The sequence below is a fragment of the Agelaius tricolor genome, unplaced genomic scaffold (assembly GCF_023055355.1).
Source record: "Agelaius tricolor isolate 1412-34295 unplaced genomic scaffold, bAgeTri1.0.p SCAF_10, whole genome shotgun sequence".
Taxonomy (NCBI): domain Eukaryota; kingdom Metazoa; phylum Chordata; class Aves; order Passeriformes; family Icteridae; genus Agelaius; species Agelaius tricolor.
Genome location: NW_027269270.1, coordinates 10,511,344 through 10,564,380, shown reverse-complemented (window position 1 = coordinate 10,564,380; position 53,037 = coordinate 10,511,344). Strand labels below are relative to the sequence as shown.

Here is a 53,037-nt window from a genome sequence, read left to right as displayed (position 1 = left end):
AATCAGGAATGCAAAACTCAAGATGATGGACAAAGCAGGTCTAGTCCCACTCTGTGGCAAACTGCAGCATCTTTGCCCCGCCCATGGCCATCCACCTGGGTTCTCATTATTTGCTTCTTCCAGGGCCCAGCATCATGTGCAGCACTACCCACACACTTACTGGGACCACGCTTCTGAGGCCCCTTCAAACAGCCCTGTCAGGCTGGCACAGGACTGGTCTGGAGGACACAGCTCCATTTGGGTATAGTTCAGGGCATGGAAGGACTAAGCAGGAGAGCCCCTGCCAGCAAGGCTCATTCAGCCTGAATCTCAAACAAGAGTATCCTACAGTCCTTCCTCAGCTGTAGCGAGTCTGTGCTGACAGCACTCTGCACTCTTCCACCACTGCACCTTCTCTGTGGGCACAAGCAGGCTGCTCCCACCTGGAGAGAACTCAGCAGCAGGCACTGATCCCCAGGCCCTGCCCCACAGCTGGGGGCATCTCTGCAGAGAACACTGCTAACATCAGATGACATCCTTTGGGACACCAGGGCCCTGCTCCACCACACCCTGCTGGGGTGACTGCAGAGGAGAGCGCCACTGCCTTCATTCTGCACTCCACCCTGAAGAACAGCATTTCTCTCCTGCACAGATCGGGACAGAGGATTATTAGAGGGATGCTATGTACTCAGATAGGCCATTATCAAGGAACATCCCTAGGTAAATAATTAGCAAATTACCTGTTTGAAAACAAATGGAGAAAACTTAATTCTTGATTGTTAACAGTCTGGCATCTTTCACATTAAAATTACAGCCAATAAGCAATTTCACACTGTGGGCCTTGCACAGTAATATTTTCCTTTGCCAAGCCATTTTCCCAGAGTAAACAAAAACCTTTGAGAATGCTTATCTTAGTATAAAACCTTGCAAGAAAAATAAACAGAATTATGTCCAAAATTAAAAATAAAATGGCCTGTGTTGGTTTTACAGCATTGGGAAAGCCATAAAACTTAATACTCCAAGAGGCTGAAGCTGTTTGCTGTCATTTGTGTATCCCTTCTATTGAACACCATCTTCCACTGCAAATCAAGTCCCAAACAGCTGATGGAAAAACAAGAGGCAGAAGGAAAACAAGGCTGAATTGTGAAATATATGGATGATTTTTCTTAGGCATTAGAGATGACCAAATTAAAAAGAGGAGTTTCTTTTATAGTTCTGATGTATTTTAAGAATTTTGCACCACAGGCTACATTTCAATTACAGGACCAGAGTGTAACAGATGGGACATGATACTTAAAACCCACCAGTTTTCCAGACAGGAGGTCTCACAAGAGGATGGCCACCCATATAGGACAGGGTAAGTGATGTGGGCTGGGGGCCTAATAAGGCAGCAAGAGAATTAAAAGTCTGTCACAGCTGCATGAACTGCAAACAGGAGCTTTGGACAAGAGAGATCTGCAAGCAAGGGCTGGATCCACTGGGATAAGTTGGGATCTAAGGCAGCAAAATCTGCAGTGTGTCCACCAGAGACAGACACTGAGCAGCACAAAGACAGAACAAAGACAAGGAGGCACATATGGAGCAGAGAGTACACAAGGTGATGGTGAAGCCAGTTGTGCTGCCAGGTGTCACAGGGATGCTGAGGTGCATGGGACAACAGGCAGCCTCTGAGATGGACTTCCAAAGTGCATGCAGACACCAGAATGGAAAGATAGCTGAAAGAGAGGCTTTTTGTGTCACTCACTGATTCTGAACAGATTGAGTTACATTGAGTCACTGGCTCTTTTCTGGTTAAATCTTCCATCATTTTCTGTACAGCTTAGATTATATTTAGAGTCATGAGAACATCTATGCATTGTTTGTCTCATTCATACTCAGCTTAGACCAGCCTGAAGGGAATTTTGGCATTGGTTAAGAGAATAAAATCCAGCAAGAAGCAGGAAGAGACAGATAGAAAGCTTGTGGATAAATATCCTGTGTTACTGGGGTGAAAGAAAGGAAAAGAGTGCCTGCAAGTATTCAATTAATTGAGATTTAAGATGCCACCCAGCAGCCCTGTTCTCTGTCACCTGGCAAAGGCAGATGGCATCAGTGCTGCCTGTGGGCAAAGTGTGCCCAAAGCCAGGGACATACTCAAAGATACACAGCACGACCTCGGTGAAACACTTTGCTCCCCATAGCACAGGGCTGTGTGAAAGCAGCCAACATCACAGCAGACATCACAGGACGAGCAGGACTGGTAGTCTTTAAAGCATTTCTAATGGGAAATGGTGTCTGATAAAGACATCATCTTTTTGGCATGGCATCACAGAAAATTTGCTACAGGCAGCCAGCTTACCAGGACAAGCAAAATACCACAGAAGCTTTACTGAATTTTTCTGAGATTGTTTGTCAACATCCTCATCCCTATCACCTATGAAAGGGCCAGCTGAGACCTTGCCTGATTCTAATTTCATAATTAGGGATATTAGGAATAGCTCTGCCAAGTAAGGTCTCATACCTGGGCAGAGCTGGTAGAGATAAAAGAGACGAGTGATGAGGATAAGGTTTGACAGGGAACAATTCTGAGTTCTAGAAATCTAATTTTGCTTACCAGAATCTCTTCAGCAACAATTTTAGTTGCAGTCTGAGGGGAAAGGAGATGGAGAGGACAAGACAGAAACATTGTATAGAATGAGCAAAACACTGGGAGAAAAAAGGAGGAAAAAAAAACAATCTAAAAGCTATATTAAACAGTAGGACGCAAGGGAGAACAGAAAAAAAAATGAGATTATTAATGGAGGAAACTGGCTGGCTCCACTGAGAAAACATTGGTAAACAGAAAAATTAAATTCTGCAGGATTAAACAAGGCATTAAACCAGTTGGGAAAAAAAAAAAAAAACCAAACCAAAAAACCAAAAAAAAAACCAACAAAAAACCACCAACCAAACCCAACAAAAACCCAATAATCACATGCTCTCAGAAATAAGTCAAGTGGTTTTACTGACTTAAACACTCAACTGGACTAAAAAAGCTCTTTTACTAAAGCAACCATAGCAAATGTATGCCTATTGCTGAGAGCACACATTATAGAAAAATGCACATTTAAGGAGGTATCCTCTGCTGATGCTAATACTTGTCTCTTGATTCAGGCAGCAAGTTTAAATGTCTGCAGCCACAGGCAATAGGAACATGCAGAGAAGAACCCCACGTGTCTTGGATTTCACCCATCCCTATCTTCTGGGCACATAAAGAATCACCCCTTAAACTTCTCTAGCCATCCAGCTGGGTTCTTCCTAATGAGGTGATGGAAAAGAACATTTTCCCCTAGCAAATGGAAAATAAAATCCAACAAAGGTTATCTTTAAACCTATCCAAAACTGGTTGGAAGAACTTTTAATGCCCTTGGAACTCAGGCAGCTCTCCTAACTCTGAAAGGGATTGGAACCACCATGGAGAGACAGAGGGAAGCTGTAACCATGTACCACATGTCCCATGTGGAAATGGCAACAACAGTCACTTTGGGAAATTCTGTGAACAATTCCAGGGTCTGGTTCTGCACAAATTCCACTGGCACAAATGTGGGCCAGCTCTGCCAAAGTGGCAGTATTATAACTGAGACTCACAGCTTGAAATCAAACCTTGGCAGAGTACTGGCCCAGATCTGACATAAATCAGCCTCTCTGTTCTTGCTGCTCCTTTGGCACAAGGTGGCTGAGGAAGAGTTGTTGCTACCCCTTCAGCTGGAGTTTGGACCCAATGCATTCCTTCCTGAGTGCTGCCACTCTCAGCACATGCAAAGTCTTGGTGCAAGAAAGCTTCAGCTTGAGAAGAAAGGTTTAACACACTTAAAACCCTAGAAAAAAACAGGATTTTTTTCATCAGTGAAGTTCTTTTTAGCATGAGCTCTACACTGTTATGTTGTAGATGCTCTGACACAGGACTAGACAGACAGGAGGGTGCCCTATCAGATGCCAGCTCCTGACACAAGCCTTTGCCCTCCCTGGGTCACAGCACAGGCTCATGGCATTGGTCTGCAACTGGGAAGACCCTCCCCTTCGCTGTCACCAGAGCACTTTCTCTTCTGCTGCAAAGGGCCATCACCACATCCAGCACAGCTGCAATGGGGAAGCTGGAAGTGTTTGAAGTCCATGCCACCCTCCCAGGAAACATGGGCTGGCTGAACACACGGGAGCTGTGAGAGGCACCGCTGAATGGGGCAGCATTTAGGGCTGCACCAGCTGCCCAGCCAGCGTCAGCTGCCTGGCAGGCACCACAGTAGGGCCCCACAAATCAGATTTGCAGTAGTGCCCTGGGGCTGGCTGATTACAAGGGGGTTGTTCCACCACAGTTGCACAGTATGAAAGTAAACACTTTGAACAGGCAGGAACCTGAAACTCGTGCACAAGCTGAGCAGAAACAGAGCCAGACTGAGTTTACATTGCAGGACTCTCCTCTACACCGTGGAGGAGATGTTTGCCATCACAAATGAGATGTGGGCAGTGAACAAGGCCTGAGTCTCTTGGTCCTAACAACATCTGTCAAGGGAGGTATTGGATGTAGATACAGAACTTCTGTGCCACTGTTCCCCCACAGAAATACAAGAATTCACCTGAATATCAAAGATACTTTGCCTTCAGGGACATTTCTAGCACAATACTTCAATTTTTTCCCTAGGTTCAGTGGTACCAAGACTCTTCACTGGCACCTTCCACAATTTATAAATTAGCAATAACAATAAAACAAGGCAGCCATTCCTTGGCCAAACCTCATGCCAGCAAATATGATACTGATCTCTTAGCCCCTTAAAGCAAGCATCCTGTATCTCTAGTTCAGACCTGAAAGCTGCAGAGTACCAACCCTGTGCTTGAGGTGTAGGGTCCAGGGGATACTGTGGAAGATGGCCACCATTCTTTCCTGCAGATGGGACAATTGCCTGTAACTATGGTGGGAGACAGGTTGTCTTCACCTCTGCAGGAAGCCAGCTCCCAAATTTATTAAAGGTTTCTCCTTCCAATTGCTTCACCGAATACCAGAGCAACACTTGCTCTTGTAACAAAATGTCACTTGCTTTTCAAGTACAAGCTAAATGAGCTTTCCTGAGAAAATAATTGCCAGCTATTAAAAAGCTACTGTTGGAGCTTGAGAGGACTATTAAAATACAAAGAGAAATGTACCACATTCTTCCTGAATTGATACTTCAAACAAAACCTATTTTTGTTTTGAAATGTGGCACTAGAACAATGACCAGTTGCTTTTGTATTTCAGACTGAGAGTCATGCAATCATTTTCTAAGAGCAGCATTTCTGTGTTGCTCATGAAAATAGCGGGGTAAAAAGTCACAGGTCAGTCAGTCTCTGCCTTAGTCAGCAGAGGAGTCTCAATCCATCTCTCATCAAGTCTCTCATCACACTGGGGAATGTCCTGCTCAGGACCAGAGTGGACACATTTGCTTCTGCCAGGGAGTCATCCCCAGGGAAGAGCCCCCATTTTCCTTACTTCCACCTTCTTAGTCCCCATTACAGCCTCAAATCTTACACCAAACAGCAACTTACTGTTGCTGTTTTCTTAAAACCAGATTTTAAACAAGTATTTTCTCCGTAAGAGTCAATTCTTCCTCTTGCCCTCTTGAGTGCTACTTGAGATGGAGCACTTTGAAGGATCAGCTTTGTAATATCCACATGCACAGCCAGAATTGCATCAGTAACAGACCAGAACTGCCTCATCTCTCTTACTCCTAGAGTGTCCAATTGCGTCAGGCCCATAACCTTGAGAATTCCCAAGAAAGGACAAGGGGTAGATTTTGGGGTAATTTTCTCAAGCCATACTGCACTGAACTTACACTGCTGTACTCTCCTTTAGTTGGCTTTAAGCATCTGTTCTTTTCTGTCATGACTCTGTCTTGACAAAGGTCTGGATGCGACACTTCCAGTGCACTCCCATCTCCCAGGAACACGAGGTATTAGAGCAGTTTCATCTTTGCCACGAAACCTTTGCAGCACATGTTGGCATGAAAGACTACACCATTCACTGACACTACTTACCCCTCAGCCTGAATTACAACCAGGTACTGTGAAATGCTGCCCTAATTAGACTGTTTGGAATAGCTGGGCCACTGTTCATTAAAAGAGAAGTCAAATTACTGAATCTCTCTCTCATCAATCTCTGTTGGTTGTTATTCCAATGACCAGGTCAGCATTGAAACTGCTAATGAAAAACAGAACCTGGGAGATGACCTCACCAAGGACACAGCTGCTCCCCCACAAGTCACAACCTCAAACACGCTGGAGATGGAGACAGACAAGCAAAGCAAACACCACTGGAAGCACAAACCCTCATGTCAGGAAGCAGAGAAGAAAGACTTCACAAAACAAATGATGACAGGGAGATGCAGCAGCCATCTACTTACTGTGAAGTGTCCAAGGGGTAGTTCTGCCTAAAGAGAGGACATCCTTCAAGCTACTGTGGAAAAGCCACTCTGGGAGCTCAACCTTGGCACTGGAAGGGCAGTGCCAGCCAAGGCAGCCCTGCTGGCACGAGGGTGGCACAAACAGCAGCTGTGTCCGAACAATGTGGTGGCAATTCCCAGTGTCTGACCATTGTAGGTCATAGCCATGCCTTGGCCTGGTAAGCCTGCCTGAGAGCTGAGCAGAGCCCCACAGCAACATCGTTTCTCATCCACATGCTAATCACCAAATAACGCCAAACTCCAACTTAACTGGTTTTGTTGATGAAGCAAGTATATATTTTTTAAATCTCAAAAAACATAACAACATACATGAGAAAATTCTATTCTATACCCCTTAAATTATACTTCCTCAAACTGGAAAACAGGATGAAGAGGATCTGGTTGCCAGACCAGTGATCCAGAGCTAGAAAGCAGTATAATTAGAACCAGGACTGAGACTGAAGACCCCAGGTTGTTAGCAAAACTAATTAGCTAATGTCATTAGAAAGCAACAGAGAATAAGCAAGAGCCGACTCAGACTCTACAGCAATCTAAGCAAAGGACAGTTTAATAACTGTACTTACGATATGTTTTAAAAGGAAAAAAAATCACTTAATGGAGTAGATTTCATCCTGGGCAATATCCATACATCTTGGACTTGGCAAAATGGCTTGGAGAAGAGGGTTTCATCATAGTAAACACAGCTACTTCACAGCAAGATTTATTAATACATCCAAAAGAAAGAAAGAAAATCATTTTGTCACACTATATACAGATAATACATACAGTGTTTTATACACATATTACATCAGTTTTTACACAAGAAAAATATACATAAAAATGTAAACTTTTGTATACAAAAACCCTTAAACAAATTAAACAAGGACCAGATAACAAAAGGAGACCAATCTATTATCATTTAATTGATTTTTTTTTTTTAAATGGTAATACAGTACATTCATTGAGAAGTATGAGGAACATGTGAGCCAACCTTTCCTATTTAAAGGGAAAGTACAAACACAAGCTTTCCTCCCCGCCCCTGGAATGCTGTCCGTGAGCCTCCAGCACTAGAGGTGGTGTGAGTTGCCATTGCTGCCAGGGCCCCTGAAGGAAGGAGCCCTTGTTCACCACACTGTCCCCAAGGGACACATGCACAGAAGCGAGCTGGGCTGGGCTGTTTGTGCGTATTAGCCAGGCTTCCAGCTAATACCATGAGACGGGACGTGGCAGTGCCCGTTTGTATGTTCCCTTTAAGCAGTCATTCAGTGGATTAGCCTTGCTGGAGGAAGTTGCTTATTTTTCCCAATGTATGGTATGCTGAACACATGTGTCAGATATGAGAGGGAAGAAGGAAGGGGTGTAAGAGACTGCTAATCCTTGCTACCATGCAGTTACTTCAAAATCAGGTACATTTGCAAGCTACAATTCACTGGTTCAAAATACACTGCCTCACCTTTGCTTTCCCACTGCAACTTGTTTACATTTTAAACTCTAGTGACCGAACAACTGTATGAGGCTCTTTGTTACAAGGCTGTTTCTGATATCAAAGCATGATCAAGCTACCTTTAAAATGACACCAAACACAAACTTCTCGGAGACAGCCTTAAAAAGAGAGAGCATTCCCTCTAAGCACTTCAGATTGTCCATTTGCCACCTTATTTTCTTAAGTCTAGGATAAATATATTTACCCTGAACTGCAAAAAGGATATTGGTCGAGCTTCTGACATCTGTTTTGCTCCATTTGCAGATAAATATTTTTGGGAATTGGAGGGAAAAAATCCCAAAAAACAAACCCAAATTTTAAAACCTCAGGCATAAAAGTAAGAAGGGAATTATTTAACATGTTGGTGAAAAAACAGTTGCAGAAACTTGAACTTGTTGGAAACAAACAGACGATAGATTCCAATGAAGGCTTCTCACATTAAATAAGTTAGACGGGTTACAGACATCTTCAATAAAAACATCCATCCTCCACAAAGTATGTTAAAATGAAACACAATAGTGATGCACTGGTATTTCTCCTAAAAAGGACAGAAGGACACGAAATCTCCTTAGTGATATCAGTACTATTGAATGTAGGAGGTGAACAATGATTTACAAAAGTAATGAGGGGAAAAGAAAATCATGAATCATTTATTATAATTGGACAAAAGGGGGATGGGGCAGAATGTAATTACTGTATGCCTCAGAAACATCTGAAGGAAATAAATACTTAGAAACTTGTGTTTCCATTTCTTTTACCTAAACGAGGGTGGGAATAAGGGCTTGTCTGCTTGCTTTTGTTTTTTTTGTTTCCTTTTTTTTCTTTTCCTTTTTAAAATAACAACCCTTCTAGTAAAAATTCAAAAGACAATTACAAATGGCTTTAGATAATTAAAAGTCTCCTTTTTAAAATAAAACTTTGATAACACATTTCTCCATTTCTTCTATATAATGCAGCTTCAGTGAGAATAAGTAATAAGGGACAGCAATTTGCAAAAAAAAAAACCAAACTGAAAAAAAAATGCCAACCAAGTTTTCGTAACATATACACATGTATATGCAGGACATCTACACTCTATATACATATTTAATATAGGTATGCATGAGTATATATCAGGAGATAACCAACAGGTACATTCTCCACATACACAAACTGAAATAGCATAACAGGCGTGTGCGTATCAATCCACACTGTCCACACGCAGTACACAGACATCCCATACACACGCCCCAACATATGTATCATAGAAGCCATGTGTGACTGCATGAAAGCTCAGATGGAACAGTACACCAGTTACCTTTTTCTAACAGAAATGCAAGGAAGACAAAATTCCATGGCTGAATTGTGGCCAAGAAAAATTGTGTCATAGCCATATTGAAAACATGGAATCCAGTATGGCTCGATGACAGAACTGGAGCAGCATTCTCCTCTGAAACTGAAGCCTAAGATACACAGCACTTCAATGTGACTGAGCAGGTTGCTGACAGCTGCTTTCTGCTAAAAGGATATAGAAGCTCCATTTAGCCAGAAAACAGAAAATAAAACACTTAAGCCCATAATTTACTTGCATAAGCAATATTACCCAATACACAACTAGATGCAAAGTGCTAGCATGTTAATGGTCAACTCTGCACTCCATTTTAAATCTGTTTTATGGTAAAGTGTAACAAACTGTGTTTCTTTTGATATGTTTGATGACAACCCCATTGCTCAGAGCAGAGCACAGGGCTGCCTTCTGCTTACTTCCTGTGTTATGGGAGATACAAATCAAACTTCTTTTTTCTCCCTAGGGTTGAAAATTGGAAGGTAGTATTTGGTGGGTGCAGTTTTCTCATTTTGACCATTTAAATATAATGCTGGGTTAACCTTTTAATATGCTAGGAAGCTCTGCATCAGGTTCCATGAAAAGTTCGTATTCATCTGCAAATCAATCACAGTCCTACTGAATCACAATTGAAGCTGGGGAAGTTGCATAAGTTCAAGAAGATGCTCAGGGCCCAATTCAGCTACCACTCCAGTCACCAAGAGAATTTCCCTCATGCATAAGCAGAGCTGGATTGGGCCATTAAAGCTGACTGCTGCTAGCAAGAGAAACTGCAGAGATGCAGGGACAAGGAGGAGCTGGAATGGAGGCAATGGAGCAGAGAAGCAGAAGAAGTTGGCATTTTGCAAGAGGCCTCAACGAGACTAAATATAAAACAAAAGCAGAGACACAGAAAGGAAACTCCACTGTGAGGGCTGAGGTAACACAAGCCAATGGTGGCCAAGCTCAGATCAGTCTCTGAGTCATCCAGACCCTTCAGAAGAATTTAAAGCAACTTGTCTGGCACAAGTGCTTACCTGTTACACATATGTTATGTGGATGTGGATAGTCCCTCTCTTTAGCTCACACACTCACTGGTGTTACAGCTAATGTACAGGTGTGTGATACAAGGTATATTCCACCTATCAATCTGTATGCATGTATATATAGATTTAGATTGATTGCATTCATACATATTTATTGTACATTACGAGGCCAAGTCCACATTCAGCAAAATGCTTCTGTTATCTCACATACAGATATACCTCTCTGTACACAAAAATGGGTCTATTCTCCTCCATAAAGGCATAAAGATTTATGCTCCTAATTCCCATTACCACCAAATAAGCAGAAGAAAAGGCCTCTGACAACTTCCACCTCCCTACCCTTTTGCCTCTATGCATATGTGCTAGAAACAAATTGTGGAGAGAAGGAAAGGGAGAGAGATGCCTGGGGGAGCATCAACATCGTGATATGGAAGGGAATAAAAGAAAAATTGCAAAAAATTTCAAATTTCCATTCAATACTAGAAGCTCTGTTTTTCTAAAAAGGTTTTTAAAGTCACTGGGATCATCATAAAAGTGATACTGTATGAATAAATACCAATTAGGCTTTCTCCAGCCTAAATAGAAAAATATGAAGAGTAAGCCAATCTGAAGAACGTTTCTGACTTCTCACAATTTCAAGTGAGAGCTCCCATAAAGAAATCTTTCTTCTCCAATTATGAAAAAAAGGTAAGTGGTCAAAATCAAATTCAGAATTTTACAGCCTAAATGAAACTCCCTTGACCGAATGCATATTTTCTTCTGCAATCCCACAACAGAAACTTTGGGGCAAAATTGATACACACAAATATCCTCAGAAGAGAAAAAAATTCTGCTTTGGAGACAAGATCCTTTTATGGAAAGGAGTCCACTGCACAAACAGCACCCCTTACAATCTAATTGGAAAACACGAGAACGCTGGTTGACAACATTTTCCAAGTCAGACTGTAGGAGATTCAGGTATTAATTTGCAAAGATACAACAATTCTCATGCCTCTCCATCCCACTGAATGCAAACCTTCCCATTCAGTTTGTCCTGGAAAACTCCTTTCTTCCATCACTCCTCCTCCCCCATTTGTTTTATTTAAAGGCTGTCTTTGGGAGCTTGGTATTTTCATGGCATTTTAAACAGGGCTCAAAGCAACTCATTTGAAAAAAACAGTAAAATTGACATGATATCAGAGTTAGCCTTATAACAGAAGATTATATAGTAGAGAGTTTCAGTTATTTATATAACAGTGAGGACATAACAACCCCCTACTAAATAATCACGTTTCTACAATACATTCCATCACCTCTTGACTACTTTTCTCTTTACAAAACTATGACCTACATACAATATACACATTCGTATCACACATACATCCCCCCCCAATGCATATTTTTGTGTGTATATATAATACATACATGCACACAAGCAGTCTAATTCTATTTAGAAGTCACAGTGGGAATTCCTTTGTGAGGAAAGGAGGGGAAAATTCCTGAATAAGACACTGTAGATTCCTAATGTTCCAACTTTTCAAATTCCAACTCACAGAGCTAACTGGAAATAAATACATTTTAAAAAAGAAAAGGTCTTACAAACTTGGTTCACAACTCCCAGCTACAGTAGTTGGATTTTTAAATTTGATCTATTTACCCTGTAACTAAATTTCTAATCATAGGTACAAACCACGGATAAATTATTGCAGAATGTAACACTCAAAATTTAAAAAGAGTTATAGGAACAGTAATATAAGGGTTAAAAAGAGTTCTATACTTGTTGATACAGGATACCATTTTATTTTATTTATATATATATCTATATATAGATATAGATATCTGCAAGGTAGCAAAGAATAGCTGTACACCTTGACACGGCAAAGATCCAGTGTAAAAAGGTGCTTCACTAGTTTGTTTTTCCAAAAAAAGCTTGTATATAATTTTATAGCTATTAAAAACACATATGCAACATAATTCATTACACTCAATACAGCTTTAGTATAAAACTTATAATTTATGAGGTGATGTTAATAGCATAAATTAATATACCATTTCTCTTAAAATCTACAATAAGTATTCTGAAAGCTCATTGGGGAAGGGTATCTTTAAATAAAAAGTTTAAAGCTGAGCGTGATGAAAAAGATTCTGTATGTTGAAGTTGAGATGAGAGCCCCGAGAAGAGAAAGAGTCCGTAAGCCAGACACTGTTGACTATAAAACTGAACAGAGATTTCTCCTTCTTGCGCTCTCACTTAGGTGACGCTCTACTTAAATTATTATTTACTTTTAAAACTATTAACTTTTTTCTTTTTTTCTTTTTTTTTCTTTTTTTTTTCTTTTTTTTCTTTTTTTGTTAACTGCCCTTATTTCCACAAGGAATCCCTGAGACATACCCAAAACTGTACAGTGAAGGTCATCACTGTTCAGAGAAACTGGTTCAACCCCTTCTAGGATGTAGCTATTTTGCATGAGAATCAAAATGTCCATCACTTCAGAATGAATCTACTTGCACCAGAACCAACTACACTGTTTAAGATGCAGGTTAGAGAGTCATTTCAGGGTAAATCAGTCCACTCCAAGGTAGAAGCCAATGCCATCGCAGTTAGCTACATCAGAGCAATCTGCACCAAAGTTAAAGTTTTCCAGAGGATATCTGGGAACGTTACCTATCCAGAGTTCATCTCCGTGGGCACCAGCTGACAAGGAGAAAGCAGGTTAAACATTAGCATCACTGGACCAAGTTCAACATGCCTATGTGGTCGACACATGGGTAACTCTGGACATCTCACTGTGTGTGTGTTTGGGGGACTAGCGAGAGGAAGAGGAGGAAGAATGCATTTTTCTACAACAAGTACACTTTATGGTCAAAAGCCCAAGGTTCATCCTATTCACTTTCAGACCAAATTCTACGACCTAGAGTAGACTGAAAAGGTGCCAACACTTACTTCAAGGAGACAGATAAAGAAAGCCTTTTCCAACTATTGCTCTCAACTTACAGCCACGCTCACTTTGTCCTTTCATGCTTCCACTACACTACTTCATTCCACAGTAGCTACAAAAGGAGCAGAGTAAAACAGGGCAAAGCAAAGAACTCAACAACCATAAGTACCAGATAGCAAAGGGAAAATAGTCAATACCGTTTGGGATTTTTTTTAAAAAGAGGCTGAAGACGCAAGTGAGAGAATTGTTTTAAGATGCATATTTTCTAACTCCTTCTCCTTCCCCAAACTTTTTTTCCCAACAACAGTGCTTTTGTCTAGTTTTAAAGACAAGACTAAAAGTTTAACTGATCAGAACTAAGGTCTCTTATGACCAGACCTCTCCTGAAGTCCAAGTCGAAGTTTAGTGAACACAAATATAGATTTTTGTCACCAACCCTCCTTACTTTTATTTGGGCTTGAGTGTATTAAGAAAGAGTAATTTAAATTTTAATTCGTGACTTTCTACTGATACACATCTCAAATGAAGAGGAACGTCTCAGAAGGTAAAATCTTGCTTAAAATGCCTCAACGTTCACTGCTAGCATATGCACTCCCATGATCAATGTTGTACCCTCAGCATCTAGTTCATGACATATTAGCATGCTGTGAAACATCTCCCTACTCACTGATATGAAAAATACTTTGATCTATTGCACTGTCATTCTAGCATCCAAATATATGTTATGAATTGCAGAAATCTCTCCTCCTGTTCATCTTACAGTCAGATTTGCTCAGAACCACAGAAGACTTACCAGCTGGCATAACTTACATTGGAAAGTAAGCGTCTGAGAATGGGAAAACAGATGCAAGAATGATGAAGAATGTGGAGTGGAAGGAAATAAAGAAGGTACAAGAAGTAGCCCACAGATCCCCATCATTAAACGTTACCCAGAAGATCAGAAAGACCTTGTGGTCAGAAGGTGAGAAAGACCTAAAGATCTGGCCAGCACACTAGCCCCAAACTATTCCTTCAGTTACTATTTCTGTCACTACTGGACCTTGCAAGAGGTCTGCACAGGAGACTCCTTCACGTGTAGAAATACAAAAGGAAAAATACCCCAGTTCCACCAGGGAAGCTGCCTGGACAGCCACACAAATGTTTCACTGCTGAAGGTCACTGCAGGTAACTTTTCTATTGTTTGTTGGCTGAAAGCACCTCCCACCACTGTCCTGCAAGTCTTGAAAGGTTAACTCCCTCTTCTCTGCCCAAAGGCTCATACTGCTGGAGAATTCGTGAGCGGATTTAGCTCACTGCAGCACAAAGACAGGGAGAAATACCCGTGGAGGCCTGACAATGCCTACAGGGATATCCAGCAGCAAGGAGGCTGCAGGAGCTCAGGGAGCAGCTGGAGCTCAGAAGCAGCATAGGTAGCCACCAGGGCCAGCTTCTCAGGGAAGAAAACTGCCCACTGTCTACTGTACACCTTTGCAGGACTCTCTTGGCAAGCAGATTCAAACCCAGAATGCATTTAGACGTGGTTACAGCAAGACAAAGCTTCAAACTGAATTTGGCTACTGGTTTGCAGGTTCAGTCCTAGGTCTTTTTCCTTGGCCATGCCCCTAAAGCCAGTGACAGCTCACAGCAGAATATCCTAATTTTTCAATACTCATCTTCCTTTTATTAAAAAAAATAAATAAAAGGCCACTTCCCTTGGCTTCTCCCTGCTATTAGGTACAATTCCTCTTTGACAATTTCTTTTCTCTGATTTTTGCCTAGCAGGCAATAAGCTTCTCAGGGCTTTCAGTGCTTTCCAAACCAGAACTGCAAATCCCCATTTTCAGTTGGAAATCTAGCTGTTGCCATTTTCCCCACAGTGCCTGAGGCAGACCTGCAACTGTACTACCTCCCAGCATTATCAATTTAGTGCCTTTATGCTCAGCCATACATAGAAGCATGCTACTAATGAGAAGGGATCTAAGCAAGAACCCAGAGGAATTGGAAGGCAGGAGGAGACAGAGTTCTTGTATCATAATTATGAAACCAAAGAACAAATCAACTTTGAGGTATCTAAGTGCATATGGTTCCCCTCAAAGCTGGTGTAAGGTCTTCCTGGGTGAAAGGAAACGTCAAAGCATGTCTTAGAGAACGCCTTATGCACCAAGAGAGCATGAAGCTATTCCTGATAAGCCTCTGTACATTGTCAAAATTCATCTTGTGTTAAATACTTTAGTACAGAGACTAATTGAGGTGCTATTATTGCCAAAATTATGTAAATTATGTCTAATTTTTTCATTCTTTAAAACTCCAATCTTACGTGAAGGAATTAACTTTTAGGTTCAACTAGCCTTATTCCATTTGTCAACACATAAAGGGCACAACAGGTATTGAGCATCTGAAATTGCTACACTGGCTCTTTGGTGAAGGGGTGACAAGAATGCTAATTGCTGTAAGAGCTGATACTCAAAAACATTTGTGAGGGAGCATGGAATCTACTCGGAAACCACATAAATAACAGCCTTGAGGACCACCTTAACCAGGCCAGCAGGATTTCCCAGAGGAAGAGGTGTGAAATATCTCTGACTACACATACCTCTCAATTAGATCTCTTGCATCCAACAGTAAGACACTGATGCACTGAAGTCAGCATGCTGTGGGGGTGTAGAAACCCACCTGGAATGATCCACCTTGTAAAGCTAAGATCAAGACCCGTAACTGCTTGGCAGCCATGTAACCATGGAATCGGTGGTAGTGAAAAAATGAGAGGTGAACCAGGAAAAGGCAAGAGTGGTAGCCTGTTTCAGAACACTGTGGCAGACAGGACAGGAAGATTCCTATTTCAATTGTATACAAATTGAAGTTTATTTTTGAAAGTGCAGTTTTATTGCAAACTTAGTTTGCTCATGGAAAAATGTAATGCAGTCAGTTTTGAGGGAAGAGTTGTCAAGCAATACACAAAGTTTGAAATCTAAGTGGGGAAAAGACTTGATGTCCCAAGCTACTTTAAAGAAACTCAGGCACATAAAGGCCATTGATTTCAAATGGTAATCATGGACCTCCATTGCTCTGACAGCTTCTGAAATTCCCTGTCTAAATCAATGCACAGATGAGGAGCTGGGTTCAGTTCTGAGTTAGACCACTACAAACTCACCGTGACCTTAGACTGGAAAGCTCCTCTGTAATTTAAACCAACACAACCAAGCAGAACTTGGCTCTCAGCTCCTATTATCCTCTCTTCCCCCAAGCATTTGCTAAGAAAGAGAAATGTGGTGTGGGGCAAATATACTCTGCACTAGCTGCAGCTTCATTAGAAGTTTGATGGGCACAAGAACCATTTCAAGACCAAAGTCCTGAAACCAATACATGGAAATTAACACCCTCTAAAATTACATGAATACACAAGCAGATGAAGGAATTAACCATTTGGTATACTAGTTCTCCACTTTTTTTCAGTCAGACATCCCAGCACATTGAAGAAGGTATATGAACACAACAAAAATCATCTGCAAATCAAACAGTTGTCTCCTCAACAAAGTATGGGTAACATAATATAAAAATAAATAAAAGCCTTGTCAGATTTGCCTCATTCACAATATCACTGGGCATTCCTCAATCAGCAGGACAATCACAAGCAGGATTTCATAGGCTTCAATTAAACTTTTTATGTGGTTTAAAAACATTTAAGTGTTACAAACATATTTAAATCACCACTTAAAATATTCGGCTTATATTATTAAGATCTATTTTACCAAGTATGAAATAATGACTTCATAACAACAGAAGCATGAAAATAATTTTTGTTTCTTCCACCCACATACACCTGCAATTTCAGAAAAAGACATATGCATCATCCATACTCTTTTATATTTAAAGAGGACAGATCATTCAAGAAAAGAGGGATAATATGATTGCTACAATAGTAAGAAGACACAAGACCTATCCCATTTAAACTCTGTTCCTTAGGAAGATGGAAGGAGAGGTTTGAGTCAGATATTTTGGTGTGTGCCTGACTGCTAACAAAATGAATTTCTATAGCAACTAAACTCCATTCAGTGATCCTTTGCTCAGAAAATGTATTAAGCCTTCCTATTACATGTGCTTGGTTCTCTTAATTTCCTGAAATAGACTAGAATTCACACAGGTAGAATAAAATCCATCATCTACAGTACAAGACTGAAATGTAGAATTTTCTATTTTCTCTCATCTGTATCTCTGAAACAAACCAAGAAGAGTAGAGCCTTGTATTAAACAGGATCTACTTTTACAGTCCAAGTCAGGGTACAGTAGCAAGTTTGAGCCCTAGAGAGTCATAAACAAATTCCTTCTTGATAAGGAGATGCAAGTGAACACCTCAGAATTTCTGCTGCAATTACCTCTTGGTTGAAAGAACAAAATTAAAAAATAATTATTATTTTAAGAAATCTAAAACCTAACTGACTCTTTTCTTTAGGAACTGCAATTACTACCAAAGAGTAAATACTGTCATTAGCAGGTGATCAGAACAAACAAAACCATCCTGCAGACAGAAGGAATTGTTACCTATTTTGCATTAGTGATTTCTCTTTTGGTTTGCCATGACTGCTGATAGGTACCTGCTAGTTCCTTACATACATTCAGCTTCCCAAACAGAGCATCAAACCCTACAAGTGTTGGAAAAACTATATGGCTCTCAGGGGATTAAAAACTGTCCAAGAAAGTCTCACTAGTTAGACATATTGTGAGAAATGCATCCATTTGAAACTTACAATGGGTCTGACCTAGACTTGTGTGGATGGGCAGAAAACCAACCTAATTCTTCCTGTTTCAGCTGGGAAATTCCCGTCAGCCTGTCAGGCAAAGAGTTCTGGACAAAGACACACTTGAAAAGGCAAATCATCAATGCTACAAGGCCACAGTAATTCAGGAAGGAAGGAAATTTCTCACAGGAATCTTCTCTAATCCATGATCTATATTTCAATCCTTCTGTTTCTTTTTGTTTTCCTGGGCTAACTTCGTAACAGCCTTCAAATTTAATGGGCAACCAGTCAACTGATCTCTTTGTTACTCAATGAATTACAAATCGTGATAATAAAAAAACCCAAAAATCAGCATGCAGTAAAAACAGTGACCAGTTCTGGAAGGGGACAACTACTTCTTCACCAAAAGAAGAAAAGGAATTGCTGCTCCCTGCACCCCAAACACACACACACACAGAGGAGGTCAAGAGACTATTTCAAGAAACTGCCAAACTCATCCTTGAATTGTGATCTTGATTTAGGACTTCAGTGCACCACTCTCAAATCAATGTGTGCAGCCAAGTTTTCTATGCCAAATGCTACCTTTGGAAAAAGAGTAAATTAAAAAAAAAAAATCAAGAGATTCCTGCCCACTGGAAAACCTTCTACCAGATGCTAATGGGATGACAAGCACTGATCCAAACCCTAGGGATCAGTAACATGCATCAGTGATCTGAGGTATCTTCCCATTTCTAGGTCTTACTGCTAATATCATTTACATCCAGTAACTGTGCTGTATCCTTAAGGAATTATTGGGGAACAGTGAACCTGCCTGCAATAAATGAGCACCGGTGCCAAACGAGCACATGTGAATGCTACAGCAAGGTTCACAGAGGGCTAACCCTGGTCAGTACTGAAGCAGGGGTTTTCTTCTCAACCCCCTCTTAAAAAAAAGGGAAGAGAAGACAGACAAAATAAAGAGAAAGGAAAAAAGGAAAGATAGAAAACACAGGTCCCCCATCTACCTGCAGGGAGCCAGGCAGACAAGCTCAGTTGGAGGTGGTGAAGGGCGCGGATGCGTTATTGGTACTGGTAGCGGTGGCACCGGTCACTGCGAAGCCCGTGGGAGGAGCTATGGAGCTGTGGCTGGGCTGCAGGTCCTTGGGAATGCCACTGTGGGAGCTCAGCTGGTGCCCAAAGGCTGCGCTGAACTGAGGGAGCTGTTGTTTGGGGGAGGTGGAGCCCATGAGTTCAGCGGAGGCAGGACCCATGCCACTGAAACTGGTCTGCGGTAACCCCGGAAGCACACTGGAGCTGTTGGGGGTCACAGTGGCGAAGGCAGGCTGTGTGGTCTCTGAGTGCGAGGTGGTAGGTGGTGTGGACAGGGAGGTGGACAGGAGGTGTCCATCTGCACCAAGAAGGTTGCTAAACGGAGAGGGGTCCCCAAGATTGACAGGAAGATTTCCCCAGTGAGTTCTGGGGTTGACCACCCCGCTAAGTGGCACGTCCAGCTGCGTTGGGAGCAAGTGCTGTGCCATCATGGGCATCTCTGCTGAGAAGGTAGCTGCCAAGTTATCACCAGAAAAGGATGTGGTGTGAGGGGATGTGATATGGTCACTGTAGGGAGACGGCACATGCTCACTATCATAATGGCTTCCATGGGGTGAGGAGTGTGAATGGTCACTGCTGTATTGCTGTCGTGAGGTGATCAGGTCATCTGCCTTGCTCAGCAGCTGGGCAGGGTGGGGCCTCTGGGAGGCATGGCTGCCATCATGAAGTCCATGAAACTGTCCCGGGAAGGCTCTCTCCCCAAGGCCACTCTGGCTTATCAGAGTGGCAGAAGTAAGGCCAACGTTGGCTGGGGCTGAGAACTGCCCCTGGATCTGCCCTGCCAGGGGCGTAGGTGGGTTGGACAAGGTAGCAGAACGGAGCAAGTTCTCATCCAGCTCCAGAGCGGAGAAATTATCGTGTACTATACGCCCATTCAACAGCTCCCCCAGATCCGTGTTAACCTCTCGACTCAAGGACTGCATTCCTGGAGCTCCAGCACCTGTAGAGAACACCCCTATCGCTCTATCTGACAGCTCCTGAACTGGCACGCCATCTGTCTGTGTAAGTACTCCAATGGTACTCAGGCACTCAAGAGAAGTTACAGCCTGCAGGGCCCGTTCCAGTTCTTCAGCCTCTTCTGTGGTTGGAAGAAGATCTCCATTTTTACCTGCAGAAACAGGGACACCACCAATTAGTGCACTGCTCTCAGGTGAGCCTGGCCCTGGCACTCAAAGGATGAAGATGTACAGACAGTTCAGTACAGAGTTGCATTGTATGACAACCTTCCGGCATGGTTTGCAGTACAGAGAAAGTATCATTCATCAGTGTTCACTAGACAAGCAAGGTAAGAAAATCATGAAATTACACCTTCTTCTTCAATGGAAATCCCCCTCTTCCCCTTCTCTTCCACATACTATAGTAGGAGATGCCTCTTAAACTTCCTAGACTTAAAAGTAAAAATGCTGAAGTAAGATCTTCAATGCTGCAATAACACATGGTCTTCTTTCTACATACCACATTACAGCCTGGGCCTAAAATTTACAGAGACAGTATAATTCAGGTTAATTTCAATTCAAACACAGTCTGATGTCACATATCAGAAAATGACCGAAGAAATCACATACCCAACTCCAGGCTGTTCTAATTTCTTTGTTATACATTATAGGTACTGAGCTTTAGAATGCAGAAATTCAAGCACATTTCTGATCAAAAGCTAGTTTCAAAAATGTATTTAAAGATTTTATTCTCACTCTCTTCTCTTTTTATCAAAGGCCAACATTGACTGTGATTCCAGCCCCACTCGATGGCAGAAAGATGCCATTACTGAGAACACTCCTGATTAAACTGTAACACTGACAGGCAGTAAAAATGTAAAATGAATTATTAAAATACTAAACCAATTATGATTCTCAGAGCAGTAATTACATGAGCAAGCAGAGAACTATGCACACAGCCTTCTTAAAGTCTGCTTTACTTCAGAGCTCCCAAACAATAGAGCAAACGCACACTTCCTTCTCTAGAATTTATTACCTCTGTAGGAAAGCAAGCAACTCCTCAAAATGCAGTTTAGAAACACTCACTTCTTCAGTTCACTGACTGTGTTCATGCTAGCGTAAAATAGAATGGTACCTTCAAAGAAATCAAAATCTTGCAAGTCATCAGGCAGCCGTGGCAGGACATCAGAGAAGTCCTCCTGATTCAATTCCAAGTCATGTGGAATGTCTGTGATTTCATTGGCGATATCATCAGGCAGCTCATCGGCACTGAGCTCTGGAGTGGAGGGACTCCTGAACAGAAAGGAACATTAGTCCCTGGTGCTCAACTCTGCTTGCTCCAAAGGACAACTATCAGTGCACATCCATCTACAATGGATGCTTCCCCACACATTTTTTCCTCCATTATCTAGGGAAAAAATGCTTTTAGGTAGTGTCTTTAGGAAGCTTACACTTAGGCTACTCATTAACTACGTAAGAGGCAACATCAGGAGCAAGATATTTTACCCATCAAACCCAATCATTGCTCAAATCCAAAATGACCCACTCTAAAGGTTTTTTTCAACAGTAACATGGAGATGGAATTTTTAGCCCTGCTCCAGATGCTGCTTGGCAGCTTTGCACAGAGCTCACTGGCAGCGCTCAGGCCAGCAGTGGGAAACTGGGCAGGAGCAGCACTGACCGTATGTGGGGTATGTCTACTGGCAGTGAGACAGTGGCAGGCATGGTGAGGTTCCCTTGGGGCACTGCAGGAGGAATGGGTTTCTGGGGCCGGCGTGGGCCTCGCCTTCTCTTCTTCTTGTGTTTTTTGGTAAGTGCAGGTGGCTTCGTTTTTTTCCTGGGTTTCCTCTGCTGCTGGTGCTGAACTTTACGGGAGCTGTCCCCTCTCAAGAAATTATCCTTTGGGAGCAAAACAATACCAATGGGAGCATATTAAGAACAAGTATTACTTTCCTAGCTTTTTTCACCCTGGTCATTCCACATACATGTGGAATGTAAGGCAAGAGGAACTGTTAGCTTACACACAGACAGTTTCAAAAATTGAGCTGTTTCCTTCCTCACTGACCCCAATGGCAAAAATAACATAGACCAAGTTATGAGATGTTGTAAACTGGAGATTGTGCAGTTTCGCTTTAAAAATTATCATAGCAAACCCTAACTAAAAAGTGCAAAACTGTAACCTTTAGCAGCACTCCTGTAAGTATTAAAGACAAAATGCTGTTGTGAGGTGATGTTAATGTGGATAATAGGCAGCAGCTGAAGCCACAATCCTCAAGTGCCTGCTGACATAACAGAGGGACAGCACAGAGGAGACAAAATTAATACTGCTGGACTAGGATAAGGATGTGGGTAAACAATTAAGCGTCTTTGCTTCTAAACAGCAATCACTGACACATCATCAGTCTTCAGTTGCCATCATACTGGGTATGGCAGAGGATTATACTTGTTACAGAGGTAAACCTTGAGGGACAAACTGAAGATTGCCTAGAAGAGGGGGAAACCCCACGCAGATCTGTGTAGCACAAACCCTCACATTTTAAGCCAAAAAAACTCCATAATTCACAATTTTAGGAGGCTGGACAAAAACAGTAACAAAAAACTTCTAATAACCCAACAAAACAACAAAAAAAGTAGTTTTACACCTAGTTGAAGGTAGGACAAGAAGCCTTGAAGAAGTGGGTTTGTGAATTATCATAAAGGTTTTGTTTTGGAAGATTGGTATCTTAAAAAGGAGAGCAGAGGACATCAACTTCATTTCTCCATTCTCTCAGCTTGGGGTAGGGAGGTAGGCCACTGCTTTTTCTCTGGGATCCATGGATCCCTGAAGGAAGTTCGAGATAATTCTAATAGTTACTAAAAGGTAAATAAAGTAGCAAACCCATTATTTGCATCCTTGTAATTGCTATTTACATTACCTTTAGAAAGTACTTTGGGCCCCGTGTACTGAGACTGTTTAAGATGCAGTATTATTAATATCACACTTATATTACATTCAGATCCAAGGACCAGGAGTGACCCCAAATAAATCACAGGATCTCTCACAATGATCTTCTATTTCTCAATTTAAGACAGCAATCAAATTTCCTCCAGTGAAGAATATTGCCATGTATACTTCATTATATCCTCAAAACTACATAAAAGATTTTCACAACATACTTTATACTAACTGGGAATGTTTGTCTAGTTTTACCCTTTTAAGAAAAATAATAGCAAACAAGCTCTTAAGTTCATAAACTTGCTAGTGGTCAAGGAAGACTTCATAAGAATACTGGGGTTAAAACAAAACTCCTGATCATCCCAATACACAAATAAATACAATGATGGCTTTGTACTTACCATTTTTTTGGCATGTTCTTCGCACAGAGGTGTCTGATGTGTAATGTCAAAAACTGGCACAGAGCACTGCTGACCATCTGCAAACTTGGCTGTGCAACTCGAGAAGAGCTGCTGAGAACGGTTCAATAAGATATCTGTGCGTTTCTGCATCAGGAATAACACAAGACAGTGGTGGAGGAACGCCCTTTGATTTATCAATCTGATAAAGATCAGAGCCTTCAACTCTATCTGTCCATAGATACTATTTTTAATGAGTGCCTTAAATTTGCTATTCAAGTTCAAAGCTAGGTAAGGCTGAAACCCAACTTTTAAAGTGAAAAACTGCATTCATGCAGAATCTCTAATGATTTTATTATATACTGAGATAGTTTTATAAAAGCAGCTATTTCACTAATGAGTTCTTAGCAAAAAGAAGCCTTTTCCTGGAGCCTTAATCAATAGATCAATAGTAGCAGTTGGAACAGTGTAGTCAACAGGACTATTTCCTTACAGACTAATGACAATCCATACTGAAACATTAAAGAAAGAGTATTTCTTAATTCAATCTTTTAAGGTACATTCTTGGCATTTATCTTTAGAGCACAGACAAAGAAGTTTCAAGATCCTTCCTGCTCCTCTGAAAAAAAAGATGTGCAAGCAGACAGAAAGGTCAAGTAAATCCAAACGTAAGCTTGCTGAGATTTCCTTCAGAAAATCCTTAGCAGGAGTAAAAATGTTTCCAGACTTACAGCAAATCAAACAGATATTTCATTGTGTCTTTTTTCAAACAGCACTAGAAGCACTCCTTCCATCTTGAACAGTTCTCAGACCTCAACATCACTATGTATGTTTATAAAATGTTAAAACAAAGCAAAAGGACAAAGAAAATGAAAAACCTGCAGAACAATCCAGACAGCAGACTTGGATGGATGGGTCAGAAACAAGAACCTGTTCATTTTAGAGAAGGAAATGCAGAGAGAAAAAATGGGCATACATGCAAAATCACTAGTCTTGACTATCCTGCTCTATACACACCAACAAGCGAGACCACTTAAAATTAAAAACTACTAAAACAAAAAAATCCCATCAGAACCAAATACTGCTGTATGCCATGGTGCTCTCTCATAGAGGTTTGGAACTGCTCTGCAAACTGCTTTTAAGCAGCCTGCAAAAAATCAAACAATAAAAACAAGGCATCTGCAAAACAAAAAGATTGGAAAAAGATTGGAAAGGTGCTGCAGTCTGACAGTGGCTGAGTACATCAGCACAAGTCACTTTTAATACCAAAACCAAAAGTTCCAACAATAGGAGTCACCCCAACAAAAGCACCAACAATTCTTCAGCTAAAAACAAAAAAAAAAAAGGCTCCAAAATTTTTAAGTATTACAAGTCATAAGTCTGCCTTTTTATAATCTTCAGAACCAAAACTCACATCTATTGTGCTCCCTTCTTTCTGAGATCTTCAGCCATTGACTTTCAACATTCTTTCCAGGCTTTGTTTGAAATTCCAAGCACAGGGAACCCTTCCTCATCTGGACTAAGAGGTTCTGTGACTCCTATTCTGCTTCTTTAAACAATGCAAAGTATGATTTCCATCTTTCTAGTCAGTTTAAGCCCTCTTTTTATACTATGTATAAAAACCTTTTTCCATGAAACTGGCACAGGAAGGTGGTCTATTGGAATCTACTAAGAGCTGTATGAAAGCCAGGAGGCTGAAAAGCACATGGTTTGTACCAAGTCATTGTGAAGGATGATCATTTTGTAAAGGTTTCTTGCCCACACTAAATACAGCTCACAAAGTAAAATAATGTTCCTATTACAAATGCCAGTAGCAGACTACTTATCCTCAGTGTCCATATACCTAAATCACACAGACAAATTAAAACCAAAGAAGTTGCTTTTGTTAGTATGATGACATACTAACAAATAGGTATTTCTTTGTGAAAACTTAGTTGTCATGCATAAATCTAACAAACAAAAAAAATCCCCTAAAACAGAACAGCTTCCATGCCTCAATGCCACTCCCAAACAGAGTTAAGAGGATACGCTGAAAACAGTGCCTGGTGAATGGAAGGGCCTTGTTAGTGCACTGCTCTCCCTTCGAAGTCCCACTGCAGGTTGTTGGTTCTGCATCTCTCTGCCTTGCTTGGCTTGTGCTGAAAAGAAAGCATAAAAGAGTTACAGACAAACCCCCAGTCTTGTGGTTACTTAACACAATTATTATACTGAATGTAGCACAGTAGGATGAAAAATTGTAACACACGTGTGTGTGTCATGATCCAGATGGGTGCACACTACTACCAAGCTCTACACAGGGACACAGAATAGATGTCAATGACAGGTGAAGGTGTGACTGTAGTAACAGGATTATTTCTTATTTCACAGGGCCTTAATTGTAATGAGAGGTGCTATGTGCTACTACCATGTAAATATTACAACACCTTGCAACAGAAAGGGCAGCAATAGGTGAGTGTCAACACAGGTGACCCTCAAAATGAGGTCAGTCTTTAGAATTCAATGAACTGGGTATGCCTAGATGGGAGTCAAGTGCACTTCCAAGCCTGTTCATAAATCCAAACATGCCGAGCATCCCCAGAGCTTACATGCAAGCATGTGCTCAGACAAACTGAGACTGAGCTCTGGAGTGGCAGAGCCTGAGCGTGCTCAACATGGATAAAAGCTCTCCTTCATCAACGTGCTACAGCCCAATCCACCAGCAGGTGCCCGGGGCTCTCCCAGCACAGCCTCTGTGCTCGGAGCCTGAGCTGCAAGCAGGCGCCAGGCAGCGGTGTGGACGGGCACTGAAGCGTTACACAGCTCGCTCGGGTGGCCTGCTCTCCAGGCACGTGTCACCTTCATGGAGATAAAGCTGGCGATTCCAGGGCTCACTTGCACCTCTGTACACGTTGTTTTCTAGGTTGACAAAAAGTTGTCTGTAGCCTGACTGTTTTCCTTCAGCCATTTCTGTCATCAACTGCACTTTGACTGAGCAAAGTTTTAGTTAGTGGTATTACTCCTGTGAAAAATTTTCTATCTGAAATGACTCGGTGGTTACTTAAATTGACCAGAGCAGTGATGACAGGCATACCTGGCTTTGCTGGTCTACCCAAAACAATGTAAACTTTTTTGCTCAACAAAAGGCAAAAATAATAGGGAAAAAAAAACCAGCAAGAGCTTGTCAGTTCAGGTGAACTTTTGCTGTAGTGTTTAAGTTTGGAGAAATTTATACACGACTTCGTAAACCGGTAATGGACTTCTACATTACACCTCAGAGCAGTTCTTCAGAATCAGTCCACCTCCCCAACAATGAACACTTCAATTGTCATGAACACATCCCACTGAACCAGGAACAAAAGCATCCACATTAAACACAATATACTCTCAATACCTAGCTCCAGTCTGCATTTCATACTATACACTGCACCCCACAGTCACACATCCTGTAAAGCAAAACCCCAACAGCAAAAGGATGCTTCTGATACCCTAAATGTAACACCAGGGTTCAGACTTAGTCTGTTCCTGCATGAATATGAATCAACCAACTCTCCATATGCTGAGAGCTAGAGGGATGTTGACATTAACTAGAAAGAATTCCCACAGAAGATAACCTTCAAAGTTGTTAGAAGTTATGTATTTTGTTGCCAAGTTTTATTTAATGTTAGATTGAGTTAAATCTAACAAAAAGCATGAGCTTAACTTTGCTGGGAGGATAATTAAGAGGAGGTACAGATTTTCAAAAAAAGCTGTCTGAAAAACAAAATCTGAATTGGAGCAGTGAACTATAGACCAGACTGCACACCTTCTACTGGCACAGTAAAGGACCAGATATTTGGGCCCAGAAACTGCTGAACAAACCATCCCCATTTTACAACATAAATCTGGAGAAGGCCTGTCTTCATGGAAAACTGTATGCCACGTTTCTTTTACTCCACTGAGAGGCATTTACGTGTCATGTTTTCCTGCCTTGTTGTTGACTCCCGGTTTCAGAGCTCATCATTTCAGCTGCGGGATGCTCAGCCCACGTCCCCCTGCCCAGCCCCAGGCCCGTGCAGCGGCAGGGCGGGTCTAACCTGGTGCAAGCGCACGCAGCCCTCCGGAGCTCGTGCAGGAGCTGCCCCGCGCGCTCGGGCTCCCGGCTGGCCGCCTGCAGCAGCGCTTTCCGCAGCGTGTGCCGGCATTTCTTCTGCCGCGATTCTGCCCGCTCCAGGCGGCACAGGTGCTTGTATTTCTGCTGAAAGTAAGTGCAAAGTCTGGTCACCCTGGAACTCCTGTCATCTGCATTGTCATCATCGGACCTGAAGAAGGGAAAATAAAAACAAATATGCTTTAAGATACTACTTTTTTTTCCCTGCTAAGCTCATTTGTCATTCTAAGAGAATTGTTAAATTGGCATCCATCTTCTAGCCACACAAACATCCAAATGCTGAAATCAGGCAGTGTTACTTGAGAAATAGCAAGAGCAGAATCCCTTTCAAATTCTAAAGGTATTTGCCCTTCTTAGTATGTCATTATTAGAGATTACATCAATTTATCATCAAGTCTGACACATTTAAATGTCTAGAGCCTTCTGTTCAAAAAGAAATCTATACTGTTAACCTTTATTTACTGTAGATGTCACAGCAAATGAGACCAATCTTAAATCAAAGTGCAATTAATGGAGAAGACAAGGGTGGGGAATTGTATAGTAGAAATTTATTGGGGAATGATCATGCTGGAGAAGATGGACAAATTCTAACAAGTACCTAAGCTTCTGACTTCTTCCAATTCCTTTTACTCTTCCAGGTGGTATATTCCTTTTTAAACCAAAATACACACTATTTACAGCTAACAGCTGATACTGATTTCCCCTTGCTGCAGAGTTGCAGTTGAGTTATGGTACAATAATAAAGAAGAAATTCATATTTAACTCAAAGATACTGAGGGAAAGATCAAACCAGAGCTAAGCAATGACCGGAAGAAGGACTAATCCAACTCTGTGTTGGCTTAAGAAAGCCCTTCTCCATTTATCTTGGCTCTCTGAATGTCCAGGCACATATAAACAAGATCATCAAACCATGTCAACACATTCAGTTAAATGAAGTAAAAGTCAGTTAAATGAAACAGAAAATTATCACTGGAACTTGTTAAAACAAGGTCCATGAAGCTACCCAGAAGTTCTCCACAACAAGCACTAGTTTGCAGAATGAGGTTTTTTTCATGGAGGAACAAAATGCATGTGCTGAATCTAAGCAGACTCTGTTTTTCCTCTAATTTTTAAAAACTCTGAGGTTTTCCTCTAATTTTTTTCCCATAGAACAGAGAAACTTTTTGCCAACTTTCCTATTTGTAACACAAAAAAAAAAAAAAAAGGGCAGGAGAGAGAAGAGAAATGCAAACAAATGAAGCAAATCAAAAGCTGGCAATGTTCAGAGCCCATGGGACTGCATGAGCTGACACCCAAACCTGCACACAGCAAAGGAGGCCACCACTGAGACACAAGAGACGTGAAATACCAACCATAATATTTACTAAATAAAGTAAGACCCAGAAATGCAGACAGCAGATCTGTCCCTGAAAGGCAGTATGGTGAAGACCTACTTTCTTCTCTGCAAACTCTGACTCTATTTACACGCAGCCCAAATGGAAGAGACTGCAGCCATCTCCACTGAGGCTTTCCACAAAAACCTTTGACACAAATGCATGTTTTTGTGAAGATTCATGTAAAGTCAACCATACTATGTATTTTGTCTGTTAAAACAATTTACAGCTTATTTTCTAGAAGCATAAATTACAAGTACTTAACCTCTGCAATTACATGCTTAGCAGCAAATACAATCTATGTTAAAAATATTTAACATATGCAATGTTTAGAATATTTTTACATTGAAAATTAAAATAAAATACACTTTTAAGATCTCTTAGGAAAGAATGATTACTGGGGAAAACTACCTGTTTAGAAAAAATTGACTGTGGGCTATTTAATATAGATTTTCCTTTTCCAATGTATTACTAAAGGAGGAAAACATAGATAGCATATATATTTATTGGTAGGTTTAATATCTTAGATATTTCATTACTGCTCTGGGCCAAGACTTTTAAACAAAGTAACTGATTTATTTTTAAATATGGTTAAAAATTAACTTTAAGAATACCAGAAGTATTCCTTAGGGGAAAGAAGTTACTTTCATGTGAAAGAGTGCTTTTTAATATACATTTCTCAATATTTGAGACTTTTTACTTCTCTCACATTGAAAGAGCCAGAAAAAATGACATTGTATGCTAAAATATTTTTGATCCTCAGTTTATGAGATCTTTTTAAAAAATAGATGAAGACATATATCAAAGGTATAGAAAGAAATCATGCCTGCAGCGTGCAAAGGCTTATTTTGAGCCAAAATTTCTAAAAGCCAGTTTCTAAAAACCTGTCCAGAACTTTGTTCCCAGGCCAGTAAGATTAGCCAAAACATTTATATGTTTAGGTTCAAAGAAACCTAAAAATATCAAAATAAAACCTTTTTTCTTCAGTAGGCATGAAAATGAAAGATACTTTTATTGTTGCTCTTTCATAAGCAAGTTTGCCAAATTCTATTTAGTTTATTTTCCTAAGCTGCATATAGAACTTCTGAAGTTCAACTTTACGTGTGGCATTTCATTTTTACAAAGAATTCTGAAAGTGCACACAAGCCATTTGATAATCCAAAATGCTTTCTCCCAACCTTTCCCTTTCAGACTGTCATGTGGAAACATCAGGGGGATTATTGCTGAGTGTTCCTGAAGAAAACAAAGACAGCACGAAGCAGCAGAAAGGAAGAGCAAAAGGGTGAGCAGCCAGGCACCACCAGGGAATGAGGAGAACATGCTCTCTATTCTGAGACAACCCAGCAACTATACTTCAAATCCCTCCTTACAGAGTGTTTTGAAGAATCTTCCCTTCTTTCTTTTAGTTATTTTACTTATTGGGAGTTATTAAATCCAACTTTTGACAACACAATGTTGATATTTAATCCTTTGAGGGAGGTGGTATGAGGAGGGACTCATACTCCTTTTTCAAACTTGCTACTTGAAACGTTTGCTTTATCTATATTTCAGAGTATGAAGTGAAAAAATACTTTGTTATAAAGTTACATGTTTTCCAGCACTTTCTAAGATACCAGAGTCAGTAATCAAACAATCTAGGGGGAAGCTTCAGTAATCTGCAGCAGGGAACAGCCCCTGCTTGCTCTCCAAATTGCTGCTCCCACAAGGGATTCCTCCCACCCCAGCAACCTTTTCTGCCAGCATCCAGCCTGCACCGTGCCCACTGCCAACTCCTGTGCTATTGGAACTCAAACATTTGTGCCTGCCTCGAAGCACTGCGTCCTGAACTCCTGGAACCATAGGAACACAATTTTTCAAAATTAAAGCACAGAATAATAAAAGCAAACATTTGGCCTGCGTTTCCACAGATGATTGCAACAGTATGAATTTTACAGATTAAAAGGCCAGAAGGCAAGTGAACCAAAAAATGTACTATTGTTGTCACAGTTTAACCTCATCCAGGAACTAAGTACCACAGTGCTGCATGCTCCCTCTTCCTGCATGCTCACTCTCCCTGCTTCCACCAGTGGGATGGGGAGGGGAATCAGAAAAAAACCACCTTGTGGGTTGAGCTAAGAATAGCTTACTAATGAAAACAAAGTAAAATAGACTACTACTATTTATTGTAATGAAAAAAAAAAATTAATAAATAAACCCCAAGAAAAACAAGTGCCTTATACAGTTGCTCAGCACCCACTGACTGATATTCAAGCAGCAATTGGCTCCCCCCATTTTATGTCCTGGCCATGATGTTCCAGGCTGTGGAGTATCCCCTTGGCCAGCTGGGGTCAGCTGTCCCAGCTGTGCTGCCTCATGGCTTCTGGTGCACCCCCTCTCTGGCAGAGCCCAGGGAAATTAAGTGTCCCTGACTTAGGGCTAGCACTACTTAGCACCAGCCAAACCATCAGAGCGTTATCAATGCTGTTCTCCTACCCGACCCAAAACACAGCACTGTGCCAGCTGCTAAGGAGAAAATGAACACTATCCCAGCCCAAACCAGGACACTGTTAAGACATTAATTTTAAACAAATCTGGTGAATTTTTGGGAATTTAAGAGCAGCTAGAGTATCACACAAGAAGTTCAACATAGGTTTCTCCCACAATCACACAAGCAGAAATGCTGAGAAGCAGCTGCACAGTGAAGCAGAAATTAACTGTTCACTTTCTTTCAATAGTCTATTCTGAAAAGCATTACTCTCACTGTCTTCCATGCAGTCAAAAGGAAAAAGACAGAATGCAGTCAGCTGGTGGGGACCACAAGCTCAGACACAAACAAACAGAAAAAACAGCTTTAATTTTACTATGAAAACCAGCAAGCAAATCCCCTAAGTTTAGGTCTTTAGTTTAGATTTCAAAACCAAAAAGTTTTGGGTAATAATCTCCATTAGTTTTCTGGTAAAATAAGTCCCCAGAATTCAGAGTTGTAACAAGTCACTGGCTGACTTTAGGAGGCACCAGTCTGTACCACCAGATCAGCAGGACAGAGTCATTTTGACAAATCAAATCTCCCCAGAACAGCCTGAACTAATTCATCTTCAGCAGCAGGCAGACCACACTGCAGAAGTGTCAAAGTGAAACATTTCAGGTAATAAAAACCACTACAGAAGTTTGCAGAATAGGAACTCAAGTTTTAGAAGGTTGACATCAAGTGACTGCTTATCCATGGCCAAAATTAGTAAGGTTGTTGAAGAGCTAACACTGAGCAGGCTGATGAAGTACAAAAGCAGCCAGTTGCATTCAAAAATTTATCCATCATGGATAGTTAAGACAGCATTTAACTGAGGTGCACAGAGTGCTAGAATGGAAAAGAAAATGTCAAGACAAGGTATTATTTTCTCTCAGTATGTGAAAAGAGTAGGAAGAATCCAAAGGAAGTTAAGACAAATAGAAGACAAAACACAGAGATGACCTTTATAAGTTCACAAAAAAATAGGGATCTATGGAAGAACCAAATCAAATGTCAAAGACAGAAGAGTGTAAGGGAAGTTATTTAATAGATATATCTGCTGTGAAAAATTACGTATGATTTAGAAGTCTGAAAGTCTGTCCACGATTTCCCAGAACATTTTATTTAAAAGTTGCCTTTTAAGTTAGAAGTAATGTTTGTGAAAGGTCACTCTAAAACTGCTGATGCCCTAAAAAATGGCGGTCGTTCATAATAAAAAAAGACTCCTTTATTTTAAAAAAGTGAAGTCTACACTCTGCTTAATAGCTTTGATTCACTGAAGGCTCTTAATACTTAGCATCCTGGTGTGTGTTCTGATGAGAGAGATACAGCTTTGTAGTTCACCTTGAGGATAATCTTCAGAGATGGCAGGAAATTCTAGTAAGTTTCAGAATTTTCAGAATGTAACAACAAAATAAGGTTTCATTAACATCATTATTCTAAGCATGATAGCTAAAAACTAAAAAAATAGGGGAAAGTTGTAGAATCAAATAGTCCAGTTGCACATTGAATGAGAGTCATGTTACAGAAACTATAATCAAATTCTAGTGAGACCTCAATTTCTTTGTTAATGACATACAACAGTATTACAATATTACACCTGGGATGCTTTGTTTTAATTGTGCACCTTCAAATTAACATTAGTAGACCTATATTATCATATCCTGCTCTAAGTTTAGATTTATGACTTAGCAGTATATAGAGAACATCATAAGCCTTTCTGCACCAGCAGTTAATTCCTGCTCTGTTTATCCTTTTGATCCCAAGCTCACAAGCTTCCTTCCAATGCTCACAAGTACTGACAGAGGTTTATTCAAAACTTAATTATGAAAAGAAATACCATGGCCTTTTAAAATCCCCATTAAAACAATAGCCTGCATAATTATTACAAGAATTAATGAGTAAAATGTAGCAAGTTTACTGACAAAGTTATTAACAACCAGTAGGAAAGACAAGAAACCAATAACAACCCCATTTGATTCTAATTCAGCACCTCCAATCATCAAAGCACACAAGTTCATGAATAAATCCCACTAAACTCAATTAAATTCAGGCAAACAAGCTTAAATCCTTTCCTGATGCATCCTTCTGATAGCAGACTGCACAAAGGTCTCTAAGTTAGCTGGAAACTGGGACAGAAGGCGACAAGCTGTTCCATAGCTCTTACAAACAAATGAGTTCAAACAATCCTTTGTTTCAGCAAAACACTTGAACAAGTGCTTAGGTTCCACTGACTCCACTTGAAGTGAAGCTCACATTTACATGATTTATTCCATCAAGGCCAGCATGAATACTAAAGAATCATACTCACTCAGGTCTCTCATAGCCGAGGCTTTCTCGGATAGACCACGCGACCTGGTAAGGGGAGGTTTGCTCTGAATCCTCCAACTCTTCTCCACTGTCTTCAGACCAATCCAGCCCTAAGGGAATTGAAAATATGGAAACTGGATGAAAAGAGCATCCACCTCATATAAGCCTCTGAGCAACCTTTGGCACAAAAGATAAATGTACAATATAGTTGCAAGCATAATTATGTTTGATTAAATTATGCAGCATTCTCAATTATGCAGGAAAAGCTACAGTAACAGCTCCACTACAGTGTGCAAATAGCATGCACTGATTTTTATCATAACTGAATTTTCCTTTTAAAATCCTTATTGGCTTCTTTACCCATAAACAGTGCAAGAAAAATCACCAACTATCTTACCTGCAGAGAAATACTAGTTTTCATAACCAAGTACAAAGTAAGAGAGAAGTCCCTGTCATGAAGAACTGACTACTTGGAAATTTTAATACTGTATGATCTAAATAGGCCAATTTCATTTCTGTTTATATTCTGACCCCTTTTCTGCGCCAAAACATGGAAGAATATGAAAACTGGAAGACACAGCAGCAGGGACAGAGATAGATACACAGCTACCCAGGATGTTCCTCTGCTCAGTCTCTGTAATTGCCTGCCAAATGCACATATTAGTGGGAAGAAAGAGCTAAAGGGAGACATACAAACACTCCAGCACTTTCACCAAGCAGCATGTTTTCACTTAATGATGATGCACTATGACCAACCTACAGTGTGCTCCAGCAGCCTCAGTTTGGCCAGAAAGCAGCCAGTAAGTTCTCAGGTGGAACATTTTATCTGGAGCTTCATCTTTTGGTTTTTTTCCTATTATCTCTCACACACCCAGTGAAATTCTCGCCACTTTATTGCAGCAGGTGGGATAAAATCCCATTCCTGCATTTACAAGCTAGCATTCTTTGCTTTTTCATTTCCTTGTGCACTCCTTGAAAATTGATAGAGTTAAGGAGCATTTCATTTTTGCTAAAACTAAATTGAACAACTATATCTGAGATGATTCTGAAGTCAGATGCTTTGAATCTGGGAAATGCATCAGTACTTGGTCAAGCACTTTTAGAGTTAGAGACACACACACATAAGCTTGGAGTACAATTATCAGGTAACTCTTCATCATATAGAACCAGCACTTTAACATAAACCACTGATACCAGAAACCCAAATTTTCATTAACTTAAGCATCCTAAAAAACTTATTTTTTATTTTTATTTTTTAAGACATGTATTTGAACTAAATTAAGATACCTTAATACATTTGATAAAATGCCAGAATTATACTTTCAACTTAAATGTTTCTTTTTCCTGTTGTCTCTTCCGTAAAAGAATGAAAAAACAACTTAATCATTCCATAAAGATGTCCACAATTGACAACCACATAACAAATTGTTTAAACCCTAAGTTTAAAAACAAAATCAGAAACTGAGTTGTTTTGCTTCTCCTGGGCACTGCAAAAAAGGGAGGAATAAAATCTAATCCAGATTCAACTGTACTGACACTGAAGACTGCAGTTACATTAATATCCAATTACATGTCTCTGATGTTGGTACACATAAAACTGGCTTAATCTTTTGCAAGATTCTCTAGTGCTGCTCAAATATAGAAAAGAAATCCTGAAATTTTCTGATCTGGCATACCTAGTCTTTAATATTAAGGCTTATAATGAATAAATAACAAATAAATTTTCCACAAATAAATTTTGTGTAATTAATATGTAAATTCTTTTACTTTGTTAAATTTAAACTGTTCTACATGCATCCACATAGTTATGCACCTGCCTAGCTGCACATGTATAGGTCTAACTGTTTTTTAGTTTTACTATGCCTCTTTTAAAGGAGCACATATTCTCTTCACCAGTTGAGAATGTTGAACATTAAGCACAGAAAGGGATCTTTCTACAGTCTTTCAAAACACAGGTCACTTTCACAGGTATTGCGGACTGTGACACTCAGAAATGCCTCTAGAGCTGCCATTCCTCTAAAGACCTGCACTATATACAGGACCATCAAAGCTGTTTTCTGAAGAACAATTTCCTTTGGAGACATGATACTGGATGCTAATTATCTCCTGAACAAATAGTCAAACTATCCCATGAGTGCCAAAGGGCAGATTTTCACAGCAAATTAAGAAAAAGTTAATTGAAATTGCAAAAATTACAGATGTTTGCAATTAAATAAGACATTATATAGGAAATGTCCAGGTTTATCTGAAGTCTTTTTTTGTTTTAAACATCATAAATGGTGTTCCTACTTATATCACAGAGTCACATTTCCTTTTCCCTGCCAGTATTTTACTTGTTAGAAATGTACAGTCTAAAACTAAGCAGAAAAGTAACTTGGGAGGGTGAGGAAGATAAAAAGGACAGATAGGTGTGCCTAGGTCTATATTCACAAGACAAATCAGCCATAAGGTCAGTTGCCTTTTCAAAGCTTACAGAGCACTATTATCATAACACCAATTTGGCTATATTTGCTCATATTTTCGTAAGCAGCTATTGATCATTATATGTAAGGGGGAGAATATTTCTGCACGGTATGGAGACAAGACTTCACCCTTCCAACTATCTTCTGTAACAATGCTGCTCTCCTGAAGTGGTCTTTTCCTTCTCTTCATCCATAGACATAAATATAGCCCAGTCAAGAAAAATTCTCATGTGTTCCAATTTTCCAATTAAGTCAACTGGAATTTCAAATATGCAGAGATTGATGGGCCAAATTGCCACACTTTCACTTATATTCATTATGTCACGTGCACTTACACACACCTAATGTCTCAATCTAACTTTGTCCACTCATGTAGGTACTGCTGTGTCACATTTACTACTCAAGTTGCAAACCTTCTACGTGAGGTCTCTATAACCCAAACAATGTTTTCTACACCTCAGTTTGGTTTCTCAAATGGTTAACAGAATGTTAAGAAGAATAAACAACCAGAATGCCATAAACCATTTGGGATGGGTCCAGGCATTCCCTTCATGGACAACACAGCTAAACAAGATGCCAAGAGATTACCTAGCTCAGGGTTATTTTGTAAGGACCGCACAGGAATTCAGGACAGGGCTAGGAAGACATTCCCATTCAGTCTTTTGGTTCCAGGTTAAAACATACGGCTGCAGTGCATCTGTGACCTACTCACCTAAGTGAGGAAACAGATCAGTGTCCAGCTGCTGTTTTCGAGTGCACAGTTTCACCAGTCTCTGGAGCCGGCTCATGCAGGACGAGTGCGGAGGGAAGGCTGTGGCTTTCATCAGGACCCGGTCAGTCCTTGGCGGGTCCGTGCCAGGAGCCCTGGCGGGTGGCAGGAGAGGCAGAGGTCTCTTGTTGGACAACTGCCGCGCTTGTGCTATAGTGTGTGTGGTGGGTGCCACTCCCTGCATTGGTAGGCTGGTGTTCAGAGGTTGAGGTGACTTGCAGACTATGCCCTGCGGTAGCCCTGTCGGCTTTAACGAAGCTGATGAAGGTGGCAGATGGGAGTGCTGCTGCTGCTGCAGAGGCTGCTGCTGCAAAGGTGCAGGAATGGGGCTAAAGTGCTCTTGGCGAACTTTTAAAATCTCTGTCTCTCTCTGGCGCTGCCGGTTGTGAGCCAACTTGCTCTGCAACTTTTTCTTCACTGTTGCCCCTTTCTTTAGGTCATCATCCTCCTCATTGAAAGCAAAGGGGTCTTCTAATTCTGCCTCCAGGTAGTGGAGAGGAAGCCTTGCCCCTGGAGGGGAGAGGGACATCCCATCCAGTCCATTGGGCATCTTCAAGGCCAGGGTGGGCACTGTCAGACCGAAGGCCATAGCATCCATCTGATGCCTGACCTTTACCTCCTCTATGGGATCATTCTTTTTCTTCCTCTCCTTTTTCGGTATAAAGCCAAGTACCTGCAGGTGGCTGTTGCAGTACCTTTGAAAAGTAAGAGCAGTCAGTTATTAACTAAACTTCCCTAAGTAAAATCTGAAGGCAAGGCATCACTTAGGAGAAACTCACAGACACATTTCAAGCAAATATAAACAGAAGAGGTTTTATAAGTATTGTACACAACTTCTAATACAACAGATAACTGTGGTGCTCCCAAACCAACTTACACAAGCAACTATTTCTAATCTTAAGATATAACATTCTTCATTCATTATTCATAAGAAAATCACATACAGTCATTCAAAATCTTAACTCTCTAATAGGGTAAACAGTCAAAATCCAAAGTGAACAAAACAAATGGACAGTCTGATATAAAAAGTAGCAAGAATGCAAGCCATTAACTGATCAGTTCAAAAGCTCCTAAGAAAAAGTACATTGAAGACTACTTCCTTTCATTTGCTCATTCTTTCAGTGGAAGTAGTTAACATTTTCATCAATGCAAACATTATTATTATTATTATGATGAATTCCACTGTAGTAGGGAGCAGTTTCTTATAGGGACAATCTCAGTACATATCTATCTGCTATGAAAGATCACTATTTCCACTTACTGAACGAGTAGCATAAATACTTAAATTCTGTTTTAGTAGTTTAACATGATGAATTTTAAAGCCAGAGGATTAGCTGAATATTCTTCAATAAAAATCTATCTTAAAACAACCTCTCTGCTGCTAGAAAATACTTACACAATGCAAGAAATATGTATATATACAATCCAAAAGCACGGATTTTAAGTTCTTCTAATACGAAAAACTTTCAAAGTCATGCTATTAAAAAAAAAAGAAAGCGAGGTCTTTGATATCTGTCACAAAAGTAAAAATAATTACAATTTATGCCACAGATGAAATACTAAAAAGTAAGCAATTAACTTTTGTTTGATTGGAATCAGTATGTGACAGAAATTTAGGAACCATGATGTGATCCTTTCCCTGTACGCCACAAGCAGACACTCCTGCCTCTGTAGAACCCACCAACAATCAAAATTTGCCCTTGCAGAATCCCATCTAAAATTTACAGCTTATGGATGACCAAAGATACAAGGAAAGAGTGATGCCTGCATCAAGGTAATGATGGACAAGATCATGAATAGAATACCATGAAGGTATTCTTTGAAATCAGATCAGTATGAATCTGAGAACAGTAAATTTTGTTGAAAAAATAGGTTAAAATTATATTATTCTGGTCTTTATGGAGCAAAAAATGGCAGAAAAGCCCAAAATAACCCCCCAAAAAGGTTTAGCACTTCAGTTTAGTCACTTTCAACTTGTCGACCCATTTCTAAAGAAACAATGCATGAACAGCTCTAAAGGGTCCTTAAAAGGGAAAGCAAATTCATATATGCTGTTTAATGGTCTCCATATATGTATAGCTTCTTTCAAGAACCACGCTCCTAAGATTTCACAAATCAGAAAACACTGAAAAGCACTGCTACTTATTATTGACTAAATAATTTCTTCATTACATTATGTTTTAAGTAAAAAATAAACCTAGATGAGGCAAGCTAAAAGCCAACAACTTGTGCAGTCCTTATTAGAACACACTGGAATACTGTAAATTCATACTGAGAGATGCACTTCTAAAAATAAAATTATATAATGAGGGCTCAATAAAGCTTCCCTTAAAGTCAACAAGCACTGTTTCCATATTTAAAATTAAGCCCTTTTTAAATACGTTGTTTGAACAGTTACCACGGCACTTAGTATGGCAGAAGAAAAAAACCAATAAACAGACTAAACAAACACAAGGGAATTTTTTCCCTCTTATGCCAATAAAACGAGTGTTCTGCTCAACACAAATGCTTCCCTTATAATGTCCAGAAATTAAATTACTGTCATCTTGTGCTTGTGCTGATGTGAGGAGGTAGAACTGCATAGTCTGTTTTCATTGCAAAAACAGTAAGAAAATAAATAGAAAAGGTGAATAAGTCTGTGGAAAGGTAATAAGCTTGCTAAAATTCTCTGAGTTTTGGCTAGTAAGGGCTTGTCTAGTTCATTTAACTCTAACAGAATCATTTTTATATGGCAGAGAATAAAGCTTTGGCTCTTCAGCTGACCATACTGCATCACTGAGAGCCAACTGGCTCCACTGGACACAAACCCACGGATGCCAGGCTACAACATTCAGATTCCAGTACACACTGACTTGGCTCTGTGCTTTAGGCTCTGCCAACTCCCTGTCTTCCAGTATAACCAAGGCTGTTCCAGCTTGGACTAACAGGAGCAAGAAGAAACCAGAAAGAGCAGTTTAGTCTTCTCTGGGTAAAGCAGACTCACACAAGCAGTTTTGGCTAGGCATAGCTCTCACTAGCACCACTTCAGCCTTGACCATGTCATGCTCTTGCTAGCCCTGCACACAGCCAGGGGGGCATGGACCCACATTTCCTCATCCTGCACATTCCAGGATGGCTTTTTAGTCAGCCCTGACCTAAAGTGGCTCTGACTTCACGCGGTGCTGCAGAGTCTGCATTAGTAGTTCAAGCCCATGGAAGTCAGGTTACTGGGAAGACAGAACTGAACCTGAAAGTAGTACAGTGCTTTTCACATAGCTCTGAGCACAAAACCCATTAGGGTCAAGCTGGTCCTACAAGAGCCAACTCCAACAAGCCTGTCTTAGAGGCTCAGTTTGTCACTTCTGTAACTTGTCTGTGAGTTTTGCTCAGCTGACAGTATCACAATAAGTATCTAATACAGGGGTTGTCCCCTTCTTCAATCAGCACCAAAGGCACTTATTCTGTGCAGGTTATGTCAAATTAAGTCCACAAATATGGTGGGTTGATATCCATTAAAATTATCATAAAGTGAAGCACACAAAACATGATGGGCTCTGAAGAATTCAGCTGGACTGTTTCCTGCATCCACTGGGAAGGCAAGAATTCAGACAGTCAGGTTTTCTACCTACAAATGCATTCTGCTTCTTAGTACACCCCAGTTTGGTATCAATTTCCACCTCTTAAAAAAAGACCCAAACAAACTGGGGAGCAGCTTGTATATTAACAAAGAATTTAAAGATTCTCTTCAGTGAGGAGAATTAGAGACGAAATAGTGTTTAACTCAACTATATTGTAGTAAACCTATATTTAGAAATCAAGTTGCATTTCATTATCTTTGTGTGTATCTGGTTAAGAAATAAGTAGATGTCTTCAGAGAAAAGAGAGATACAAAACCCATGTGTGTATCATCCCACATATATGTATTCTCTAAAAAAATATAGTGAATAGAAAAATCAGACTTTAAATAAGGCAATGAAATCACATATATTAATAGATTTAATTTGTAGAATGTTAATGGTTAATAAGAAATGTAATAATATGGCATCATATTAACCATCTTTGTGGCCGGTAGCACCTCATTTGTCTGGGGTCAAGTGATAATTCTTCTTAATTATCTGTGGAAAGATTTATGAAGCTTTTGGCATATAATGCGTGCATTGTCTTTAAATACTTTTTTTTAACAATTTCTAAAAGTATAAAAGAAGATAGCTGTCAGAGCATCATACAGCCTGCTTCTGATCCTGTACAGTTCCATGTCTAAAACTGTGACAAAATGACCATCTGACAGTAATTCTGTACACAGAAAATGAAAAGCTATGAGTGAAGAACTCAGACACTACAAACATCTTTATATTGAACAGAGTGTGAAAAAAGTCTTCTAAGAAACAGATACAGGTTTGCCTGCCAAAAAGAAGTTTAGAACAGTCACAGTCTTATCACTAGCATTCATTAAATGTTATTGTTAAAATTAAACTCTGCCCTGAGAAACAGTCTTTTAAAATATTCTTTCAACTATCACATCCTCTCATTTGAAATTAAAAGTTTATTTTCTCTTTCAGACACCTGCTGTCCTCTTCAAGTACTGTAATGTGACACTCGACATGCAACTGAATTATTCTAATATAACATACACCAGATGTCATGACCACACTTCACTTTAACTTGAGAAAAATCAAAAAGAACAAAGTGTGAACTCAATTCAAGGTGTAAAGAAAAATCACAAATTCCATGGGAACATATGAGACATAAAAAAGTGTCATTAAGTACTATTACTTCTATTGTTTTTCAGTATGACCCCTGGTAAACAGGAACTCTCTCAGTCAGCTCTTGCATCTGAAATTACAGCATACCATTTGTGCTAACAATTTCTATGATCATTTCTGTGAGCTTATTTCCAAAGAGCCTCAATTGTACAGTAGCAAAGAAACACTCACTGACTGTCAAATTACAGCTTCAAGTTATTCATCTTGTGCCATTTGAGCATTTGCCCTACAGCTTTTGACAAACATTCATGTTTTTTTCTCACTTCATCAGTCTCCTCAGCTGAAATGGCAGGTGAAGTGCAAGTTAATTTAGAGCACAGTCCAACTGTTGTTTCAGACAAGAGAGGGAGCTGTGAGCTGAGAAGGAAGTTATATGTAGGGCACAGTGGGAACACCACTAATAATGCAAAAGGTTAGTGAATGGCAGCTAATAATGTGAAAGGTCAGTGAATAGTGGCTTGATTTTTTTGGCATATTTTATTCATATTTTAGGTTTAAAAAAGCATTTATACAAGAACAAGCCTCAGATAGTTAACACACATATTAATTAAACAATGCATTGCTGGCAATACCTGCAATGACAACTCTGAAAAATAAAGTCATATATTGATGGCATATACATTAGATTAGACAAATTCTGCTATTTCAGCCTGAGCAGGACCAATGAGACTGGTGTTCAGGAAGTCTTAAGGAGCAAGGAAGAATGCCTTTGTGGTTACAGTATGGGCTGCAATTCAGGAAATCTGCTTTTAATTCCCAGCTTTCAACAAGTTCAAGGACTATATTTTGCAAGGAATTTAATACCCAGGCTATCTGGGCATCTTCATTTGGGCAGGGAGGGGGAAAGAAATAAGGGAAGCAAAGAAGAAAAGGAGTATGTGGCACTTTCCCAGCTGGCTCCTCTGTTATCAACTAATACTTATTTTATTCCAGTAAAACAATACTACAGATCAGTACCATATCACCAACACTGAATTGTAATCCTGGATTTGTCCCTACATGTCACTGCCCCCCGTGTCCAGAATATAAGCATTTTCAACTACTTGTCCTGAAAAAGCAGATGGAAGTGTGCTTTTGGCACTGCTGGCTTAACAAGCAGGCCTTTCTAAGAGCATGTACTGTGAGTGACAAAGCAAATGAGTTAGAACAGCTGATATTGTGTAGCAGGTTTGATCCACAGTTTATAGTGAATTTGTGAAAAGCAGTGTACTCTCCCATAAACTTCCTTGGGATTAAGTCACTGCCCTCTCACTGAGTACTTGACTCTCACAGAAAATAAAATAAAGTTTACTGGTCTTAAAACAAAATTCTCAAAGGAACATCCTGGAATACAATTGACTCAGACCAGTCCCTCCCTCATCCTGAAACCAGGCAGCAACTTAAATAAAACGTCCCAGCTGCTTCCCACTTTGCAGAGAGGAAAGCAGAACTCACCTACGGTCCTCAGACTTGGGGATGGGGTTGGTGCAGCGTTGGCTGTTGTACTTGGCCACATATTCACATTGCTTGAAGGGGGCAGTCTTGTCCTCCAGAACGTGTCTGATACAGAAGGCGTAGCCGTTAAGTCGCCTCTGCTTGCACAGTTTGGGGCTATAGGAGCACAAGGGCTTATTGTCAACCTCAGAGAAGTGTATGTGTTTGCCTTCATACATCACGTGACTCTATTCCTTGTGAACATCAGCTGAAAGAACCAAAACATTGAGAAAAATCACGTAAGGGAAGAAAAACTGCATTCAGTTCTAGGTTGTGTGTTTCATTCAGGCCGGAAAGAAGGATCCAAAACAATACCTGATTTTAAATCTTCTGCACCATGTCAGTGTTAAGAGAGAGCCCCAAGGACACCACTATCTTGGAATGATGATGAACCAAGATGAAGCAGATTGTCTAAGGAAAACATCAAAAGGGTCACTGTCAGTCAGAATAAAATAGATATTACTACAGTAAGTAAACAGGCACACGTAGTCACCAAGCCCGTGGTTCAGCTAGCATCCAATAAAACAACAGCACAATAGTATTCAATTAGTAGTCACAGATCTTGGAAAACACTAAAGAAATTACTGGGGGAAAGAAAATTCTACTGCCACCACACTTAAATCACTTTAACAGAACTTCACTCATCTACCAGAAAGTGATTAGAAGCTACAAGTTGAAAAAGGTTAAGTGTCAGATTAGATCACTTGCTTTCATAAATCAAGCTGAAAGATGATTAACCCATTTGATTGCAGAGGGTTTACTTCAAGGTATCTTTGTTTACAAAACCACCACAGACTGTCTTTGTTCTGCAAAATCACTTTGCCAATCAGTGCCACAAAGCTTTTTTTAAGAAAAGCTTTCTTTACCACACCTGATGACCAGTCTTTCGGATTTTGTAGCTGCTTACAATTTCTGCAAGCATCCATATGCAGTCCTACCTGAGGTCATCATGGTTCTTCAAAGTTTATCCTACCTCACTGTACCTCTTTTAGGGAAATGCAGGCATTAATACCAGTCAGTACTCCTATGAATGCCAGAAGGGCTGAAATGTCAATTCAGCAAGAGGCTGGGATCCTACAGTGGTTCCTACAGTTCCCAAAGCAGGTTCCTACAGTGCAAATCCATGCAGCCATAAGGTACTTTTTCAGATCCCAAAATTATGGATGTCTTTGGCGATAATCTTTTCAAAAAACCAAACAAAACTCCCAAACCATTCCAAAGTAGTGTCAAAAAAAAAATTAATAGTACATATATTCTGCAGCTACTGTGATACACTAAGCTTAACCTGCAAAAGGTAGCTTTTATTCAGGAAGGTCATCCTGAAGCACTGGAATGAACTCTTTTGAGCACTCAGTTCAGTTTCATATGTGTTGTACAACAAGGAAAGGAATATTCATAGAGATGATATTCAGGAAATATGTAATAAATTAGAGGCATGTGACAAATGTACAGATTACCACCTCAATGAAATTACTTGTTCCTGAGGCCCAAAATGGCAAGAACAGAATTGCAAGGAGGAAACCTACACAGACTTTGCAGGAAAGATGTACTTTCCTCTTGTAAAGGTACAAGCCTCCACTTTCTGCTGTAAAAAAGTACCATGAGAAAATGACAAAGCACTACAGCACTGGGGGATCTAGAAAACCAATTTTAAATCACTAGGGCAAAACAAAACACCCTATCCCACAGAGTAAACAACATAAATCTGGCCTTCATTAGCATATATCTAGCTGTAAATGCAGAAAGACAGAAGAGTATTAAGACTTACAAACACTTAAAAACTTAAAATTCTTGGAACAGCTGTACATGCACACACACAGCATTACCGAGCACAGGAATGGAGACAGGTGCTACAGAATGTAACTACTACAAGCAACCTGAACAATCATTTGACAATAATGGTAACTTTGTATTTCCTCTTGATACACATTTTCCCTTTCCAAGCACACAGGGAAGCGGCCAGCCCGAGGCAGGAGCCTCATGCTTTGCTTACACCAGAGAGCCCCAACATACACACAGTCACCTGGACCAATTTCAATCCCCTTTCCCAGCTTTTCTCAAAGGCACTGTATACATACACACACATATACTTGAAATCAACCAATCACTGGAGTATGACTTTCTACAACATGTCAGTCTTAAGAACAAGAAAGCTCATTGTTGACTGTTTGCTTCAAAAAGACAGAATGGGAAAAGGGAACAATCTCTTTAGCATGTTAAGGACCAAATATTCCTTTCAGTAACCTTGGCTCAGGCAGATACTGATATATCCTCCAATATTCAGCAACAACATGAAGAAAATGCATAAATCTCATGGGAACACGATGACCATACGGGAGTTGTGGTCAGTGCTTGTATCCCAGGTGCTTGAGAGATGGACTCCTCTATTACTATGGCAGCAAAAGTAATCAAATGAGTCTCAACTACTTGTGACCCACACACACTGACAGAAAGCCTTTTGCTGGAGAGTCTGCTTCTCTCAGTTTATCAAAGCTTGGATTAGGTGGCACACTGGACTGGACATAAAACTTGAAAGACCAAGTGTATCTTGCAGCTGGAGTGACCCACATGTTGCTCTCTATTTTTTTCTGGTTTATTTTTCACCTTCTTTTAAACTACCACTATCATGCTTTGCAAAGTTTCTGATGGATCACTAACTTTCTCCTCTTTTGTACAACCCAGCTGTATTTCTTTTCTGAAGGTTAGCAGGCAATAGACCAAAGAAAGAGTTCCTTAGTATGGTTCCAAAGTAAACAGTAAGAAATGCATACCTTGTGTGCCTCTGTTAAGCTTCTGTAAGGAAACTGCTCCACAGTTCCCAGCCACTAATCCTAGATTTATTCTTGTGGCCACAGTCTTATTTTTGGGTTTAACTCATAATTAAGTCTTATTTTTGCATTTAACTTGACTGTGTCAAGGCAGGCATAGCATTTCACTTCTCTCCTGTCTGAGAGATACAGGGCACAAGGGCAATGCCATTTGAAACACTCACACAAAAATACTGACAATAATCCCCAGGGAAACCAATAAGCATGAACGTGAGTTTTTGGGTCTATACATACACTAAAAGAAGCTCATGAAAAAATAGCCATATTAAAAATCCTGACAGTACAACTACAGTGCAAGGAACAAGAAAGCCAACAAACATGGTAGCCAACCAATGTAATATTAAAAAAACAACACAGCAATTTTCTCAAACTTGCAATTATATCTTTATTGGTAAATTCTTAAACAGACTCCCCAAAAGACATGTCACTATGTGGATACATTGCCAGGAACAGAGACTGAAGTTGGACTTAATCTAAGAAGAGCTTTTTTTTTTTACTTCCATGGCATACCATATAAGAGAGAGAGTGTGTGTATATAAATATATATATATATATAAAAATAACGAAGACACTTAAGTCTCTTCATTCTGATTTCATCTAATGCAGTGTTTTATTTTTAACAATTTACAGGAGTTCTTATCGGAGCTTTTTGCTGCTACGTAAAAAGTAGCACAAGCATGGAATAGGCACATGTCACTTAACTGAGGAGAACTGAAACTACACTTAGCTAAATAGTGGGTGGGGGAGAAATTATTTTTGTCCCACAGGATTCAGTAAGAGATGACGGAAACATGGACTTCCCCTGGAAAAAGCAAATGCTTAAGCAGCTGTACTCCACTATAAAAATATCAGAATACAAAACTTTCTGGAAGCTGTTTTCAGTTTTGCATTTATACTCTACTTTGAAGATGTAGGAAGGTTTGACAGGAAAAAAAATTATGCCTGCATGTGCTCAAACTAACTTTAGCCACAACCCGTGAATGAGAAACCAGAAGCTGCTTCGTGAGGAACCTAGATTTTCCTTAAACAACTGATTCTAAATAAAAGATTTTGAGCTACTAAGAAACAACAGGGCAAAGAACAGAAGGGAATCCAAAAATGTGTGCCCTTGCAAAATAAAAAATCATGGTACGGAATAAGGTAAATACAGAGCAGCCATACCAGATCACAAAATATTGCAGCTAGAGGTACCTGATGAAGTTAGTAAGAGATTGACTCAAAACATATCAAAGAAGTATTTCTTCATTTTTACTACTCACAGGCAGTGAACTGCTGGAGCTTGCAATCACATGAGACTATGGAAGCAGACAGTACCATCAGGTTCAAAAAGGCAATAGAGAAGTTCATGGACAATGGGGACATAAGTGATGCACTCTCTAGCATGACCATTTTAACAAATATGGGTGGTGGAGGAGTAAGAGAAGAAAGCACAAAAAAAGTGTCTGGGCTTTAATGCCCTTCCTAAGTAGCATCACTTATTCCTACTGCCCTAGACAGAACATTAGGTTGGATCCAAGGTAATCTGACCCAGCAGGGTATTTTTCACATTCTTATAAGTTTATCACTAATATTTGTAACTTCATAACACATTCACTTCTCCCTTTGTCCCATTTTTTATTCTTGAGCAGCTGACCAGAAGAAAATCTCCTCCCTCTGGCTAAAGTCCTATCTGGACGTGTGAAGAAGAGTAACAAACTTAGCACCCCAGCAAGGCTTTATAGCAAGGACATGCAGGACACAGAGCAAAGTCACACTCTGAGACATCAGCACTTAAGAGCAGAGCTATTTGTCCTGCTGAGTGCAGCCACTGGTTGTCCATAAGACAACTGAAGGTGGTTTGCACAGTGACTGCAAAAAAAGAAATGAAAGATTTTCAATACACACAGGAACACACCTGTCCAACTGCCAACACCTACTATCACCCTCCGGAAGAAGCCAACTTCCAACTTCCTTTTAGTACTGGTTTTTCAGTACAGGCATAATCAGCTCCCTTGCAGTGCACATCAGCTCCAAAGACAACACAGTTGTAGCTCTGCACTCCACACACCCTCTTCCAAAAGAGTTAAACACTCCTTCAGAGAGGCTGGAAAACAGTGTAGCAGCAAACTCTGGAGGATGATCTTTACTATAACCATACCCAAGTAGCAGCATTATGTCATACAGAAATCTGGTACCTGACATTGTGAGTAATCTACAGGGAAGGCAATGGCTTACTCACTAACAGAAAGCCCAAAGCACCAGAGCCTCAAAACTCCGACCGGTAATTTTGCGCAAATGCTGTGCTGAAAATATTAGAGTATTTTAAATCATGTGGGTTGAAACATTCTTAAACATATGCTCAGAACTTGACATTCAATGTACGTAGGACCCTTTTAGGCAATGGAATCCCCAAATGCATTGTAAATTGCAAGGCAATTATATGCTGGTGGTTAAAAGATGTATAATTAAGAGGACTGAGCTCAGAGCTTCACACACTGCATCCAAACAAAATCCACAACTACAGAGGTCTTTATTGTGTTGTTTGCATTTGCTAATACTAGCCTAAATTTCATGTTAAATTGCTTGGTGTGTTCATGACATCTCACAGACAAGGTACAATCATCTCCGTAGGTTCCCAAAACCATCAGCTTGGGTCCAGAAGTAGAACATGGATCTACAAGAATCTCAGCTTCTCCACAAGCACAAATAACATAAATAGTAGTTTTGTCATTTCCTCTTGACCAAGAAAGAACAAGTACCTGTCACTGTCAGACCCATTTCCTGAAACTGAGCAAACACGCGGTGTGCAAGATGTTTGGAAACATGGAATTTCATCCACCCCAAGATGAACAGAAGCCATAAGGTTCATGACAAAAAGACAGGTACTTAAAGCTATTTTATAGCAAAACTTTTCAATCAGTATTAGTAAAAAGTATGCTTCTAAGTATGAATCTAAAACATTCATTTTCTCTATTTCATAGCAAGTAATACCTCTCTTTGAAATGTTTTGTTCTATCAAGAGAAGCTGTACCACATCTAATTGTGATCAACATCAACATCACGAAGTTGTAACTTCTGTCCCTATGCTGTGATCTAGCCATAAGTTTCACTTAGTTCTAGTCTTTTAACAGCTCCATTCTCTACTACACTCAGCTAGCAAACCAAGAATGCTGTAATTGTGGAAACAAGACTCTTTTTGTCAGTAAAAGCACTCAAATTGAGACAGAGGACACTGGGAAGCAACCAACACCAGCTACAAGAGTTCCTGTAGAGAACGCTTTCATGAACTAGAGTACAGTCCTTACTCAGGAAGGCCTATGAAGTGCAGGTACTGCAACACACATGCAGGTACCCTGACAGATCAAGGCATTCAACATGTTAAGATCTTACAAGATATTTTTAGTTACCACCTGGAATCGTATTTTGGACTACTTTTTTTCATATGTTAAGATCTACCTGGGAAGAAAGAAGCAATATTGCCCTCATTCTGCCTTTTTAGAAAGCTTATTACTTCAGTTCTGGCAAAAGGCAGTTTACATTGCATAAGGATGTCCAATATATTAACAGAAAAGCAGCAGAATGTTTTAGGCAACACTGGTAAAACAGATTATGTTTTAGAATATAACACAATAAATACAGAATTAAACTTAAGCATTATTCCTAAAAATAGCAACAGCTAGAGAACTTACAGACTTGTAACTGGTATACAATCAAGAGCAGAAAACATAACTATGAGGAGGAAAATAAGTCTTTGCTCACAAACTGAACAGGTTCTTTTTGTTTTCCTACACCACATGAACCTTAACAGGAATTTTAATTTCAGCTGATTCACTCATCTGCACCTCATAGTATCTTAGAGAAAACCTGACAAAGATAGCCCAAACCCTAAAAAACAACAAACATTTAAGACTCTACAAATTTTAGAAACTTCAGAGGATTTGTAAAGAAAAAAGAACTTACGTAGGAAAATTTGTAACTACTGTCAAGAGTACATTCCTACAGATTTCAAAAAGTAATCTCCTAAACATGGCTATTCCTGACCTAAGGTTCAAGATGGGCTCTGTATCTTGAAAGTTTTTTGAACAAGGATTTCTCTATTTGAGCAGAAGGTCTCCAGGCCCCAGTCCTGCTATCACATCCTCACAGGGAGGTTGTCACGCATGGTTATTTCAATGTAGTTATAAACAGGCCTGGGTTTTGCAAGGATGAGCAGGGCTGCAAAGAGCAGCCTTCAGATACAGCAACAAATGGACCCTTTATGACATTGCAACAGGGCAGAAATGTACTTTAGAAACATCTCAAAATACCAAAAGCAATATCCTGAGATAAAGTAGAGATTAAGCATACCATAACACACCTTGCATCTATACTTGGGGAAAAAAAATAAGTCCAAGTCTTTTATTTAGTCAAATAACACATAGCCTACCTTTCCAGATGAGGTTAAACAAAATACCTTTGTCTTATTTTTAGTCCCAATACTACAAAGACAAATAAACTTATTTTCTCACAATACAATATCATTCTTGCTTCAGTAGGAATACTCAATAAATAAACCAACAGAGCTCCTCACAGAGGAGCCTTTCAGCAGGTATAAGCTATTGGAGTTTCAGTGTGGTCCTAAAATAAATTTGTACCTCCTGATGATTTACCATACCATGAGAACATAGTACACACAGTTCTGTAGGACCAGGTCCTACACACAAATTCAATCACTCATCACAAAACTACTGAACATCAAAATAACCCCCAGTACATAAATTTAGCGTTGCTTCCAGTAAATAATTTAGCTTTACAATTAATAAAACTTGTGTGATCTTTGTATGTACTACAAACAGTTCATGCAAAAGGCTGAATGTCATCAGTTTGTAAGTGACAGCTTTATACAAAACACGAGCTCTCCAGTTCAGCCATCAGAAGTGGTACCTGGTGGGTATGGCCTGAGCGTGGAACACTGCCACTACAGGTGAGCCCATAGGGGAGGGCACCTGTCTACGGGGGAACAGTGCATTGCCCTAATTTTGTCAATTTTATTTTTAAGTCTCTCAACCCTCAAAAACTAAAAGGCCTTAAAGTAAACCTGCATTGCACGTTGTTGAGTAACTAAGTTAGAACTAACTCTATGTATTTTAATCAGATGGTATAATATAAGGCTTTAAGGCGAGTGTCACTGTCACTTCTAAAATTCATTTCAGGTTACTTGTACAAAGCCACTATACTTTTGACCTAAAAGACACATTAAGGAATATTTGACCGAAACGTGCCACCTCCCACATTAGAAACCGGAGCTATTTCACCTGTGCGGGGTGAAGTGCGATGATGGGTCTTCCAGTGCACTCACTTCACAACTACCAGACCTTCTTTTCCCTGAAAAAAAGGATCCTTTCATTTTCATTCCTGGGGGGCAGCAGCACCTCACACAGACCACCCCCAGCACACAGGGACATGAGAGGGGGCCAGACACAGCAATTGCCGTGTAGGGGCTACCGAGCGCTCCCCTCCCCGGGCTGAGGTGCCAGTGGCTGTGGCTCCTGTCCCACTAACGGGTCCCGGGACAGCGGGTGGCCGAGGGACCCCAGCCCGGCCCCAGCAGGGCTCAGGCAGCCGCCGGCCCCGGCATGTGCCCGGCACCGAAGGAGCTGCCACGGGCAGCCCCTCGCCCCTGCCCCTCGTTCCGAGCTCGGGGGCCGGCCCGGGGCCCCACGTGCCGGCAGCCTGGGGGGCGGGGGGGGGACACTCCGAGGGCTTCCCCGCACCCCCAAAACCGCCCCCCGCTACCTCCCAAAAAGTTGTGCGACGAATCCAGCCACCGCCGGCCCGGCCGAAGGGGGTCACCGACGGGGGGAAAAGGGGGTACGGGACGGGCGGGGGGGAACCTGCGGCCGCATTCTGAGGTGCCCCCGCCCCGCCGGCACCGTCCCCACGGCCGCGGGCGGGGGGTGGCCGGCGGCGGCGGAGGGGGAGTAAAGCACCCCAAAAACGCTGCGAAACTTTCCAGGCCGCGGCCGGCGCAGCCCCGCGGGACCGGCACCGCCTCCGCCGCGGCGGCCCCGCACCGGGCTGGGGGAGGGGGTGCCCCCCCACCCCGGCACCGCTCATTAAAAGTCATTTCGGCAAATTAATGCCGCCCCGTCCCCCCGTCCCGCGGCCCTCTCGCCCCGCGCGGGGGGCGGGGGGGCTTGGGGGGGAAGAGCGGCCCCAACCGCGGCGCCCCCTCTGCTTCCCCCCAGCCGCCCGGCCCCGGCGGCGGCGGGGCTCGGCCCGCTCTGGGCCCGGGGCCCGGCGCGGGGGGCCCGGCGGGGCGGGGAGCGGAGCGGCCGGGCCGGGCCGCGCCGCGCCGCGCCGAGGCCTAGCGCCCCCCCGCCCCCGTTCTCCCCCGCCGCCCTTCACCTCCCGGGCAAAGGCGCCGCGCCCGACCCTCCCGCTGTGCCCCGGCGGCCGTCTCACCCCCCTCCGGCGCTCCTCCCGGCGCCCGAAAGCTTCAAAAACCCCCCTGGCTCCCCGCACCCCCTACCGCGGCCTACGCCGCTCCGACCGATCCCCGGCCTCGAGTAGCCCGCCTCCCCGCCCGCCCTGCACCCTCCGCACCGCCTGCCGCGCTACGCGAGCCCGGGGATGCAGGCCGGGCCTGGCTTACCTTTCCAGCTGCTTTTTTTTCCCTCCTCTCTCTCCTCTCCCCCCTTTCCCTCTGTTGGGCTGACAGATCAGAGTTTCCTCCCCAGCAGAGGGACTGGGAATGTGCTCGGGCTCTGTGCTGAGGAGCTGCTGCCCCCCTGTCTCTGAGAAGATCCTGCTTTTTGTGGGGAGGAAGCTTTGGGGGCTCTTTTATTATTTTAAAACTACAAAGTGCTCAGAGGGTAGGTGATTATTAAGGGGAATCCCTGAATATATTCTCCAGCAAAGAAGGCAGGGCTGCTGGGGCTGCTCAAGAAGAGAGCCAGCAGCCTCCTATAGCACCACTACAGGCACTGCGAGGACATAACATCAGAGAGCGGCTCCTCTGCCCTCCAAAACAACAACTTTCCTACCATCTTGGAGGTAGTAGCGAGGGAGAGAGGGAGGGGGAAAAAAAGTACAGAAGGTTTTTATAAAGTGTCCATTTGGAGGAGGGAGACAAATGGCCAAAACAAAATATTTTATCATTTGTGTGACTTTTTTTTTTTTTAATAAAAATAAAATACAAAGGCTCGTCGCTGAAGAATTTTTTTTTTTAATAATCTGTAAAGATCAACTCTCTGGAAAAAAAATTAAAGGAGGTATGGTA

General features: G+C 41.0%; 1 protein-coding gene across 5 annotated transcripts; it reads right to left on the bottom strand.

Annotated features, from left to right (window-relative positions):
• Positions 1–6,949: 6,949 nt before the first annotated feature.
• Positions 6,950–52,708, bottom strand: INO80D (INO80 complex subunit D). Of its 5 annotated transcripts, XR_011680355.1 has the most exons (14): positions 52,411–52,707; positions 51,071–51,140; positions 43,285–43,380; positions 42,931–43,177; positions 36,698–37,449; positions 33,525–33,633; positions 27,282–27,506; positions 25,258–25,367; positions 23,233–23,366; positions 21,578–21,795; positions 21,032–21,189; positions 18,877–20,069; positions 9,188–12,913; positions 6,950–8,428 (listed from the first exon to the last, which is right to left on the bottom strand). XR_011680355.1 is itself a non-coding variant. In XM_071434728.1 (13 exons), the coding sequence occupies exons 4-12, from the start codon at positions 43,146–43,148 to the stop codon at positions 18,901–18,903; spliced, it is 3,093 nt and encodes a 1,030-aa protein (XP_071290829.1). In that variant the 5' UTR covers positions 43,149–43,177; positions 43,285–43,380; positions 51,071–51,140; positions 52,411–52,708; the 3' UTR covers positions 6,950–9,387; positions 18,877–18,900. The 5 variants fall into 5 exon arrangements, 4 of the variants coding, with proteins under 4 accessions (XP_071290829.1, XP_071290830.1, XP_071290827.1 ...); XM_071434728.1 differs by having other exon boundaries at positions 6,950–9,387; positions 52,411–52,708; XM_071434729.1 differs by lacking the exon at positions 9,188–12,913 and having other exon boundaries at positions 52,411–52,708.
• Positions 52,709–53,037: the final 329 nt, after the last annotated feature.

Excerpts from the sequence above, each read along its gene's own strand:
- INO80D (XM_071434728.1), bottom strand. The coding sequence starts at position 43,148 with ATGTATGAAGGCAAACACATACACTTCTCTGAGGTTGACAATAAGCCC. Across the intron at positions 23,367-25,257 it reads CACCAGGCACTGTTTTCAGC|ATATCTTATTGAACCGTTCT; the intron begins GTATCCTCTTAA and ends AGAAACGCACAG. Across the intron at positions 20,070-21,031 it reads AGATTTTGATTTCTTTGAAG|GTAAAAATGGAGATCTTCTT; the intron begins GTACCATTCTAT and ends CTGTTTCTGCAG.